This window comes from Thalia democratica, chromosome 5 (assembly GCF_965202585.1).
Source record: "Thalia democratica chromosome 5, ktThaDemo2.hap1.1, whole genome shotgun sequence".
NCBI lineage: Eukaryota > Metazoa > Chordata > Thaliacea > Salpida > Salpidae > Thalia > Thalia democratica.
This window is the reverse complement of record NC_139169.1, coordinates 74,403,784-74,475,872: the sequence shown is the minus strand read 5'-3', so window position 1 is coordinate 74,475,872 and position 72,089 is coordinate 74,403,784. Positions and strand designations below refer to the sequence as shown.

Sequence of the window (72,089 nt, the reverse complement as noted above, 5' to 3'; positions counted from 1 at the left end):
TTCTCTTCTTTTTGCCTCATTGTAGCTAAAATTGCCTGAAAGGGTCGATATTGCTAACTTTTGAAAACCCTGATCTGTACCTGTAAACTCTTATGCTGATTTTCAGTATAAACTATGGTAGATTTGTAAACTTTTATTTTCTTAAAGCATTGAATTTTACTATTAAAAAAGTCTGTAGAACTGATGAAGCAATTTGTGGCAATTCTGTCTTATAAAGTTGTTTGATAATGATAAATTTTTTAAATTGCAGCCAATCTTAGTTATTTTTATAGATTAATAATGTTTTAAATATTGAAACAAAAGCTTCTTGCTGTAAACTATTGTTATTGGTTTTTTTTTTCGTTTTTTTTGGTGCATTTCTTCGCTTGTGTATTTTTTTTTTTCACCATAGTAGTAAGTTGGCCACATTTCTTAACATTATTTAACTATTTCAAATTCAAGTCCCATCACTAGTTTATAAAAATTTGTCACCTTCAGGCATCTACAAAATAGAAACTGGTATTGCACATAAAATAAGAGTTTAGGCATAGTTTATGGTTACATGACAATTCAAATTCTTAAAAAATATTTAAATGACTATATCTCATTAAGTAATATAAATTAGAAAAAAATAAAAAATACATATGTAGATACTATATATATCCAAGCTATTTTAATCTTTTTTTCAAAATCTAAAATATTTTTCACGATATTTCAAAATTACCAAAAATAACTATGTTTTTTACTTGATTTAAGCCATATCTCAAAAAATATTTAACGTCTTGTAAAAATAAAAACATGGCTTGTAGATATTAATATGACCTACATATGTATCTTTTATATTTAAAAAATATACATTACTTTTTTGTTTGTGGCCGTTTCAATTTATTTTAAAGAATTTGAATTGTCCAAATTTGAATAGTCGAGCACCCGAATTTAAGCATAGTTTATACACTATTTTAAACCTCAATTTGTATACAAAAGTTGTGATAAAAACATGTGTCATTAATTATTTTTTGTATATCTTATGATCAAAGCACTTTTATAATTACATATAGTTTTTCGCTAATAAGCTTTAGATAAAAACTTGTACTCGTGCTTCGATATCCTTAAGCTGGGCTACTATACTTAAAAATGAGTCTGAGCTGAAAAATAATATGAGTCAGCATAAAAAGATTTTTTTTGATAAATTTTCAACTATCAGTTCTTTAAATTTTCAAATAACTTTTGTTATGTTTGGAATGGTGGGTTAGGAACATGGTAATAAGCAGAAAAATCTTTGAAAAAATTGCTGACTAAGTCTTTTTTTCCATTAGCTCTGATTGAGTTTTAAGTAAACTTTTCTATTTGCTGTATTTACAAAGGTTTGAAAATGCGGACAGACGTCTTTTAATCATTTTTATCACATGTAGATCCATATTTACTATTTGTACAGCATGCTTACAATAATTTTTAAAATGTCGCTTGTTTTCTCCGCTAAAATATGTAAGTTTTATCTCCAAGTGTTTAGAGCCTTTGACATCATAATAAGTTTTAAAATAATGTTCATTAATATTTCTCTCGTTAAGCAAGTTAGTGAGAGAAGTGATAGTTAATTGCCTGCATAATTAAAAGAGTTTTTCTGGTAAAATTATATAATGAAAAATAGTATACTAGCATGCTGTCCCACAATTGAAGCGTTTTTTTTTTGAGCTGACTGCAATGTGTCACAATTTTTTTATTTAATTGTATGGTTGATTTGTGCAAAAACTATATCAACCGTCATGTCTTTATAATAAGAAACAAGCTAGGTATTACTTGAACAAATTCATCAACATGTGGGCCATAGTTTTTCTAAAGCACTCCACAAATTAGCAAAGATTTCGAAATGAGTTTGACCCCCAAACAGTTTTTAGCAGTCAATCAAAGGGATCGATTGTAATGTAAAGGTGTTTCCCCTGATTTTTCTGAATCAGCCAAAATTTTGATGATTTTTTTTAAATTTATTCCCTTATCCATAAACCCACCTCACCCAAGCACATTAGAAAAACTAAAGATGTCGAGATACAAAGAAGAAGTTCATAAAACTGAAAAGAATAAAAAAATTAGAAGATAAAACTAAAATTTTGAATGATAAAAAAGTCATGTAAAAAAGCATTTATACTATGCCGACTCAGAAAATATTAGGGGAAACTCCAAAACGTTTAAAATATATTCCAATTAAAGTTTGACAACCTTGCGGTAGTTGTCACAGGACTACATAACATGTCTTATATCTTTAATACGTGTCACTACATTTAGAGACCGTTAGAAAAACTTAGTCTATAATTTTGTTCTCGGAATCAATTACGAACTCAAAGGATCAACTAAAAAATTTAATTGTCTTTCAAAATAACATACTTAAAATGAATTGCCAGAAAAACAAATAAATGATCACTACATTTTATGAATAATTCCAGCTAAATAATGCATAATGTTTACAAACAATTGTCCAAAAGCTAAACCATAGTTGACATAACTATACGAAAAAAATCGCTATACCATTACATGTAAAATTTTAATAAACTTTTTATTTTTAGACATTTATAAACTTAAGTTCTGGCAAATATAAAATATTTATCTACATGTACAAGACAGCAGTAGTAATTTTAGCAGGCATTCTAGAATTCCAGAAATATATGGTTTTGAACAGAGTTACGAATAATAATTTAATTTTAAAAACTTTTCGTAACAATTTTTAGGAGAATCATGAATTTTTAATTAAAAAAAACCACATGCTTAAGTAAACAGCTATAATTAGCAAGTAATTGTTTCTGGCAAGTACAGGGTTCGTGCGCGTCAGGCTAAATCAGTTTTTTTGAAAAAAGTTGAAAAACGTCAGGCTAAATCAGTTTTTTTATATAAAAGTTTGACAATCGTTCAAATGCTTGAAAATTTTTAATTAAAAAAATTGAGAAAACTTTTAAAAGATCAAATTGAGATGTGAATTTAGTTATTAAGAACAAAACCAGTCAGTATTTGTAAAAATAAATGCTTGAAAAATTTTGTTGGATCTCTATAAAATTTTTTAGAATCTTCATTATTTAGTTTTGAGTAAGTTATATACGTCATAGTTTTGAAAATTCATTAAAAAAATACATTTTAAATATTACAGTTTAGTTCAACAACTTAGATGTTTGTTTGAATTTTAATACTCGTGTAAGCGTTTCATTTTAAATTTCAATAAAACACAAAAATGCACGTCGTTTTATTATAAATCTTCTGGTTGTAATGTTTTAACTTAGTGCTTAATTATATTCAACAATTGTGTTTAGTAATATATATTAAATTTTTACACTGGAGTAGATCACTTATTTAAATAATTATCACTGAATTTGTTATGTTAAAGGCAAAGGGGGGTCAATCACCTTTTTCACAGTTTAACCTTATTTTATTGAGTTGTAACTAAGCTATGAGGTTTTTTTTGCAGATTTTTAAAGTTCAAAAAGGTTTATAAAGTTTTGATCTAAAGCTGGTTAAAGTAGGAGACTACAACGGTACTAATCAGATTCCCAATACCTCAAATGACTTCTAAAGGGTATTTTCCTTACTTTTAAAAAATGTCAGGCTAAATGAAAAAAAATCGCACACGAACCCTGAATATTTATTACTATTATATTTTTATTTTTACTCAGTTCTTTTTATCAGTGAGTAATACAAGTAAATTTTTAGAGAATATTTATCAACTCATTTTCAGAATTTATAATAAAATATATTGTTAACATCTCTAGCATAAAATAACTAAACTTTTTTCGTAACTATTGATTAAGTCATTTTCAATAACTTTTTGAGAATACATATCAATAATAACTAGTTTTATTAATTCCCGTTTTACTTTTGAAATAAAAATGTTTAAAACGTCACCGCATTTTTAAACAAACTAAAATTTAAGTAAAAATTTTTTGTTTTCCAAAGAATTTATAGCTTGTTCCATCTACTAGTGTCAACATTAAAAGAGGAAAAGTTCTAAAATTATACCGAAATTATCTATTCTAAATCAATTGCAACTTTTATTTTTAAACTGTAAAATACAATAATTTAATATTATTTATTACCTCTGAATACCAGTTTTCTACAAAAATTCAAATATAAAACATGCTAACATTTAATCAACAGACTAGTGAAACGTATAACTTTTATAAATAAATAAAAAACTTGCTAATGAAGAAACCAACTGCACTAATTAGAAACCATAAGTATAAGCTTTCTTTAAAATCATGTTTAAAATAATACACTCATTAAACTTTTTGGTATTGTTCTTTCAGTAATGTAACTCTTAGATCAGGGTTTCCCAGAGAATTTAGGGGACTAATTGCTCAAAAGTGGCAATATTTTGAAACTTACACTAGTTATTCTGAGTTTGGTGGTAAAAAGCAAAAGAAGGTCTTGGCGTGTTTAAAAGTAGTTTTGTAACTTATACTAGATATTTTGGTAAAATTTCAGAAAGTTAGAGGTTCGTAAGCTGTAAAAGGGGAGCCACAAGACCATAATTTGAAGCTTACCTTTTATATTCTAGAACTGATGATGAACATCCAAAAAAGATGTTAGGTGTATTTAACATAAGTATTTTGAAAAAATATGTTGAATGGGGCCATAGCTTTTTGGTTTCTTTAAGAAAGCCTTCACAAAAAAAGAAAACCCTGTAGTTGATCAAAGATTTCCTAGTCTTAAAAGCTATTAGGTATTTCATTTGACATCAGGAGCGGGTTTTATAAAACAACTTTTACGACTCATAAAAATGTAGATTACTTACTAAAAACATTTATAAAGCAGAGACTTAATTTTAGATTTTGTTATACCTTTGATACATTTTCAAATGACAAACTTATAAGAAACCAAAAAAAGCTGAAATTTTGTAATTTGCTGTTGTTACATTTGGTAAAAGCGGAAACTGAGTTAAGATTAGAGTTTATTCGCGATGTCATAATGAATTTATAGCTTGTGGGAGCTTTTTGTACTAATACTATTTACTAAGTTACATAAAGTTTACAAATCTATTATACTTGTACAAGTAATCATTATTCACTGTTTTCAATTTAAATAGTAAAATTTTACTTCAAAAGTTTCAATGCATTTACTAAAGTTTTGCTAAAACTCGGTTATTGTAAAAAATACATTTGAGTTAAGCAAACTTTTGCTAATTTTAGTAAAACAGCAATTAAAAACAGAGTTGTAGTTGAACAGATTCCCAAACGTCTTTTACATTTATGTTTTTATAAAGTTATTTGATATTGTTCTTCTAATTTATCAAATACTAGTAATATCTTAATAAATGAAGAAAATAAATTTTTAGTTAGTTTATTAAGGCAATAGGGTTTCCAAAATTGTTGTTTTAAATAACATTATCCTTTGTTTAAAAGCTATAATTATATTTTGTAATACTATTTTCATAGAATAAAAAAAAAAGTAATTAATTTTGATATGTAGTCAATTGTAGAAAAAGTTTCCACAGTTAGTTGAAAATTAAGAAAGCTGTTTGGTGCTATTCAAGATGTTTATTGAACGAAAATAAAAAGCGCTCAAACACTTGGTCCAAGTACCTGGTGTACGAAAAAACCTTTCGGTTATTGATTCATACACCAGGATAAAGTTTAAAGTCATGTCCAGGACATGTCAAACTTCAAAAAAAATGTAACTTTAGTGATTTAAACAACGTAAGAAACATTAAGGGCAACAATGTTAGGCCTTTGCTAATTTCAGTGTAAGTTTATGGAACTTGGTGAAATTGCGAACGACAAATATATTTTGGATATTTGACAATGTGGTAACTACCATAAAGCCCAAGTTGCCTGGAATTCTTCTCCCATTCTGATTTCTCCGGATCGAAAACAACACATTCATCGTCGCCAGCAAACATTATTATTTTGCTACCAATTACTACGTAGTGACAGCTAGAAACTTTCCCCTCAAGTGGAGGAGCTTGAAGAAGAGCAAACTTCCCGCTGAAAAGATCAAAAACCTCGCAACCTTCCGCTTTGCTGAGCACGTACATTTTGTTTCCGATGCTCACCGAGGCGTGACTTCTTTTTCCCACCACCATGTCGGGCATGTCACGTAACCACTCACCTGCGCAGTGATCGTACGCTTCAACGGATGTCGGATGATCGAATCCTCCTGACGTCACTATTCTCCCGTTGAATACGGATGACGCCGCTCCTTTCCTGGAACGTTCGGTATGTTTCAGCTTCTTTAAACTTAAAGTGCTGGGATCAAATACGAAAAAGTTGGTTCCTGATACGTTACGTAGCGCGTTTCCCGCCAAAATGTGAATCTTACCCGCCAAGCTGCAGGTTGAAAAATCGCAGCATTTCTCGAAAAAATCAGGAAACTTCAATTTCTCCCAGGATGCAGTCAAAACTGAGTAAGACCGCACCCATACATTGTCAAGAAAATATTCGTAACCCAAGAAGTATACGATCCCGTTCACGAACTCAACAGAGACCGCGCGGATATCTTTATCAAAACGCGCGATCTCAGTGATGGACCAGCAGTTCTCATTTTCAAACCTCATCACGTGATAGGTATGCCAGTTGGTGACTGACCGCTGATTGCCGTGAATTGCCACCTCGAAATTATCCTGAGCGCAATGTCTCACTCGACAGTCCACAGAGCTCGGGTCAAGATTCTGAACAGTTTTACCGCTGATAGCTTTGAGTATACACCCCTTACTCTCAGCACATTTTGAAAATGTTTCAGATTCTAACAACGTGTTTAAGGCTGCAGTTGAAAGCAAAGGTAGACGAATTTTTTTCACCAGACCTATTGTAAGCTTGCTTCTTGATTTTGGATCGTGTTCAATCCAACTGTTCACAGCTTTTGCTACCTCAAGCTCCGAGGTGATATTCAAGCCTGAACTGGACAAGATTCTCACAAGGAGATCAAAGCTCAAACTGTCCAGCATTTTATTCTCGGCCAAATAGCAGAACCACCTTGTTATGAAGTCGAAAGTGCACTTTTGAATTTGTTTGTTGTAGGCAATGTTGGAAAACTGATGGTGGAAACAAACGTAATCAATGTTCAGGTCAATCTTGAACGAGTCGAGCAAATGTTGTTTGGCGTTGGCGAAATTAAGTAGTTTTGCGACTTTGTAAAGTTTGAAGAAATTTTCGTTGGATAACTTCGCATTACCTACGAAAGTTTATTTAACTCAAATTTTATTCGTTTAATAAAAAAATAACAGAAATATAGAAACTATATAGAGATGCTAACTATTAATAGTATAATTTTTATTCCTACAAAAATCATCATATAATTAGCAGAAAGTAGAAATAGACTCTTTACCTGTACGAAAAAAATCAGAGAAACTTTTCAATGCACTTTCATCAAAACACAAAACTGCATTTCTTTTGAAACTTTTCACAACATTTTCGTCTTCGGAAATTTTGTTTTTATCGAAGTTCCTGAGAAACTGTTCACAAAACCCATGATTCTCAAAGCTCGTAGTTTTTATTTCTTTAACACCAGGTGCACTCGCGCATCCAATGTTGCCAGTTGTGTTTTCAAAAATTGACATTTTATAAATTTAATTTAGCTTGCTGTTGATAATAAGTTAGTATTGAATTCTTTGTAAGACTGTATACAGCAGGTTTAACATAAAAACAAAATAAAAATTATATTCATTAGCTTCACGACCACTGATCTAAGCAATAAATATAAATTATTCGAACTACTCATAGCTTAAACCGTCAAGCTAATCGAAATCTGTGCACACTGAATAGCAAAATAAAAATTTTGTTCGCCCAAAGATCTAATTTAAGAGAGCCTTTAGTGGCAGAATTACGAAAACACTACTGATCAAATATATCAACTGAAGACATATATCAACTGAAGCTTAAATTTATAACAACCTTATCATGCAGTCTTCTTTCTTAATGCACTTTCATTTCTACAGCGTTAATATGGATTTCCTTTTACAAATTTAAATAAACACATCTCTGCTCAATCTAGTTAATACCTAGTACCAGAGTTGGTAAAATGCTAATAGTTACTATGGTAATTCAGCAATGAAGCGTATAAACTTTGGTTTGTTTTAAGTTAGTAATTTCACGCTCGAGTAAACAAAGCAGAGCTTTTTAACATGTCTGCCTAGTACTCTCAAATGCTTCATTAAAAACTAAACACAAACATAAAATAACTTTAACATGATTTTGTTAATATTTTTAGTATTCTAAATAGATGTTGAACAAAAAAGAAAGAACAAACTAAGATTAGTAAGTTTTAAAATTATGTATGTTGTTCATCTGAGTAAAATATTACTTTAAGTTGTTATTTTTCATACATGTACTAAATTTTGTACTCCATCAAGTTCAAGGTTGAAATAGATTGTCACTTCTTCCTTTTATAAGAACTAAAAGTTGAAAATTAAGTTATTTCAACAAAAAAAAAATTTTTAAAGTTTTTTTCTAAACTAACTTAAATTACTTTATTTTAAGTATATAAGTTTATACTAAAACTAAATATATACTGTTGCCACTTCTTTGAGTCAAAAGTGAGTTTCTTCAAATCTAAACAAATAATCAAAGTCAATAAATATTAAGCTTTTTAATAAAACTGGTTATAAACTAACGAAATATTAAATTAAGTATCATTCAAACTTAAAAAAAAAGTTCTGAGATTTTCAAAAAACCGTAAACTATCCTGAGCTTTTTATAAAAAACAAAAATATTATTTTTAAGGCAAAAAAGGATTTAAAATTAAAATAATTAGCCTTTAAAATTTAAAAAAAAATTCTTAACTTAACCTAATTACTATAAAACCCTTAACAGTCTAATTTTTAGTTTAAATTTCAAAAAACCTCAAACTAACTTACATTATACAAATTACAGAATAAATATTCAAAAAAAAAATTTAAAGTAGTAATAACTAACAGTTTTTCTTTCAAGTGTTAAGGTTAAATAAAAATTGAAGAACTATAAAGTATTTGGATACATTTGAAACAATAAATTAACTTTCATTATTTTAGAACAAACTTTAACTAAAACACTAAAAAATAATTTCATATTTCTCAAAATGTAGAAAGTTTACTTTTTAAATTACATATTATTATAGAACAAAACAAATAACAACTTTAAGTCAATTTTAAGAATTTTTGCAAAATATAAACAGTTAACAATTATTATTTTGAGTTCTTGTATTATAAATCTTCTGATAAAAGTAACAAAGTTTAAATTAATACCTTAAATTTACATTATTACAATATGAAAGTTAGATTTAATATTGAAAAACACTTAATTATAAGAAAGATCTGAGTCATCCGGAGATTAACAAAAATATCAAAACTACCTTAAGTTTTGAAAAATGAAAAAAAAAAACCTTAGTGAAATTGTATTTTTAAAGAAAGTTTTGCTGGTATGAGTGTGTGGCAACCCTGATTCATACTAAAACCTAAACTTGATATTAACTGATTATTAAGAAAGTACATACTTTTAAGAGTATAAATATTAATCTGAGTAAAAAAAAAACAGCAACTGTTTCATCAAATTAGATTGAGACTATCCTGACTTTTGGAAAAAAAAGAAAAACAGTAAACATAAGTTCAATAACTGAGAAATGTACAGTTGATTAGGAACAAATACCTTAAGATTATCAAAAGAACTAACTAAACAAAAAATTATAGATAATTAACCATATTAGAAACTAGTAAATTCTTCTAGCTAAAACTTTATTTTCAAAAATATTTACAACCAACAGCATTAGATTTACATGAAACTTCAGAAAAATCCATGACAGCCTTAATCCTCACAGAACCTTTTAAAATTTCAAAATATCCTTAGTGTGTGGCAATTCTGTTTAATAAAAGCCTATTTTTTATATAACTTTTAAAGTATAATTTAAATTCTATTTCCATATAGATGTACTAATAAACTAATAATAAATATGTAATAAGAAAATATATAAATATAAATAACTTCAATTCTTTGAAATAAAACTTGTTACTTTAAATTAATATTTATTACTAATTTGTATTTATAGAGAATAATTTATATACTTAAGAAGATTCTAAAGCATATGTTTTTCTTTGATTTAAAATATTTTGTTAGACTTTACTGTAAGTATAACACTTTATATTTAGTCAAATTATAAAAGAAACTATTTTCACTTTCATGGAAGAACAGTTACTTAGTATAAAAATTGTAAAATACCAGTAAATTGAAAAAAAAAATAACTTGATTTATAGAGCAAAATTACAATTTAAAATAGTTACTTAAAACGAGAAAATAGTAAGCTTTAAAATTTAATTCATTTAACTCCCTATCATGATTGTAGGTTGATGAAGAACAGAGCTTTCTACATACTCAACCATGGATAATAAATGTGAGTATCTACATTTTCTTTACTTGAAGATAATTACCTAAATGACAGTTGAGTTTTAGCCTCAAATAATCTTATGATTAAAATGGCCAATTTATGAAAAGCCAAATTAAACACCATGGCTGGATATAACTCAAACATTTAAGTTTGTCGCTTGAAATAAATAAATGAAACAAAAAACTTTAATTTTATTTTTTCGTTTGTCCTAAAAATTTCATGCAACCTACAAGTTTCAGCACCCAACAAAAAAAATCTGTGTACACTAGTGTGTACAAGTGTACACTTTAAGGCTAGAGTGCTTAAGGCTATAGATATTTAAATTTAAACTTTCTAAGCCTGACTTTTAAAGATTAAATTAAAATTATATATATTAAGTTACCTCTATAAATACACCTAGTTAGTTTCAACAGATTTGTATCATTTCATTATAATTGATACAATTTTAATGAAACTTTTTTATCAGGCTTGTTAACTTTTTCAGAAAAAAAAAAGCATTAGTTTTAAAATTTCTAATTATTTAAAAAATTGCATTTAAAACCATTATTGAAGATTATGATTAGACATTGACTTTTCAAATGTAGATCTTATAGCTGAAGGAAGTACTGGATTACACCTAACAACTATTATACTTTATCAAAAAACGATCATCAGAATAAATAACATTGATTATATAACAATTTAAAAAGCACTATTTTTTCAGTTTTGTTGATACTTTAATACTTGGTATTTAAGTGTTCAAAATATAGGTTTAATCGTTTGCTAATAAAAGATCCTAGTGAAGTAACTTCTCTGGAATTAAATAAAAACAAATTATACAGTAATCTTCCTTTATTCCACCAATGTTTCTGTGTAAGTATGTATGTTTGTTTAAGACTTAATAATTACAAATATTATATAGTTTTATAACAGTCGGATTTAATATTAAGTATTTTACCTATTATTAAGTATTACCTGTAGAAATTATTTTATCTTAATGTAAAACATGTATACATCCACTTTATTCTATGCTTCTATTCTTTCATTACAGTAATTATTTTTTACAGAACCTAGTTGAAGTGTGTTGATTTGTTAACACACAGAAACACATGTTGGTGGAATAAAGGAAGATTACTGTATAACTTGTTTTTATTTACTTAGTATTTATCAATTTATCAAGACTATTATCATTATTTTTAATAAAGTTAATTGTTTAGTTAAAATTTTTTTTACAGTATAGAAACGCAGATAAGAAGATCAACTAGATATAATTAAAAAATAAAATTACAAAAAGTATGTAGCTTATCTATAGTTGTCATAGAGAATATAAATATGTAAACCTTTTACCTTTATTTTTTCATAAACTTGTTTTTTTTGATTAAGTGATTATAGAAACTATCTAAAACAAAACTGATCAAAACAGATACTTTGAAAGTATAGCTTTACTGAAAAATGTTTGAAACACAAAAAGACCTATTTTAAGTTAGATACTAATTAGAGTAAATATTTAACTCCACTTAAGAAAAACATACCTACAAACTAATTGAACCACAAATTAATTTATCTATAAAACATTGTTTCATTCAGAAAATCAACTAAATTCTTAATTCTGTATGTTCCTAAAAATTAAACTAAACATTCATGGATACTTTAAGGCTTAGTTTACAAGTTAAACTAAAACACTTATAAAAACTTGTAAAAAAACAGCAATAATGAAATGTGCTAATATTTAATGTTTAAGGTGACTAAGGCTTATTAATAAGAACTAAAGAACTAATTTACCTACTAAAAAAATTGTGAATGATAATTTTGATTGAAAAAAGAGATAGCTTAAATTTACTGAAATGTATTTGTAATTGTGAAGAAAAGTGATGAACATCAGTAAAAAAGCTTAATATACTTTTAACAGTCCCACAAAAGAATTTGCTGTTAACTTGTTAAATAGTTTGAATAAATAAGGCATGAATGAAAAATTTAATGAAAACTGACAAATAGTCTAACTACTAAGTTAAATCAGAATTTTTATTTCAAACTAAAAGAGTATCAACTTAAGTTTAAAAATAAAGAAAAATAAATTTGACTTCAATAGTTTTAGAATTATCTAATAGTATAAAAAATTAATTAGATAAATTTTGAATTTTAATGTTGCTCAAGAATAAAACAATATTAAACTTTAAAAAAAAAATTAAAACTTTTCTTTAAAAAATAGTACTTACTAAATCTAGAATTTTTGTCTCACTCTCTCAAGTTTTAAAAACTATTTTAAGATATTTCTATTAAAATGAATATTTTTGTAGAAAATGGTGTTTTTTCTCAATTATAAGACAGAGCAAGGAATGAGCTTTTCAATAAGCTAAATATAACAAGTTCCTAACAGAAACTTTAAAAGTTTTTTTTTTCAGCGGAAATTTTTAACTATTTAATTTTATCACAAGGTTTATGAAGTAAATTTATTAAGAACTATATTTTACAAATTTGTTACAAAATCTCAGAAATTTTTTTTTTGTCTTTCAAAAATAAAATTAGTACATAATGTTAGAAAATGTTTGTTAGAAACCAATAAAAGCTATTTTATGGCAATTCGTGTTTCATATATTATGTTGAAGGTTCAGTACAAACCAGTTAAACAATTTTAATCAGGGCTTCCTAAACTGGTCCAAAAAGTCCATTTGGATGCCATGAGCAGCAAAGGGTACCATAATACGCAAAGGGGTCATAAATTAATAGTTTGAAACTTACACTAGATATTCTGGAGTTGATGATGAAGAGAAAAAAAAAATAGTTTTTTGAGAATTCTTGTAGAGGGGGCTACAGCTTTTTTACTTTCTTCTCTTTTAAAGGGAAAAAATTTGGGAAACCTTGATTTTAAAAAACTGTTCTTACCAAGATTTTTAGATAAATAGTAAGTTAGTAGAGAAGAACCGGACCTGAAGAAAAGTATAAAGTGAAAATGCTTCAATAAAATTAAAGGTTTTATTTTAAGTTTTATGTTTTAAAGATTGAGACAGCTTCTTCAATAGATCTTAAAAATATATTACAAACTTTTGTAGCAAGCATTGTAAAGTTGTTTAAATTTTTATGTTTACCATTTTTATTACTTTATTTTATTTTATTATACGTTTTATTTAATTATTTAAACTACTTTTTCATGCTTGCTGCAAAAGCATGTAATATTTCTTAAGATCAATTGAAAATGTTGACACAATCTTGATAACAAAAACTTAAAAAGATATATTTAGTTTTATTGAAGCATTGTCACTTTATATATTTCTTTACGTCCAATCCTTCTCTACCAGGTTAATATTTATCTATAAATCTTGGTAAGAAGAGTTTTTTCAAAGCAAGGTTTCCAAAGATTTTTCCTCTTTTAAAGAAAATAAAAAAGCTATGGCCCCTCCAACAAGATTTCTCTAAAATTTACCACCAAAACCGCCCAAGACCTTTTTTTTTTGTTCTTCATCATCAACTTTTGAATATCTAGTGTAAGTTTCAAACTATGACCTAATGGCCTTTGTGGTCTCTTTACTATTCATTGCCATTCCTGTGGCCCCTTTGCTGCTCATGGCCCCCAAGGGAGCCACTTGGACCAAGTTTGGGAAGTCCTGATTTAAATTGTTTATTTGGTGTGTACTGACTACTGAACCTTCAACATAATATATATAAAACACTTGTTGCAATAAAATAGCTTTAATTGGTTTCTAACAAACATTGTCAAAAATTAAGTACTAATTATTTTTTGGAAAACAATAGAAAAACATTTTTTGCTGATTTTTTGGGACAAAATTTGTAAAAATAAATTTTTTAATAAAGTTACTTTATAAACTTTGTGATAAGCCTAAATAGTTAACAATTTCCGCTGAAAATTTTTTTGTAAAATTTCTGTTAGGAACTTGTTATATTTTGTTTGTAGTATAGTTTATTCCCTTGCCTTATCTTTCTACTAAAATATTCATTTTAATAGAAATATCATGATAAAGCTTTCAAAACTTGTTAAGGTCAATTTAAAAATACTAAAAATAAATAGTACTATTTTTGAATATACTTTTAATTATTTTATTTTTGAAAGTGTAATATCGTTTCATTCTTTCTTCTTATCTAATTATGTTTTGTATAGTATTATATAAATTAAAAGCAGATTTTTTTTGCCAAAATGAACTTAATACTAATATAAGTTTTTGTCAAACAAAATAACAAAATATCTATTTTCAGCATAGAAATTTAATTAGGTCCAATTCTGATAAAAAGTCCTTTGGAAGCAAATTGTTTTAAATCATATCTTATTGAACATTTTAAACAGTTGACAATTTTTTTAATTTTTTTGTTTCGTGTTATTATTTGCTGGTGTTTTTTTTTTTTGCATGTTTTTATTTTTAATGTTTTTTTTTTGTATTCGAATAATCAATAAACCTTCTTCAGCTGTATATTATATTTATTTTTATTATAAAGTTAACAGTACAATTTAATGTAAACTATGAGTTTTACATTTTTTTTTTTAACCTGTAAGTAATATAAATTATTTTTTAATATTCAGGGTTCGTGCGCGTCAGGCTAAGTCAGGCTAAGTCAGTTTTTTTGAAAAAAGTTGAAAAACGTCAGGCTAAATCAGTTTTTTTATGTAAAAATTTGACAATCTCAGTTTTTCTGAGTTCAAATGCTTGAAAATTTCTAATTAAAAAAAATTGAGAAATCTTTTTAAAGATCAAATTGAGATGTGAATTTAGTTATTAGTTATTAAAAACAAAATCAGTCAGTATTTTTAAAAATAAATGTTTGAAAACTTTTGTTGGATCTCTATAAAATTTTTAAGAATCTTCATTATTTGGTTTTGAGTAGATTATATACGTCATAATTTTGAAAATTCATTAAAAAATACATTTTAAATATTACAGTTTAGTTCAGGGGTCGGCAGGCAGTTAGTGCTCGCGGGCCAAATTTCAAGTTTTTAGAATCTTCGCGGCCCGCAGTTTTAGTTTTAGTGATATTTTAATAATCTTTCGATTTTAGTTTTAGTCACATTAAAGAAAGTTTTACTTTTGTTCATTTTATTAATTTTAATGATATTTAGCTACACATAGAATGCCTTTTTTAATTAAAATAATTTATCGGAGTAAAATTTACATTGACAAATATACTTAAGTCTTTATTAACTGTGTACTTTTTTAATATAATTAATGCTCGAATACTCTAATATAGTATCTTATTAGTAATTAATTAGCTTTTAACAGGGTTTCCACTTTAGAAAAGTGAAAAAACTTGCAATTAATCAAGATCATATACCTAACTAAAATGTCTTTAGTATAAAAATTACACAATGTATAAGTAGACCAGAAAAAATTACAATTAGTTAACTACACTACAGTCATAAAAAATGTTCTGAGAATTCGAAGATTTATTTAAAGTGTTTGAAATAAAAGTTTACCTGAGTTTTTTTAAATGTCTCAAACAAGTTTAACCTGGTTTGATTTTTTTAATTTTTTAAACTAGACTGTATGTTTGGCATGGCAACCCTTTTTAAAATAAAGTCACAAAATAAAGAAATAACGAAGTTCATTAACAGTGAATTAAATATATAGCAAAAATAATATCATCATAAGTCAGCGTGAATGGACAATTACGTTTCTTAAATATTTTTAACAAAGTTTAAAAATTTATTAAGCCAGTAATAAAGTAGAAAAACTTAACGTTTTATTGAACATTATAACAATTCTTTATCTGCAATAAAGATGTTGTATATAAAGAGTAGATGTGAAATATAAGACGAGGTATAAAAATTAAAAAAGCGTTAGTTAGGATTTATTGCGTGAAACAAAAAAATTGCTATAGTCAGTTTCAATAAAGCAAATGATTATATTCAGTTTCTACAGACTGATCAGAAAAAACTGTTAAGGCAATTTATAGAGTATCAAAAATAATTACTAAAAAAAGATACTGTTTAGAATTAAAAATTTTTTTAAGAATTTATGTTGGCGGTAGTAAATTTTTTTTTGTCTATTTCTTCAATGATAACAAGAAGTCGTGTTTAGTAAATGTCTAAAGATTATAAAGCAACATAAATCAAATTAGAACTTTAATCAATCTGTTAAGATGAAAGAACTGGTAAAACAAATATAGCTCATCTGAGAGTTTTTATTAGAGGTGTTTTTACTGACTTTGATATTCTAGAAAAGTTTCTTGGTTTAGTTCCAATGCACAACAATAGATAAAGGCGTTTTGAAAGCAAAGATGCAATGCACTTACATAAAGTTTTTGAAAGTATAATTTTCTGCTTCTTTTTTTTTGTATAAAATTGAATTATATTTAATAAAAAAAACTGTCTTTTGTATTATAGCAATACTAAATAAATACTCTTAAACCACTTTTAATGTTTTGAAAAAAAGTATCTATATAGTAAATTTTTTGTGTCAAATCGAAATTTTATACTTTATACGTAAAAGATATTTATAATTCCAGTATTTTTCACAATTTCCCAAATTCAAGGTTTTTCTATAATTTTTAAGCATAATTTTTCAAATTCCAAGCTTTTCCGGGATTCAAGTTTTTTAGCAACACTAATTGTTCACACCTATATGTATACCATTATATAAATAATATTTCAAATTTTATCAGCTGCAAGACTTGAAGTTTAATATATATTATAATTCAATCCAACACTGTAAATTGAACAAAACATACATCATAAATTTAATTTGCCACTCATAAAGCAAAAAAGCCTGCCTAATAACCAAAAACTAGCCTAATATTTTAGTATACAAATATTTATCCAAACTAAAAACTGAAAAAATGACTAAATTGACTTGAGATTTGAAATCTACAGATAGTCATAGTTTAAGTGTGTGGCAATTTTTAGTTATTTATTTGCTTGAATTTGAGCTATTTTGATTAACAATATACAAACCTTGTAAATTTACTATCCCTAAATTTAGTTTGTATTAAATAAATAGTTCAAAAAAACAGTAACTGTGTATATTAGTGCTTAAAAATTAACTTAGTTTGTCAAAAAAACATTGTTTGAAAAATGAAAATGTAAACCTATCAAAAAATACTTTAATTTTTATCATGTATTGTTTTAAATGTGTGTTTACACACCTAGATACTACACTTTCCCACTCAATCAAATCCGAAAACCGCTTACCAACCAAGGGTTAGGGGTAACAGTGATGGTAAAAAATAAATTAATATTAAATAAAGATGAAACAAAATATTAAAAAATAAAGTAACAAATAATAAAATTTAAAAACATTTTTGAGTGGTAATTGTGCGCGGGTTGGATTTGATCGGGTGGGAATAATCGCGGGTGGGAATTATCAGTATGCCGATAAAATTATGAGCATCTTTGTACATTTGTGTGCATACGGATTAGTTTAAAGTGCTAAAAAAACTTATAAAAATATCAAAATGTGTAAAAATCAAAACAGTTTTTCTTACTATATGTTATTTTAAATGTTCTTGTGCACAATCAAATATAACTTTTAGTAAAAAAACGTCTACAAAAGAAACTTAGTTTTAAAAAACATGTAAAAAATACCTAAACTTGCTGTTGTAAAAAGAAAGTTATGATGAAACTGAGAAAAAACCATCTGTCTTTTTTAAATTTTTAAGCTGATACTTTAAAGTTTTTTGATTGTTTTAAAATGTTAAACAGGGACTTAAAACGAATTTAATAAAATTAAACAAAAAACCAAAATAAGTTTAACTTAAAATTTTTTTTTTGCTCAGCGGGCCACATTTACATGCTCGCGGGCCACAAAATTTTCTTCCGTGGGCCGCATTCCATTCAAAAAATAAACGTGCTCGCGGGCCGCAGATTTACCCTTCGAGGGCCGCATTTGGCCCGCGGGCCGCAGTTTGCCGACCCCTGCATTAAAACCTAAGCCATTTAAACTGAAAGACACTAACATAAAAAGAAAAGAAACAAATTACAGTGATTAACTAAACATAAACATAAAACTTATACTAGGCACAAACTGAATAAACTAAAACTTTTACATAATAATAATAAATAATAATAAACTTTATAAAAGAAATATAATGAACTGGAACATTTTACGACAAAACTTTAAACCCTTACACTGTAAATGATTTTAAGTTTTAAAAAAACAACTGTTTAAATTCTAACAAAAATAGATTCGAATTAATTGGGTTGGTCAAAAAGGTGTTTATTTAAAAAGTTTAGGTACAACTGTATTTTTTCAAGTAGTAAATACTTTTAATTTAAATATTTTCAACTAACAGTTTATATCCGTTTCCGTCACAGTAATTACAATTTTCATCCTTTAAAAAATATAAAATTAGTTTAAACTAAAGAACACTTTGTTAAAAAGTAAAATTACTATTATTTTGTTTAAATATATTTTGTTTTTATTTAGTTTGTAGCTTAAATCGACATTTAAAACCTAATCATTAATTATACTTTTGGTTTAAAATAAGCAAAACTGCACAGATTTTCTAAACAAAAATTATAAAAATAATTGTAAGTATAGATAATAAAGGTTCTGATTAGGATACAGTGATTAAAAATTCAATATCATCAACTATAATCAATATAAATTGTAAGGAGAAACATGTTTTTTTTCAAATTTCTATATATAAAATTGACACACTAGTCATGGTATACAGTTGAAAATAGTAAAAACATTTTAGTAGTTGGGTAATGAAACTTAAAAATGTTTGTTTACGTTTCTAAGTTAAATTTTTACACAAAGTATTTTTGAAATTAAATTATTGAAAATGCAATAACTTTATAGTTATATCACTAGTAGCAATAAAAATTACTTCTAATTATAGTTTATTAAAAACCAACATACTCCAAAGCACTGATTGCAATTAGTTGTGTAATATCCGTAGTTGTCAACTAATATCTTGCCGCTACCATTGCACCTAATTGTTATAGCAGTTAATTAAAATTTACTATATTATACTATGATTCAAGAAAAAAAAACATTTTATAGCGTAAAAACAAGAATGTTGAAAATTTATAGTTTTGTACAACTAACTATCCTTAATTGATAAAATTGTAGTAGCTAAAACAATAAAAAGCTAACTGGCTACATGAATAGAGAACATTGTTCTGATATCCTTCTATATTTAGGTAAGGTACCTACAGATATCTTTTGAACTAGTTCTTCGTTGGAATAATAATAAATCACAGTAGTTCTTGTCTTCTTTAAAAATATTATATTTTATTGTACAACAAATGAACAACTTAAAAGTATTTTAAAACTTAATCGTTTTGTAATTTATGAAATGTTTTTAGTTTGTACAAAAAGTTGTAGTTAGTATTTTTCATGTCAAACCTAACCAAAGTTTTTGTTATTTATTTTGTTTTCAACGTTTTTTTATTGTAAAAAATTTTAAACAAAAATAGTTATACTAATGCTAGTTAAATTTAATTATAAATTAAAAAGATAAAAAAAAACACTTATTCGATACTTTCTTTAAGTTTCTACCTTTCGTTATAGAAATTACATTATTAGGTTTCAGTTTAGAAACTTCATATCTATTGTAGTTTCTTTTCAAAACTTCAATCACTTTTTCCGTTGACAAATCTGGAATCCTAATATTTTTAAAGTTTAAAGTTAGTTTTAAACTTTTTTTAAATTAAGCATTTACCATTGTTATTATCAAGGATATGCTAATTAATATAGTTTTGATTTTTTTGTTTTATAATTAAATTAACACTAAGCAACGAAGTTTTTGTTTTTAAAACCGGATAAAAAAATTCAGTCATGTTTTTAAAAATAACGGTTTTGTATACATTTTTTGATAATGTTTATAAAAAATTCTTGAAAACATAGTGATTAAGTTATAGATAACATATTAACATATAAATTTCAAGTATACACATAACATTATACATAAACTTTAGACTATGTTTAAAACTTTTACAAAGATAACCCACCAGAATAGAATCAGCGATTTAATGCTTCACTTAAATACTAATATAAAACTAAAACTGTTGTACTTAAAATACCAAACTTAAAACAATAATAAGACTTCAATAGACCTAACATCCCTGGTACAGCGATTTAAACTGTTTACGACTTCTGCCGCCAAAACATCTTGGTAGGACGGTGGTGGTAAGTCCTTTTGAGTTTTATGACTTAAACGTAAAAATATTTTTATTTGGAAGTTAAAGTCTGCAATTTTATCAAAATTAAAATAAAAAGTATTTAATAATGAAAACTTTTGACTCCAAAAATGTTTTACATATTTTATTTTTCATTTATATCTTATTAATAGTTTGTTTTAAACTAACTGAGAGTTTGATTTTTATCTTAAATTTTGCATATAATAACAAATTTATATTACGTTAAATCTTTAAATTATTTTTATTTTAGAAGAAACATTACTGAATATATAAACACAATAAAGCTTAATTTTTCAGCCGATTTTCTTAAAAGTAAAAAGGAATCTAATAAAAATCTAAAGTTGTCTAGGTTTAAAACAAATAAAGTTTAACTTTAAAAAAATTTATAATGAGAAAAAATAGCTGCAATTTTTTATAAAAGTTAAAAAATTCTTTGTAGCCTGCTTATTAAAAATTATCAAAAATGTTTGTAAAAAAACGATCAAAACTTAGTTTAAAAAAGTAAAGTTCAGTCAAATTTTTTACTTAATTTTAAAGTTGTACGACTGTGCCTGTTTAAAGTTTTTTCTTATCCATATAAACTTTCCTAAAATCTATTAATAATTTTGAAAATGTTTTTGATTTTATATATTTTAAACAAATCATAAGTGAAATGTATTTTTTGTCAGAAAACATTTTTTATATTGAAAAAACCCGACTTACAAATTACTTTAGCTTAGTTAGTATCTTTTTTAATAGAAAAAAAACTTTTTAAATCATTATTTTTTTTCACGTACTTGTAACTAATTTTACAAATACTATTTTATTTTTATGATACTTGTAAACTAGTAAACAGCTGATTATGATTTTTTCTGTATGTAAAATACTTACCAAAATCTAGTTTGTAAAAATAACAACTATACGTATTTTTCTTTTTGAATGCCTCTTGTACTTGAAAAACACTGAAGTCAACATAAACTATAAAACTAGTATTCATATTTATAATAGTTTCTATGTACACATGTCTAAAACATTAAAATCTAGTTCATACATTTTTAGTAGAAAGAATATTTTAGCTTTCGATAAATATATAGAAAACTTCACTAGTATAAAAACAAAAACATTTTACAAATATGTAAAATACATAATCTACTGGCAGTATTACATGAATATACTTTCTCTTTATACTTTTTTTGTTTCTACAATTTGTTTATTTATATTATATTTAATAATTAAGCTTTTAACCTCATTTTCTATAAAGTTTAATTTAACTAAAACTTTAATACTTTACCATTAGAAGCAAAAAGTAAGTATACTATATCACACAACACTAAACAAAGTTCTGCTAAATTAAAGTAAAGATTTGTTCTAAAATCGTACTATTTTAAACAGGCATTTATATTTTTATTACTTTTATATTAATACTAGAAAAACAATAATTTATAAAAATAAAAACTACAAACAAGTACTTTAAGTTAATAATACGTTTTTACAGTTTTAAATTTAAATAATTTTGAAAGCAGACTTGTAGTACATACATCAGCATTAAGCTGTAAGTAATCAATAAACTTGAAAAGTTTATACATTTTATACACCGTTTAAAACTTTTTTAGATATCTTGTGATCAAGTTACAAGTAAAATGAAAGGTAAACAACACAAAGATAAAACAGAAAACAAATAACTCAACTTGGGTTTTGCAGAATAAAACGTGTACAAGTTAAACTCATAGTTGTCACTGCACTATTTGAGCTTAATTTAATATTTGCAATATAAGCCTCATTTCAAATGTGTACTTGAAATATAAACGAAACTTGAAAACATCACTAATTTGCATTCGCCGTAGTGAAATATGCATGTAAAGGTTTTGACTTTATAAGTTTAAATTAGCTACCGATTTAAATTGAAGTTTTGAATTTAGTGGGATCTATTTAAACTTGTGTAAATATGTACAGCCCATTTACACCTATCTATAGTAAAATATGTGGAATAATTTTGTTAAGAAAATACAAGTTTGAACTCTAGTTTGTGATTTAGTACAAAGTTTCAAAACTTTTGAAACTATTGAATTTTATTTTTTATATGTGTAAATATTTTTTTATTTAAGTTACATAAGCAAAACGCAAATTAAAATAAAACATTTGTACAAGTAAACAAAACAACATTTTCAATTGATTTTCTACAAGGTTAACTACTATGAAACATAAAACTTTTTACTTACCTTAAAAATGTAATTTTATGTATTATTTTTTTCTAAATAGTACACGAACCTTTATGTTTTCTAAAAATTAAATTATTTTTGAGCAACCATTAGTAAAGCATGAAAGTTTTTCGAGCTTTATTCATATAAAAAGTTACGCAACTCTAGAGTCTAGTAAGAAATTTTAAACTGGTTTTAGCTTTAATGTTTAAAACTAGTTAACTACTTCGTTTTATTTCTTTATTATTTCGAATCAGATATTAATATCTTGATTATTTTTGTATCACATGAAAAAAAAAATTATTTACAAAAACAATTAGTTAATTGGTAGTAAACAAGTATTGAACACTAGAATTAGTAGAAATTCGGTCAGAGTTATTCACAATTTGACAAAAACAAAAATATTGTCAGTTACATAATACAGCAAGAGCTTCTTAGCTTATCATTCAATACAGAAAACGATGGAAAATAAACGAGATGATTTCTACCAATCAACCATAATTTCAACAGAATGTTTGTACCACTTTCATCTGTAAGCTTCGGGTGCTGAATAACTATTTCGTACACTGGAACAAACTCATTATAGCTTATCTGTTCATTAATAGTGTAAGTTAAGCCAACCTAAATTTTTATCTGTCACATATTTTGATTGTTTAGGTATTCTTAATACTGATATTACGTTTACAAATTTTTTAAAACAAAACTATAAATTTAAATATTTAAAATCATTTATACTGTTTAAATATGCCAGCGATAAATAAAAGTATACCGTTTCATTAAGTATGCTTATTTAAACAAAGTTAAACTTCATACTTTTCATAAAATTTCAAATAATTTTAAACAAGTTTAAATTCCTTCTCACAAAGATCAGTCTAGTAATTTTCAACTAAGACCAGAGTTTTTTTAATTCATCTAATCTTTATTTTTTTATAACCTTATGAATCCTACTTTTAAAATACTGTTGTATGTTTATGTTTTTTTAAGAACAAAACAAACGCTTAAAACATCTGGTGTACAAAAGACCTTAAGGTTATTGAGTCACACACCACGGAAACAGTTTAACGTTTTGTCGAGGATTAAATGTTTAAACCTGATCTACAGCTTGTTTGAATTATAAACACCATACTTAACACTGTTTAGACTAACCTGCTTAATGAAGTTTTTTATATTTTTTCTGTTTTCCCTACTTACACTTTCAGCACTTGTAGGTATACCGAAAGCTTCATCGAGTATTTTTCTCGGGTATGATCGTTCCCCTTCATGCATTGATGCATAAAAGTACTCGTTTGAATGTTTTCTAAATTTGTGTAAAATATAAACCAGTTAGATAAAAAAAAATTAATTTAGAAAAGCAATTATAAAACATTATTGAAATTTTTAACTTTCAAAAATATAAAAATAACAAGCGATTTTTAATATTATGTAGCTTAAAGTTAATATAAATAAAACAACATAACACCTTCATTGACTGTTGCTAGTAAAAGCTACTAAAAAATTTAACAAATATTTAATAAATTAATATTTGTTCCACTAATAGTTTTTTTATTATTATTACAGCCAGTTTAAAACAATATGTGATAAAACTTTTGTATGATAATTTTCAACGTTAGGAAAAGAAATGATTTTTAGTAAAGACCTTATTTAGTTTAAAAATAGACCAATGAGCTAAAAAACTTTTATTAAAAACATACATACAGCAAAAAAAATAAAACTTTTTTTTTCTTTTTTTCAAGATATTCAGTAGTAAAGTGAACCTTTGTTACTTTTTAGACTTCGAAAATATTTTACTTACTTCGGAAAAAGCTTGTCATAATACAAAACATAGCACGAAAATTAAAAACAGTAACTCATAAAAATATAAAGCTATAAAAACTTGAAACATACTCTTGTCTTTTCTTGAATTTCACTTTTCTCAATTGTCCCATCCCATCGCATTTTTCGCATTCAATTTCGTCAGGTTCATTTAGGTTTCTTATAAGTTAAATTAAGGTAATAAAATTCAATTGTGCTTGAAATTAAATAGTTATTTTTTAAACTTAAAAAACCAATACTATTAGTTAAAAAAATAGAGTTAAATTAAAATACGAACTTGACTCGAAAAGCTACAAAACGAAGTTAATTTAAACAACTTAAAATAAACTTTTTAATTAGTTTTTTTCAAACTTTAAATATTTTAAACTAACAATATATTTCCTTTCCCGTCGCAGTGCGGACAACTTTCATCCTTTAAAAAAAATAAAATAAAAAATCATTAACGTGAAAACATATTACAGTTTTATTAAGACACATTTTAAACTTTGCTATTAGTAGCTTACGTTAAAATAATAAAGTTTGTTTATTTTACTTATGGCTTGATGCAATTAATGTATATATTGATTTTCCTCTGAAATAACTGCTTTTAATTTTTTGAAGCCAGTTACACGTTTTGAAAGATAATCAGTCTCAAAAAAATTAATGTAACAAAAAAAAATCATCTGAAGTTTAATATTGACAGAAGTCATTATATACTTTTATTGTATTTTAATAGTTTTAATATATTTCAAAGTAAGGCACAAGTTCATAAACTGTATACATTTATAATTAGAAAACAATAGCTGCACTTATGAAATTTTTATTCACACTTGTAAGTTAAAAATTTATATGAATCAACAAAACAGAATTAGATAAAATAGATGAACAGAAACTTTAGATTGTTATTAAAAATAACTACTGTTTTAATGAAATATTAATAAAAGCTTACCGCTAAGCATCGATCACATCTAGTAGTGTTATAACCATAATTATCAACCGAAATTTTTCCGAAACTTTTGCACCTAGTTATTAACTATTTATTATTGTTCTTAAACATTAGTTACGTAGTACTAAAAAATAAGCTTTATCTACATGCTAATAAAACCTTAATTATAAACAAACTATAAAAAGCAAAGCTGATTACTCTGGTAGAAACTATCAGCATTATATATAAAAAACTCCAAATAAAACAAATATTGAGAGTTATAATAATTAGTTTATGTTTTGAATAAACTTAACGCAGCTAACTACGTTTATTAAAAAAGCTAACTCGCTACAGTAAATCGTTCTGAAGTCTTGATAGCCTTCTATATTTTTATAAGGTAGCGAAATCTTTTGAATCAATTCTTTGATCGGATAATAGTAAGTGACAGTAGTTGTTGATTTCTGCAAAATCTTTATTGTTATCTTTTTTTAATTATAAAGTATTTAAAATTAAAATTTAAAAAAAATATTTTTAAAGATTAATACTTTTTACTTACGTTATGCGAATCAAAAAAACCGCAAAACCTTTCGGTTTAAAATTATTATAAACTGAAAAAAAACTATTACCACAAAAAAAGTTTAATAACACATAATACTTTAAACATTTTTTACCGGTCTAAATTAGCTAAACGCAAAATTAATTTTTTAAACTTGTTGTTCTAATCAAAATTAGCTTATTAATAATCTAAATTTACTAAAATTTAAATTTTAGTGTTTTTGCTAAATAGGTACTTAACAATATTGGAAAGTAACACAAAAAAATGTAGCCGATTTATTTTTCCTTTCGTTATGGAAATTACGTTGTTTGTCTTCAATTTTGAAATTTCGTACCTATGGTAATTTCTCTTCAAAACTCCAACAACTTTTTCTTTCGACAAATCCGGAATCCTAATATTTGTTTTTACTTTCGTGCTTAAAAGTTTTTTTAATAAGGTTAGGCCAAGTAAATTTAGTTAACTTTTATTCTATTGATAGTTGGTTTAAAAAATATAAAAAGCTATAAACATGATAAGTATTCAGTTTTATTAGTTAAACCAATAAAAAACATGAAAACGTCATTTAAAGCATAACTTTTAGAAAATAAATCAATAAGAAAACAATTGTAATTTATACATTTTTATTTATCTAAAGTGCCTTAAACTGAAATTCTCTCTAGATCTCGAAATAAAATAAAAAAAATTCAATTTAGGAAATTTAGACATAAGGGGCACAACTAGTATGGGGGTGTTAAGGTAAAAATAATGCAACAAAAATGGTAAAAGGCCGATATCTGATAAAAGAAGCAAATACTTATTTCAACTTAGTCAAATGTTAGAATGAGTTTCAAAAACCTTTCTCAAAATAGTGACTTAAGCAAAACCTAAAAAAACTCAACATTTCTTATTGTAATAGTTGTAATAAAAACCTTTGTAAACAACTGAAGTAATAAAAAAAGGTCAAAATTACTTTTTATACCTGGAATGGTATTGTGACGTCATAACTTCCTCGTAAGATGGTGGAGGTGTTACTATTCGACTCATAATTGTTAAAAAGTTAATTCTGTAAAATATTAATTAATTATACCAAACTTATATATATGCAATTCAAGTGTTCGCTTTTTAAAGGTCTTTTGAAGTCGCTATACATAGCTTCTATATGCTTTAATGGCTTAGTTAAAATTATTTTAAAAGTACTTGAAAAACTGTCCATATTAAGTCTAACTGTTCAAACTAAGATGTGTTTAATAAACGTATACACATTTTTTTTCAGTATAATTTTATTTGAAAAAACTTTAAAGCATTGAATTTTAAAAAAATGCATTCAGATGTTTTTTTTTTGTTTTAGTTTTAAAATTTTTTTTTTTTACAATTTGGACATAATGTTAGTTTATTAGGATCAAAAGTTTTATTTTGTTTTTCATATTTAAAAAATTATTCGATTAGTTTTTTAAAATAGTAACAACAATAACGCTTTAAATAAAAGCTTAAAAAGTTAAAATATAAAAGCATACAACTAAAAAGTTATGTTAGTTTACAACAAAATGCTTAAAAAATGAAAATGGTAAGATAAAACGCAATCGCTTATGAATTAAAACTACTGTAAACATTAGTTTTTCTAAACAAACACTTTTCAAGATTATCGCTACATATAAATGTTTGTAGTTATAGTTTGGCAATTTTTTTACTTAAATCTGATTTATCTAACTATGCTCGTTTAAAACCTTACTTTTAGTCTTAAAAAATAGTCATCAATATTCTTCATGTACAGAAAAAGCATCTTTTTTCTATATTGCAAAAAAAGTCTAGGATTTTAAGTACTCAAGCTTAGTTAGTATAACATATTAATGTTTAAGATCAAATTTTTTTTAATTTGAGTGTAATTATATTTTACCGTAGCTTAGTATGTAAACTTTGCGCTGCTTCTATTCTCACCTACTTGTTAACGTTAATTAGTTTACTTTTCATTGTTTACAAACAAATAAAAAGCACACATTTACCATTTAAACAGTAGTAAAAAATTAAAAATAAGTAAATTAAAAAAAAAAATTAAACTATCTTCGAAAATTTGGTTTTTGATATAAAAAATATAAAAAACAAAAAGTTGACAAATTATCAAAGTAAGAATTGTTCGTTTTTATCTTAAAAGTTGTTATTTATATGTTTTCTATAAAACGACTGTTAAGTTTTTAGTTTATGTATAAAATAGACATAAGTGTACAAACAATGTTTATTAAATGTTTAACAACAAAAACACTTGAGTTAAATAAAGTGTTTCGTAAGTATGCTTTTATGACCAGTTTTTGTTGTAGTAACAACTTTAGACCACATTTTTAAACATAGTTCCGTATTTAAACAGTAAAAATATATATCAGCAACTAAATTTGTTGTTTTTAATTCTATGCAGTCTATAGTTTTAATCTACAATATATTGTATACCACTATAAATGGTAATCCTATACTTGATTAATTTATTTTAGTCTGAAACAAAAAGTTACAATTTCATTAAGTTATCTAACAGACAGGAATTTAAACTAGTATGCTGAAAACAAAACTTTTGAAATAAAAATCAATAATAATAATTAAAAAAACCTGTTACTATTTATTCACTGTCAAAAACTAATTTAGAAGTCAAATGATTCTGCCGTGTTAAAAACACAGCGTAAACATCACATGATAAAACAAAAATAAAAACAACTCACTAAAATTACTTTATTTTTTATAAAATAAAATAATACACAAGTAATGTATCCCTTGAACTAAAACGTAAACATCATGATGTGATAATACAAACGTAAATAAATGAACTAAAACGTAAATAATTTAACTAAATAATTAAAAAATTGGAGAATGTAGAAACTCAGAACTTTATATGTTTCAGTATACTTACTGACTGATTTGTAGCAAAGCAAAACAAAAAATATGTCTTATAAAAAAATAAGCTAACAAGCTTATAGTAAGAATTATTCAAACTTATACTATTGTTTCTCATTAAAAATATTTATAACTAACTTAAATAATAGTCATTAACTGTGCATTTAGATACACAACTTTTACTTTTAGATTATGATAAGAGCAACACATTTAAAAAACAACATTAATATTTCAAGGTTCAAATAAAGTATCTGAAAAATGATTTTTTGTATTAAATTCAAATTGTTTACATACTTAAAAACTAATTATAGATATCAGATTTGTGTATGTTTAAGTAAAAAATCAAATTATAACTATTAGATAAACGAAAAGACCTGTCATGTTTTTCGTAAAAAAAATAAAGATTATTTTATTTTAAAACATTCAATTACTTTATTTATTTTATTTTAAAAGCAAAAACCAGTTTACTGAATATTACGATTATTAAGAACTTCGACAAAAAAGGTTTTCCTCATTTTAAACTACCATACTTTATACTTACTTAACTATCTTAAGTTTATAAACATATAAAAGCATATTCCAATTAATTTTTGTTTATACTAACAAGTTAGTAAAAGTGTGACGTTTTAGTCAGAATAACTTATTCTTAAGTCTTACTACTTACTTTGTTTAAAATAAATAATATAATTCTATATACAATATCTATTACTTTATGAAAATTTATAAATTTATTTTGGCGTTAAGCTGTTTTGGTTACCATAAAACTAAACTAGATACTATATTTTGTTTTATCTATTAAGTGTTTTTTAACTAATTGTAGATATAAAATGTCGCAGAAAGTTTAAGCTTAAAATATTTTTATAAATAACCATACTATTTTAGTTATGAAAAGGTTGGTCAAATGATCAAAAATGCAAGCAAAGCATAATAAAAAGGTTGTTTTTAAAAAAAAAAGTTTTAGTTTTTGTTTTTATTAACAATATCAGTAGTCAAGTTTTACTCAGAAATAAGCATAACGATTTATCATGACGCGATTTTGCAAAAGTTTCAGAATACATTTTCTTCTAAGCACTAGAACTCGCGTAAGTAGACAACCTAATTAAATTACTAACTTAATGAATCTTTACACGACTTTACTTAGTTGATATCATAAAACTATGATCAATAAGTATTATGTTTTGCTTCAAAAGATATTTATATTAGCAAAGTTTTAATGTTCTAAGAAAGGGTGTTTAACAGCTTTATTACAAGTAAAAAATATTTATTAACTAGTCTTAAAGTAGTGAAATAGTTACTAGCTTGATATATCAACACATCATACTGCATAAAGTTTTAATGAATAAAATTCCAAATAGTTAAACGACTTACAGAAGCTTTTAGAAAACATTTTTAATAAAAAAATATTAATATTAATGTTATTACATCGTTAAAACTTCATTTAATAAAGCATTAGTTAGTTTAGTAAATAAAAAGATAATAGTTTTTCCACTTTTTGCTATAAAACAAAAAAAAGTTTAATAAACAAAAGTTTAAAAGTCTTGTTTTCAAGATTAGTTTTGCTTAGTTTACTCAAACTTTTTTTACTTTCTCAAATTTATAAACATACTTTAACTAGTTTAAACCAACTTATATAAAAACAAATGACATGGCCAAACTTATACAACGAAGACATAACTATGTTGATGTTTTTTAGTATCGTTTATATATTTCATTAGTTTTGTATTGCAACTGTTCAATTGACTTAAAATAGTACATTGATTAAACTGGTTTTAACTTGTGTAGTTTTTTTTTTTGAAATATTTAGCCTGCGTTAATGTATTATTCCATAACAAAATAATCATGTGATGTGCATCACATGATTATTTTGTTATGGAATAATACATTAACGCAAGCTAAATATTTCAAAAAAAAAAACTACACAAGTTAAAACCAGTTTAATCAATGTACTATTTTAAGTCAATTGAACAGTTGCAATACAAAACTAATGAAATATATAAACGATACTAAAAAACATCAACATAGTTATGTCTTCGTTGTATAAGTTTGGCCATGTCATTTGTTTTTATATAAGTTGGTTTAAACTAGTTAAAGTATGTTTATAAATTTGAGAAAGTAAAAAAAGTTTGAGTAAACTAAGCAAAACTAATCTTGATAACAAGACTTTTAAACTTTTGTTTATTAAACTTTTTTTTGTTTTATAGCAAAAAGTGGAAAAACTATTATCTTTTTATTTACTAAACTAACTAATGCTTTATTAAATGAAGTTTTAACGATGTAATAACATTAATATTAATATTTTTTTATTAAAAATGTTTTCTAAAAGCTTCTGTAAGTCGTTTAACTATTTGGAATTTTATTCATTAAAACTTTATGCAGTATGATGTGTTGATATATCAAGCTAGTAACTATTTCACTACTTTAAGACTAGTTAATAAATATTTTTTACTTGTAATAAAGCTGTTAAACACCCTTTCTTAGAACATTAAAACTTTGCTAATATAAATATCTTTTGAAGCAAAACATAATACTTATTGATCATAGTTTTATGATATCAACTAAGTAAAGTCGTGTAAAGATTCATTAAGTTAGTAATTTAATTAGGTTGTCTACTTACGCGAGTTCTAGTGCTTAGAAGAAAATGTATTCTGAAACTTTTGCAAAATCGCGTCATGATAAATCGTTATGCTTATTTCTGAGTAAAACTTGACTACTGATATTGTTAATAAAAACAAAAACTAAAACTTTTTTTTTTAAAAACAACCTTTTTATTATGCTTTGCTTGCATTTTTGATCATTTGACCAACCTTTTCATAACTAAAATAGTATGGTTATTTATAAAAATATTTTAAGCTTAAACTTTCTGCGACATTTTATATCTACAATTAGTTAAAAAACACTTAATAGATAAAACAAAATATAGTATCTAGTTTAGTTTTATGGTAACCAAAACAGCTTAACGCCAAAATAAATTTATAAATTTTCATAAAGTAATAGATATTGTATATAGAATTATATTATTTATTTTAAACAAAGTAAGTAGTAAGACTTAAGAATAAGTTATTCTGACTAAAACGTCACACTTTTACTAACTTGTTAGTATAAACAAAAATTAATTGGAATATGCTTTTATATGTTTATAAACTTAAGATAGTTAAGTAAGTATAAAGTATGGTAGTTTAAAATGAGGAAAACCTTTTTTGTCGAAGTTCTTAATAATCGTAATATTCAGTAAACTGGTTTTTGCTTTTAAAATAAAATAAATAAAGTAATTGAATGTTTTAAAATAAAATAATCTTTATTTTTTTTACGAAAAACATGACAGGTCTTTTCGTTTATCTAATAGTTATAATTTGATTTTTTACTTAAACATACACAAATCTGATATCTATAATTAGTTTTTAAGTATGTAAACAATTTGAATTTAATACAAAAAATCATTTTTCAGATACTTTATTTGAACCTTGAAATATTAATGTTGTTTTTTAAATGTGTTGCTCTTATCATAATCTAAAAGTAAAAGTTGTGTATCTAAATGCACAGTTAATGACTATTATTTAAGTTAGTTATAAATATTTTTAATGAGAAACAATAGTATAAGTTTGAATAATTCTTACTATAAGCTTGTTAGCTTATTTTTTTATAAGACATATTTTTTGTTTTGCTTTGCTACAAATCAGTCAGTAAGTATACTGAAACATATAAAGTTCTGAGTTTCTACATTCTCCAATTTTTTAATTATTTAGTTAAAACATTGTTTAAAGTATAACTTTTTATCTATAAAATAAACTTTACAGCTACTTTCCCTTAATTAAATTTCATCATGACTATCGTCAATAACAAAGTTCTAAAACTATTTTTTGGTTTGACAAACATTATTTATAATAATAAATTGTAATATTCAGTCTGTTTATAAATTGAAAACTCATCCGCTTAAACCTATAAATTTTGTGAAAAATTTGTTAATAACCTGAAGTTAATAACTTTGTTTTTCAATATATTATTTTAATTAATCATAAAAGTGTGGTTTTAAAAAATACACTGCTGTAAATCAACAGAAAAAAACTTAAATTTATTATCAAATAAGACAAATTAAAACTTCAACAATTTGTGACAGTTTCAAAAAAATTTCTTCTTGAAAACATGCACTGTGTTCAAAGTTAAGCGTTCAAATTGTAAAAATTGTCATGTCATTTATTTTTTTTTCAACATATTTTTAATTTTAATTTAAACTTATTTTAAAAGTTTTTGTAAAAACTATTGTAAAATAAATATTTTTAAAAACTTTTCAAAACATTTATAACGTAAAAATCTTAATATCTTACTGAACAAACTTAACAAACAAAAACAACTAAACAATTTTTTAAAGTCAATAATAAGAAACTAGCAAAAATTGCTTTCTTAGACAAGTTTACAACTTTTTTATCGCCTTTGTCTCAATATATGATCGTATTCTAAATTTCTTTTTTTATTCATCATTCTCTTACTTATCTATTTTTGGCAAGTCATGTGAAAAAACCCAAACTAAATACAGTAAATGCAGTCGTTAAAGTTAATTAGTTGAAAGCACAGAAGATGATACAGTCGTAAGTTGAACAAAAACAATCTTTTTGCAACAAGTGCTTACTTTGTTTGCTTTATACATTTTGTTCATACTTTATTTTATCACAACTTTTTATGTTTGTCGAAAGTAAAGCTTACAACTGACATAATTTAGAAGTGGTGTACTTTAAACTACAAAATGGCATTCACAACCAAGGAGCATTGTATGTGGTGTAAGACTCGATAACCGGAAGGTTCCTTTGTACACCAAGTCCTCAGGCCAAACTTTTTGAGCATTTTTTTTATCGTTCAATAAACAATATATTTAAGTAAAAAAAAATAATTAGTTACAATTGTGTCACACTGACAAAATTTTTTTGAAAATTTGTTTGTTTGAATAAAAAAGACTTTGTTTGTAATTAAGAAAATTGAAAATTGTCTGTTTAGTATATTTATGCTAAGTAAATAATTTTAAACACCTGATGATTACCTAATTTTTGATGTAATTATAAAGGTATAGGATAACTCTCAATAACCGAAAGGTTCCTTTGTACACCAGATCCTTAGACCAAACTGTTTGAGCGCTTTTTTTATCATACAATAATCAATATACATATTGAGTATAATAATGTAAAAATTTGGTTATTAAAAACTGTTTTTTTGTTAAAGCTGTACTTTGTATTTTAGTTTACTCAAGTTACATTACTAAATATTAATTCTGGGCAAGACATTAAACTTTATCCGTGGTTTAGACTCAAAAACCGAAATGATTTTTTCGTACACCAGGTCATTGGACTAAACTTTTTTAGCGTTTATTTTATCGTTTAGTAAAACACATAAAATCAAAATAAACTTGTTGATATTTTATTTAATTTTTGTATCTTATCAAAAGCTGTGTTACAACACTAATATGCTCAAATACTAATATTTTACAATAATAATAAGAGGACAAATAAATGTTTACAATCACTACTTGATATGTTTCAGTAGCTTAGAAGTTAACACATAAAATATGAATTACATTTAGTAGCTATAATGATTGCAAAATAAGCAAAAATCCAACGTAATGAAAAAAAAATGAAATAAAATTTAAAGCTTGTATTCAGCAATAAAATCATTACCCTTCTGATTAGGTCTTAAAAAAAAGCAATTTTTTGAGACAAAGTAATTAATTAAGCATTGATTGTAATAAAGTTTTACTTATTTTTGATTTTAAATAATTTAATTAGTTTTGTTTGTTAAAATTAATTTTGTTGATGTTTCTACAAATCTATACAAGTTTTTAGTTATTATAAAAAAAAATTATTCTAGAATTTAGGCTAAAATCATTGAATTTTTAACCCTTTTTAGAAGTTTTTTTTTCTTAAAGTTTGAAAAAAAATTGAACACTAATTGTTATAAACTTTAAAACTGATCTTTGTTTAACTTTATTAAACTTCTATTTTACCTTAATTTTAAATTTATAAGTTTAGAATATAGATCAACCCCCTATTAGATATTCATATTCAATTTTAATTTCGATAGTTGCAATAATTGCTTATTATTTTTTTCACACGTAAATTGTTATCATAACATGACTGGAAACAAAACGTTTACAGCGCTGTAAAGAAACAGCGCTGTAAAAAGCGTTTTTAGCTTCTTATCTAAGCAGAATTGTCATACTTTTAGAACAGGTAACTTTTAGTAGCTGACGGTCCAAGTTTGAGAAAAAATTATTGCACTATGATAAATTGCAGTATTTCAATTATGAGCTTTTATCTTTCGAGGTATAAATTGAAGTCTACTATTGTTTGAGAAAAAACCGAAAGTTAAAAAAGTTGTTAAAAGAGAAAATTTTGTTAAATATTTTGTTCAAACTTGCATTTTTTTCAATTTGTTTTCTCTATGTATAACAAACAAAATTGCTTTTGTAACACGGTCTTTTCCGGTTTTCTTATTTATTATGTTTCAAACTTGATCAATAATACAGTTTTGAAACAAGATTCTAACCCAAACGATGTAATAGTATGTTACATCGTAAATATAAGAAAAAATCGTTGTTTGTTGCTTTATGAAATGTACTTTTATTTTTAAAAATATAAACAAAACTAACTCAATTAAAGATAAGATTACCAAACTGTACAATCTAATTATTTTATGTTAAAAACTAAACTAATTGAAAAACAAATCTTTAAAACAAAGAATTTAAAAGTTCCCATTTAAATACTTGTTTAAACTTTCTGTATGGGTTAAGCTTTTTAATTTTTGAGTAAAGAGTATTTTTAAGCTCATTTAAAACAAAACATGATTAAATATTTTTATCTTAAGAGTATAAATACTTTTTTATGAACTATAATACAATAACTTTAATTTTTTTTAAGAAACCAAGCATAAATACTATTACTTAAAGCAGTTTAAGCGTGCTTTTAAGCTTTACAATAGTCTCGTAGTATCAAAAATAAAAATAAAATTAACAGTAACTGACTTTAATATCTTAAAATAATCAAGAAAAAATGTTTTGAAGTAAACAGAGAATAAATTTTAACAGCTAAGAGATCACATTCGATGATTTTTATTTGTCTTTTAGTTGTTTTAAAATTGAAAGCCGCTAGTCGACACATTTTCTATTTCAAAACGCATCAGCACGATATTGAAACATAAAGTAAGAATATTTGTAGAATGAAAGAAAACTTTATCATAGTTGACATTTCAATAAAAAATTAATAAAGACGTTAAATTCTATCCAAGTGGTGAGCGACTTGATAACCGAAAAGTTTTTGTACATCAGTTTCTAGGACTAGTTACTTTGATTGCTTTTTTATTGTTCAAAAACAAGAAACAAAACAAAAAGGAGTTTCAACTTTAAATTGTTTAAACTTCAGTAAATTTATAGTAAGCTATTTGTTATTAAAGTGTATTACACTCAAGGTTGTAAATTTTAATTTATCTTGATACCATTCTTACATTTTTATGTATTAAATGTTCAAAGTTCATTATTTCATGTACAACTGTCCCTAAATGCTTGTGCTGTAGGGTATTTCCCGTTTAAAGTAAGATTTTTGAAAAATTAATTACTTAATCTCTATGATACAACATCATTACATAATACAGTTTCATTAAGCTCATAGCATTCACTTTTTATACATTAGGTTAGTTGAGACTGTTAGAAAAGTTCAATTTTTTCAAAAGATCTCACTACAAAATTTTATTTTTTACTTTTAAGATGTATGAATGAGTTTTAATATTTTTTAATAATTTTATCAACAACATTTTCAACTTAAGTACAATTGGTTTTAAAATTATAAGATTCTTTAATAATTACCTGAAAATCAATCTTTAATTTTAGCTTAAAAAGAATTTAAAGTTATTGTAGTTTGGCTTAAGAAATACATAGTATACAAATACAATCTTAAAAGTTATTATCTTGTTTACCTTTTAAACAACAATATAACTTTTTATGTTCATATATGGCTTGTTTGAAACATATTATCTATTTAGACTAAACACATTACGCAAAAAATACTATATTTAAATTTATTGTTAAAAAATACACCAAGTGTTATGTAATTTCAGTTTGAAATTATTGCAACATCATGCTAGGTAATTACTTATTTATTTGTTTCAGGTGTGCATCATTATTTTATAGTCTCTCTATTAATGAAGTAACCACTTGTGTTGTTTTTGTAAAAGTATCATCAGCACACAATGATAAAACTTCATTTTACAGGCAATTAAAAAACATTTAAACTATCATGTCACAAAATGAAAACTTTGAAAAGTTGTTTATTGCCTTAGTAAACTGTTTTGTCTTTATAATATCTGGTTATGTGGTTGGAAGACTAAACCTTATAACATCCAATCAAGCAAAAGGAATAAGTAAACTTACAGGTTTGTTAAATTATTTGATTAACTATATAAATATTCTTATAAAAAAATATTTATAAAGTTTATTTACTGATTATTAGTATGCATTTTTGTAAGAGTAAAATTTTTGCATTTAAGAAATTAAAATTTTAATGTTAAATGTTTGTTATATTTTTACATCTGATTAAGAAAACATTAGAGTAGTATTTTTTTTCTATTGTTCTTACTAGTTGTTAATAGTATTGAGTCCTATAAAAGCTTTTGCTTTTAAGTTAACATTTAAGCATGTTATAATTTAACTTAAAATTAATTTATTAAAATCTAGTTATGACCTTGTTTTTAAATGAAGTGTTTTGTATAAAATTTTAAATTGTAGTTTATTATACAATTACATAAAGTTTTTATGGTTCAGTTAATGTAAGTTTTTATAATAAAAGTTTTATGATGAGTATTAAAATTAGTAAGTTGAGGTGTTTTACTTTTTGTTTTAAACAATTAATCAATTTTATGATAATTTAAAGTTATGTATAAATTTTAGAGTTTAATTTGAACAATGTGTTTCTTTTACATGATAAAAATAACTTCTATACTTTTAAGCTTCACCATATAGGTTAATAGTTTACAAATATGGTATTGTGTTTATAGAAAAAAATACAAAATTTAAGTGTTAGATTTTGATTTATAGTAGGTAAAGGAAAACACTAAAATCAAAAAGTTTTTATTGGAAACATTGCTTGATAAAAAAGACTGTTTTTAAAACACAAATGTATTAACATTTTCAAAGGCACATGCTTCTGTTTAGAAGTTAAGAACAAACCTGTTAAGAACAAAGTTTTAAGTTTTTATCACACGCCATAATCAGAAATTCTAAAAAATAAAGTTTAACTGAATCGAAAACCAGCTTACAATCTGAATCATTTACCAAATTTACCACAACTTAAAACAAACGCCTTTGAAACTGTGTGTGAAAATAACTTTCAAGTACAAACACTTCCACAGGCTACATTGCCCTGCCCATGCTGCTGTTCAAGAACATGGTGGAACTGGACTTCAGCATGGTCACCTGGTCCTTGTTGCTGGCCGTGTTCGTGGGCAAGACCTGCGTCTTCTTCATAGTGTTCGTGCTGTCTCTGGTCATCGGCAGGGGGGATCTGGGCAGAGCCGGTTTGTACGGCATGTTCTCAACGCAGTCCAACGACTTCGCAATGGGCTACCCGATAAGTTGGTGTATACTTTTTACAAAATTTTAATAAAAAAATTGTTTTAACAACAGTTGTTTTGTATTGTTGATAGGTTTTTTGAAGGTTTGTATAAAATATATTTTGCAATGAGGTATCAAACAAATTTGTTTGGTACAGTTTTTATAAAATGATGATATTTTTATTCAATTGTCAAAAAAATTGTTTTTCAGTGGTAATAAGTTTTATGGTTCTTAAATAAATATTTTGCTATGGGGGTGTTCTATAAGTTAGTTTTGTAAAAATTAAAAAAGAAAGTAATAAAAGTTCTAAACTTCTAACACTACTGTCAATAACAGTTAGTTGTTTCAAAGTTTTTATTACAACTTTCATAGCTGCTATATCCATATGCATTTTTAATTGAAATACTTGGATTACTTACCTTTGAAATGGTATACTTTATTATATAATTTGATATAAACTTTAAACTGGTTTCAAAATCTTATTTGTTTTATTAAGATGAGATGTGAAATATTTTTAAGTTTATAACTGTTGTAATACTTATTTCATATAAATGTAAAGGTAAACCCTTCCAAAACATAATGGTTTCATTTCAGTAATTCGGCTAAATATTTTGAGGTTATTTTATTTAAATCTAAAAAATGTTTTTAATGCTTTGTTAATGTCTTTAAAATAAAAAAAGTCATCAAACCAGTTTCGAGTAATCTAAGTTAGCAACCTTAATAACTTTTATTACATTTTAAATAACATTAGTTAGTTTTTCACTGATTTAATAAATGGTTATTAATTTTTTTAAGTGTAAGCGAAGTTTAGGTAAACTTAAAATGATAACTTTAATGTGATCAAGCTTACATTTACTTAATGTTTAAAAAGAGTAATTGATCTAAAATAATTTATATAATTATTACAATTTGTATATATACTTTTTTGTACCTTTAGTAAATTAAGTTATTTGATTTGTTTAGTTTTGTGAAGCTTTAGTACCTAAAAAAAGCTTATCAAGTTAACAAAGTATATCTGAAGAGAATTAATCTGAATTATCTGAAGCAATTAATTATAGTGTGTACTATACTTTTTATAGTAGTTTGTAAATTTTGTAAAGCAAAAAATACTTAATAATGTTTGTACAGTTATACATTCTAGTAATAATAAACTTAACATATCATTTTATTCATTTACAGTGCAGGTGTTATATTCTGAAAGCTACCCAGAGCTCCTTCAGTACATTTATCTGCTTGCCCCAATTCAACTTTGCATCCTCAATCCTATTGGCTTTGCATTTCTTGAAATCGATCAACTGTACAAGTTAGTTTTTATTGAAGAAAATTTTGATGATAAAAAATGTTTTTCTTTTAATTCAAACTAAATTAAATTACTGAATATAGATAATATAGATAATTATTCTTTATGAATTTAATTGTGTTAAGTTTAACTAAAACAATATCAGACATTTGTTGAAATCAACTAACTGTAAAAGTTTGTCTCATTAAAAAAGTTTAAATCTTGCAAAAATAGGAGTTTATAAAACAATTTAATAAAAATTAAATAAACTTAATCAATATCAGGGTTTTTGAAACTTATTTTAATAGTGCCCACATGGAATAAACTTTGAAAAATTTGCTTCATTTATCAAATTTCCCTTTTCACTAGTTAATTATCAATTACTTTTACTATTTAACTTTTTGCTACCTTATATGTAATTTGACCCTGGTAACCAAACTATTCCCAATGTTACAATCAGAGTTTTAAGGTTTTTAAAAATGTAAGGGAGTATACTACATATGTTACATTACATAATGAAATATCAAACAAAGTTGTTCAAGACATACTTTATTTGTTTACCACAGTAATATTTTATTAAATAACTTGTTAACAAAAATTTTTGTTTTATTTTTAATGTTTACTCAAATTACTACGCTTATATAAACAATCAAAAATTACTAGTTTCCTAAAAAGTTGTAACACTGTTATTATATAAGTTTCACACTAGGTCAGCATTTTACCCAGTCATATTTAAACATTATGTGTAATTATATCTATAGTAAAATCTTACAAGAAGTAATAATTAATTGTATCCACTAAAAAGAAGCACCACAAAGAGTAAAGTACACTTAGAATCACTGAATCGTTTATCTGAGCTCTTTATTTTTTTAATTGAACATGGTTATATAATATAAAGTGATTGAATATTAGTACAAACTTAGGAAAACTTCTTGAGTCAGTGTGGCAGCCTTTGTCCAGAACTTTTGTATACCTAAAAACAGTTTTTAATTTGTCTAACTACTAAATTCTAATAAAGTATATATTTAGCACAAAATTCTATAATAAAAAATGGGTCTGGAAAAGTTTACTGAGTGTGTGGGTGTTGAAGAAAAACAATGTTTTATTTACAAACAAAACCAAATTTTGTTGTTGTTATTGTTAATCAAATATTGTTGTTTAGTTTGTAATGTTTTATTAGGCTACTACGCTTAATCAAATAAATAAAAGTTTATAAGTTTCCTAGAATGGTGTAAGGTTATAATTATATAAATTTTTGTGTTATGTAAATTTTTAAATTGATCTGTAAATTTTTTTAACTTAATAATTACAATAAAAAAAGCTGTTTTTCTGATCAAAAATTTAGACTTTTAAAATAGTAGTTTTAAACTTTTTATTATTACATATTTTATTGTTTTAAAGTTTGTTTTTCAGTTGTAGTAAAAATATCTTTTGAATATAATTAAAGTATTAAATTTAATGTTACTTTATCAACAATTTACCATTACCAATTCAAAATTATGTATGTGTAATTTTAAAAACTACTTCTTACAGTCTAGGTTTTTATATGTATGCCATTAGAATTTCAAATACTATTCAAAATAAGAATTTAAAGTGATAATAATTTAGTTATTCTCACTACTTAAACTTTTTTACGTTCTATTTTGAAAGATTTTTTTTTATGGTTTTGGTAAACTTTGGTGCAAGTAGTTTTTGTATAAAAAACAAAAGTAGAGTTTTGTGAGACTGTTTATGCAATAAATTGTTTTTAAATTAAATTAAAACTATTTTATTCAAAGTATTAAACAACTATTTACAATACAAATGTAATTAAAGTGTTTAAGTTTTGATTTTTTTCTAACTTGTATAAATTTAAACGAAAACTAAAGTTTTACCACTTTTTAATCTAGTTTAACGTATGCTAAAAAATGGGTACTTTTTATACATGTAGCATACACTTATATTTAAATTATTACAGAACTGAAAATACCCAGTCTATAGAAAGCTCTGCTGGAAATTCCTCTGATCAAAGTTAGTTTTTTTAACGATTTTTGTTATTATAAATTTATTTAAAATAACAACATATATATCTTAGTATTTTTACAAAAGTAAAAAGTTTAATTTTTGAACAAATATCTATCGTTCTTTTTTTTTTTGAAAAATAGATGCTTACAAATAGTATTTATGATTTATTAAAGGTTCAACTAAACCCGGAGGCTTACATATTTTGAAGAAAGTACTTTTGGGTCTTGTACAAAATCCAGTTGTGTTGATGGTCTTTGTCGGTCTTATCTTTCATTTTATTTTTAATGGGTTAGTATGTTATTGTTTTTAAAATAAGAAAGTTTTTATTACTGATTGCATAACTTTATATATATGTTACTTCCGCAAAACATATGATGCATAATATTTTGGTATAAAAAGTTACACGAACTCAAGTTTTTTAAATAGCAAATTCTTCTTAGTAAATCTAATAAAATATTCTCAAAAAGGTTTTGTAAATTTGTCATATTTGTAAATATGAGTTTATAAACAAACAATGTTTTTGTGAAATATATCAGCCAGTAAACTTCAACTTTACATCTGTAGTAAAGTTGCTGTTTCAACTTAATATAACCTCAATAAATAACGATAACAAATTGTATGATCAATAAATTATTAAGTGTTTTAAGAAATTCATATATTCACTTCACAGTACTTTCACTAAACTTAAAAGTCTCGTTTGCTAGACATTTAATTCAAAAGGTATTAACTTGTTATTTATACTTGTTACTACAATAACTTTTCATCTGCACTTAACTGCATTTCAACAATAATATAACACATGTCACAATTTTTGATATTATACTTATATTTTTAATATTAAACTTATATTTTGTTCATTAGTTTTTACAGTCGAAATATACATGTTTTTTCTTTACAGAAACTATCCATTGGCATCAAACTGCTAAAATTGTTTGCTGAATATTCGAGTTCATAATAAACGAACTTTACACTATACAAATTACAACCACACTTGTTCAAAATTTTAACTTTTTTATTATTTATTCACTAATTCAACACAGAACCCTACCAGCTGCACTCAACAACATATCAACAACATTATACTTATATCAATATTTATTAAATTCATTTCAAACAGAAATTATATGAAAATAAAATAACTAAATTTATTTCAAACAGCGTGCTCCCAGCCGCACTCAACAGCATATCGACAACGGCTAGTGATGCGTTCGCTGCGTGCGCGTTGTTCTACCTGGGCACGACCATGGTCGGAAACATATCAAGCCAGAAGGGGCCCGGACTGTTCACCATAGCGGGACTCGTTGCCGCTAAAATGTTTTTGAATTTTATATTAATTAAAATTTTTAATTGGAGTTTTGATAGATAAAACTACGTCTTCATTATACTAAAAAGCAGTTTACGCCTTTTAGCATAATTTAGAAACTTTATAATCTTTTTGTTTTAGTTCTGAATTTAAAGGTAGCTGAACTACAGTAAGATCTGTTTTATTTCTTAAAGTAAATTCTGCAACAGAGTTATGCTGCCAATAATTTTTAGTATTGTAATTTTTTAACACAAATGTGATAAATTTGGTTTTATATGCACCATAAAAATTACTTATACAGACTGGTACTTTTGCCTTGTAATCTATTGGCATAAATCCAATAACTTTTTTCTGTCTACTGAATAAAAAATTCTATTTTCCACAGACTTATACTGCCGATACTAGCAAGAAACTTTATGTTTCTGTTCGGCAGTGAGGACTTGGTGCAGCCAGGTATGAATGTAACAGCAAACATAACCGATGAGGCAGACTACATCAACGTGTTAGCCGATTTCACGTACTTGTACGGTACAATACCTTCTGCACCAACAGTCATCATATTCGCCTCACAGTACAATAAGGAAGTTGATAGGGTTGGTTTTTTGTTTTTTTGGATATTTAAAATAACGAAGTTTTTCATTAAAAATAGATAAGTTTCGTTTTATAGTAAGTATATAACTGTGTTTATGGCTAGAAAATTACAAAATTTATTATTTACTTAGCTTAAGCAAAATTTGATAGGGTTGGTTTTTAATTTTTTGTTTATTTAGAATAACGAAGTTTTTCAATAAAAATAGATAAATTTCGTTTTATAATATGTAAAAAATCGTTTGTAGCTAGATTTTACCAAAAAAATATCTACATGGCTTGAAAAAAATAAGTCAAGTTTATATTTTTTTTATAATTTTTGTTTGTTTGTAAATTTTGATTTTTGTTTTGATTACTTTTCTAAGTAAAATCGTGTTCATTCGAGTTATGCCAACAATCGGATGTTGACTAGAATATTTTTCTATTGTTTCATCTAAAATGTTGCCAATGTATTTTTTAAATTAAAACAAAAACAGAACAGTTTTCTATTGTATCAGTCACTATTGCTAACAATTAAAAAAAGAATTCAACTATTTTTTACAGAAGCAAAGTTTTAGATAAAAAATATTAGTTAAATTTTAAAATACATTTTTTTATGAACAGATAGTAACATAATGCTTAATTCGAAAATAGTTTAAATATAGATAAAAAATTATTTGCAGTATTAAACAAAAAAAATTCAATATAAATGAAATTTTAAACTAAAGTTTCAAAAAGTTTTGTTTTATTTTTGTAAACAGATTGCAAGTTAGATGGTCATGTGCGTTTAACTAAATCAATGTTGATATTTACAAAAATTGCTTTTTCCTTGCAATAACCATGCATTATTTCACGTTTAAAAGAAACTGACTTTAAAAATAAATGTTTGTTTTCTTATAAACAGATAACAACTTAAGTGGCAGTGTGTAATTCAAAATAAAATAATTTCAAACACAAAATGATGATTATTTGTAATGTTACTTAAAAAAATGTAAAACAGAAATTTAAAACATGCTTCTCACACAAAAAAATCTTATAATCATTGCAACTATGTGTTATTAAATCTATTGTTATGCCAAAATACAAATTGACTTAAAAAGTAAATAATTATTTTCAGATGGCAACTGTAGTGGTAGTATGTCGGCACCAATAACATAAAATGAACTAACAGATGTAAAATAAATTAATATTAAAATAATTATTCAGATGGCAACTTCTATGGTGGTGTGTACAGCACTATCGGCACCAATCATGTACATATCAGCATGGTCTCTCACTTACTAATAATAACAAAATAATTATTCAGATGGCAACTTCTATGGTGGTGTGTACAGCACTATCGGCACCAATCATGTACATATCAGCGTGGTCTCTCACTTACTAATAATAACAAAATAATTATTCAGATGGCAACCTCTATGGTGGTATGTACCGCACTATCGGCACCAATCATGTACATATCAGCATGGTCACTCACTTACTAATAATAACAAAATAATTATTCAGATGGCAACCTCTATGGTGGTATGTACAGCACTATCGGCACCAATCATGTACATATCAGCATGGTCTCTCACTTACTAATAATAACAAAATAATTATTCAGATGGCAACCTCTATGGTGGTGTGCACCGCACTATCGGCACCAATCATGTACATATCAGCATGGTCTCTCACTTACTAATAATAACAAAATAATTTTATTCAGATGGCAACTTCTATGGTGGTGTGCACCGCACTATCGGCACCAATCATGTACATATCAGCATGGTCTCTCACTTACTAATAATAACAAAATAATTATTCAGATGGCAACCTCTATGGTGGTATGTACCGCACTATCGGCACCAATCATGTACATATCAGCATGGTCTCTCACTTACTAATAATAACAAAATAATTATTCAGATGGCAACTTCTATGGTGGTGTGCACCGCACTATCGGCACCAATCATGTACATATCAGCATGGTCTCTCACTTACTAATAATAACAAAATAATTATTCAGATGGCAACTTCAATGGTGGTATGTACCGCACTATCGGCACCAATCATGTACATATCAGCATGGTCTCTCACTTACTAATAATAACAAAATAATTATTCAGATGGCAACTTCAATGGTGGTATGTACCGCACTATCGGCACCAATCATGTACATATCAGCATGGTCTCTCACTTACTAATAATAACAAAATAATTTTATTCAGATGGCAACCTCTATGGTGGTATGTACCGCACTATCGGCACCAATCATGTACATATCAGCATGGTCTCTCACTTACTAATAATAACAAAATAATTATTCAGATGGCAACCTCTATGGTGGTATGTACCGCACTATCGGCACCAATCATGTACATATCAGCATGGTCTCTCACTTACTAATAATAACAAAATAATTATTCAGATGGCAACCTCTATGGTGGTGTGCACCGCACTATCGGCACCAATCATGTACATATCAGCATGGTCTCTCACTTACTAATAATAAAAAAATAATTATTCAGATGGCAACCTCTATGGTGGTGTGTACAGCACTATCGGCACCAATCATGTACATATCAGCATGGTCTCTCACTTACTAATAATAACAAAATAATTATTCAGATGGCAACCTCTATGGTGGTGTGCACCGCACTATCGGCACCAATCATGTACATATCAGCATGGTCTCTCACTTACTAATAATAAAAAAATAATTATTCAGATGGCAACCTCTATGGTGGTATGTACCGCACTATCGGCACCAATCATGTACATATCAGCGTGGTCTCTCACTTACTAATAATAACAAAATAATTATTCAGATGGCAACCTCTATGGTGGTATGTACCGCACTATCGGCACCAATCATGTACATATCAGCATGGTCTCTCAATTACTAATAATAACAAAATAATTATATTCAGATGGCAACCTCTATGGTGGTATGTACCGCACTATCGGCACCAATCATGTACATATCAGCATGGTCTCTCACTTACTAATAATAACAAAATAATTATTCAGATGGCAACCTCTATGGTGGTATGTACCGCACTATCGGCACCAATCATGTACATATCAGCATGGTCTCTCACTTACTAATAATAACAAAATAATTATTCAGATGGCAACTTCTATGGTGGTATGTACAGCACTATCGGCACCAATCATGTACATATCAGCATGGTTTCTCACTTACTAATAATAACAAAATAATTATTCAGATGGCAACCTCTATGGTGGTGTGCACCGCACTATCGGCATCAATCATGTACATATCAGCATGGTCTCTCACTTACTAATAATAACAAAATAATTATTCACATGGCAACCTCAATGGTGGTATGACAGCACTATCGGCACCAATCATGTACATATCAGCATGGTCACTCACTTACTAATAATAACAAAATAATTATTCAGATGGCAACCTCTATGGTGGTGTGTACCGCACTATCGGCACCAATCATGTACATATCAGCATGGTCACTCACTTACTAATAATAACAAAATAATTATTCAGATGGCAACTTCAATGGTGGTATGCACCACACTATTGGCACCAATCATGTACATATCAGCATGGTCTCTCACTTACTAATAATAACAAAATAATTATTCAGATGGCAACTTCAATGGTGGTATGCACAGCACTATCGGCACCAATCATGTACATATCAGCATGGTCACTCACTTACTAATAATAACAAAATAATTATTCAGATGGCAACTTCTATGGTGGTATGCACCGCACTATCGGCACCAATCATGTACATATCAGCATGGTCACTCACTTACTAATAATAACAAAATAATTATTCAGATGGCAACTTCTATGGTGGTATGCACCGCACTATCGGCACCAATCATGTACATATCAGCATGGTCACTCACTTACTAATAATAACAAAATAATTATTCAGATGGCAACTTCTATGGTGGTGTGTACCGCACTATCGGCACCAATCATGTACATATCAGCATGGTCTCTCACTTACTAATAATAACAAAATAATTATTCAGATGGCGACCTCTATGGTGGTATGTACAGCACTATCGGCACCAATCATGTGCATATCAGCATGGTCTCTCACTTACTAATAATAACAAAATAATAATTCAGATGGCAACCTCTATGGTGGTGTGCACCGCACTATCGGCACCAATCAAGTACATATCAGCATGGTCTCTCACTTACTAATAATAACAAAATAATTATTCAGATGGCAACCTCTATGGTGGTATGCACAGCACTATCGGCACCAATCATGTACATATCAGCATGGTCACTCACTTACTAATAATAACAAAATAATTATTCAGATGGCAACTTCTATGGTGGTGTGTACCGCACTATCGGCACCAATCATGTACATATCAGCATGGTCTCTCACTTACTAATAATAACAAAATAATTATTCAGATGGCGACCTCTATGGTGGTATGTACAGCACTATCGGCACCAATCATGTGCATATCAGCATGGTCTCTCACTTACTAATAATAACAAAATAATAATTCAGATGGCAACCTCTATGGTGGTGTGCACCGCACTATCGGCACCAATCAAGTACATATCAGCATGGTCTCTCACTTACTAATAATAACAAAATAATTATTCAGATGGCAACCTCTATGGTGGTGTGTACCGCACTATCGGCACCAATCATGTACATATCAGCATGGTCTCTCACTTACTAATAATAACAAAATAATTATTCAGATGGCAACTTCTATGGTGGTATGTACCGCACTATCGGCACCAATCATGTACATATCAGCATAGTCTCTCACTTACTAATAATAACAAAATAATTATTCAGATGGCAACCTCTATGGTGGTATGTACAGCACTATCGGCACCAATCATGTACATATCAGCATGGTCACTCACTTATTAATAATAACAAAATAATTATTCAGATGGCAACCTCTATGGTGGTATGTACAGCACTATCAGCACCAATCATGTACATATCAGCATGGTCTCTCACTTACTAATAATAACAAAATAATTATTCAGATGGCAACCTCTATGGTGGTATGTACAGCACTATCGGCACCAATCATGTACATATCAGCATGGTCTCTCACTTACTAATAATAACAAAATAATTATTCAGATGGCAACTTCAATGGTGGTATGTACAGCACTATCGGCACCAATCATGTACATATCAGCATGGTCACTCACTTACTAATAATAACAAAATAATTATTCAGATGGCAACTTCTATGGTGGTATGTACCGCACTATCGGCACCAATCATGTACATATCAGCATAGTCTCTCACTTACTAATAATAACAAAATAATTATTCAGATGGCAACCTCTATGGTGGTATGTACAGCACTATCGGCACCAATCATGTACATATCAGCATGGTCACTCACTTATTAATAATAACAAAATAATTATTCAGATGGCAACCTCTATGGTGGTATGTACAGCACTATCAGCACCAATCATGTACATATCAGCATGGTCTCTCACTTACTAATAATAACAAAATAATTATTCAGATGGCAACCTCTATGGTGGTATGCACCGCACTATCGGCACCAATCATGTACATATCAGCATGGTCTCTCACTTACTAATAATAACAAAATAATTATTCAGATGGCAACCTCTATGGTGGTATGTACAGCACTATCGGCACCAATCATGTACATATCAGCATGGTCTCTCACTTACTAATAATAACAAAATAATTATTCAGATGGCAACTTCAATGGTGGTATGTACAGCACTATCAGCACCAATCATGTACATATCAGCATGGTCTCTCACTTACTAATAATAACATAATAATTGTTCAGATGGCAACCTCTATGGTGGTATGCACCGCACTATCGGCACCAATCATGTACATATCAGCATGGTCTCTCACTTACTAATAATAACAAAATAATTATTCAGATGGCAACTTCTATGGTGGTGTGCACCGCACTATCGGCACCAATCATGTACATATCAGCATGGTCTCTCACTTACTAATAATAACAAAATAATTATTCAGATGGCAACTTCAATGGTGGTGTGCACCGCACTATCGGCACCAATCATGTACATATCAGCATGGTCTCTCACTTACTAATAATAACATAATAATTGTTCAGATGGCAACCTCTATGGTGGTATGCACCGCACTATCGGCACCAATCATGTACATATCAGCATGGTCACTCACTTACTAATAATAACAAAATAATTATTCAGATGGCGACCTCTATGGTGGTGTGTACAGCACTATCGGCACCAATCATGTACATATCAGCATGGTCTCTCACTTACTAATAATAACAAAATAATTATTCAGATGGCAACTTCTATGGTGGTATGTACCGCACTATCGGCACCAATCATGTACATATCAGCATGGTCTCTCACTTACTAATAATAACAAAATATTTATTCAGATGGCAACCTCTATGGTGGTATGTACAGCACTATCGGCACCAATCATGTACATATCAGCATGGTCTCTCACTTACTAATAATAACAAAATAATTATTCAGATGGCGACCTCTATGGTGATATGTACAGCACTATCGGCACCAATCATGTACATTTCAGCATGGTCTCTCACTTACTAATAATAACAAAATAATTATTCAGATGGCAACCTCTATGGTGATATGTACCGCACTATCGGCACCAATCATGTACATATCAGCATGGTCACTCACTTACTAATAATAACAAAATAATTATTCAGATGGCAACCTCAATGGTGGTATGTACAGCACTATCAGCACCAATCATGTACATTTCAGCCTGGTCTCTCACTAACTAATAATAACAAAATAATTATTCAGATGGCAACCTCTATGGTGGTATGTACCGCACTATCGGCACCAATCATGTACATATCAGCCTGGTCACTCACTTACTAATAATAACAAAATAATTATTCAGATGGCAACCTCTATGGTGGTATGTACAGCACTATCGGCACCAATCATGTACATATCAGCATGGTCACTCACTTACTAATAATAACAAAATAATTATTCAGATGGCAACCTCTATGGTGGTATGTACAGCACTATCGGCACCAATCATGTACATATCAGCATGGTCTCTCACTTACTAATAATAACAAAATAATTATTCAGATGGCAACCTCTATGGTGGTATGTACCGCACTATCGGCACCAATCATGTACATATCAGCATGGTCACTCACTTACTAATAATAACAAAATAATTATTCAGATGGCAACCTCTATGGTGGTGTGCACCGCACTATCGGCACCAATCATGTACATATCAGCATGGTCTCTCACTTACTAATAATAACAAAATAATTATTCAGATGGCAACTTCTATGGTGGTATGTACCGCACTATCGGCACCAATCATGTACATATCAGCATGGTCTCTCACTTACTAATAATAACAAAATAATTATTCAGATGGCAACCTCAATGGTGGTATGTACAGCACTATCGGCACCAATCATGTACATATCAGCATGGTCTCTCACTTACTAATAATAACAAAATAATTATTCAGATGGCAACCTCTATGGTGGTGTGCACCACACTATCGGCACCAATCATGTACATATCAGCATGGTCTCTCACTTACTAATAATAACAAAATAATTATTCAGATGGCAACCTCTATGGTGGTATGTACAGCACTATCGGCACCAATCATGTACATATCAGCATGGTCTCTCACTTACTAATAATAACAAAATAATTATTCAGATGGCAACCTCTATGGTGGTATGCACCGCACTATCGGCACCAATCATGTACATATCAGCATGGTCTCTCACTTACTAATAATAACAAAATAATTATTCAGATGGCAACTTCTATGGTGGTGTGTACAGCACTATCGGCACCAATCATGTACATATCAGCATGGTCTCTCACTTACTAATAATAACAAAATAATTATTCAGATGGCAACTTCTATGGTAGTATGTACAGCACTATCGGCACCAATCATGTACATATCAGCATGGTCTCTCACTTACTAATAATAACAAAATAATTATTCAGATGGCAACCTCTATGGTGGTGTGTACAGCACTATCGGCACCAATCATGTACATATCAGCATGGTCTCTCACTTACTAATAATAACAAAATAATTATTCAGATGGCGACTTCTATGGTGGTATGTACCGCACTATCGGCACCAATCATGTACATATCAGCATGGTCACTCACTTACTAATAATAACAAAATAATTATTCAGATGGCAACCTCTATGGTGGTATGTACCGCACTATCGGCACCAATCATGTACATATCAGCATGGTCTCTCACTTACTAATAATAAAAAAATAATTATTCAGATGGCAACTTCTATGGTGGTATGTACAGCACTATCGGCACCAATCATGTACATATCAGCATGGTCTCTCACTTACTAATAATAACAAAATAATTATTCAGATGGCAACTTCTATGGTGGTATGTACAGCACTATCGGCACCAATCATGTACATATCAGCATGGTCTCTCACTTACTAATAATAACAAAATAATTATTCAGATGGCAACCTCAATGGTGGTATGTACAGCACTATCGGCACCAATCATGTACATATCAGCATGGTCTCTCACTTACTAATAATAACAAAATAATTATTCAGATGGCAACCTCTATGGTGGTATGTACAGCACTATCGGCACCAATCATGTACATATCAGCATGGTCTCTCACTTACTAATAATAACAAAATAATTATTCAGATGGCGACTTCTATGGTGGTATGTACCGCACTATCGGCACCAATCATGTACATATCAGCATGGTCACTCACTTACTAATAATAACAAAATAATTATTCAGATGGCAACCTCTATGGTGGTATGTACCGCACTATCGGCACCAATCATGTACATATCAGCATGGTCTCTCACTTACTAATAATAACAAAATAATTATTCAGATGGCAACCTCTATGGTGGTGTGTACAGCACTATCGGCACCAATCATGTACATATCAGCATGGTCACTCACTTACTAATAATAAAAAAATAATTATTCAGATGGCAACTTCTATGGTGGTATGTACAGCACTATCGGCACCAATCATGTACATATCAGCCTGGTCTCTCACTTACTAATAATAACAAAATAATTATTCAGATGGCAACTTCAATGGTGGTATGCACCGCACTATCGGCACCAATCATGTACATTTCAGCATGGTCTCTCACTTACTAATAATAACAAAATAATTATTCAGATGGCAACCTCTATGGTGGTATGTACAGCACTATCGGCACCAATCATGTACATATCAGCATGGTCTCTCACTTACTAATAATAACAAAATAATTACTCAGATGGCAACCTCTATGGTGGTATGTACAGCACTATCGGCACCAATCATGTACATATCAGCATGGTCTCTCACTTACTAATAATAACAAAATAATTATTCAGATGGCGACTTCTATGGTGGTATGCACCGCACTATCGGCACCAATCATGTACATATCAGCATGGTCACTCACTTACTAATAATAACAAAATAATTATTCAGATGGCAACTTCAATGGTGGTATGTACAGCACTATCGGCACCAATCATGTACATATCAGTATGGTCACTCACTTACTAATAATAACAAAATAATTATTCAGATGGCGACTTCTATGGTGGTGTGTACAGCACTATCGGCACCAATCATGTACATATCAGCATGGTCTCTCACTTACTAATAATAACAAAATAATTATTCAGATGGCGACTTCAATGGTGGTGTGTACAGCACTATCGGCACCAATCATGTACTTATCAGCATGGTCTCTCACTTACTAATAATAACAAAATAATTATTCAGATGGCGACTTCTATGGTGGTATGCACCGCACTATCGGCACCAATCATGTACATATCAGCATGGTCTCTCACTTACTAATAATAACAAAATAATTATTCAGATGGCAACCTCTATGGTGGTGTGCACCGCACTATCGGCACCAATCATGTACATATCAGCATGGTCTCTCACTTACTAATAATAAAAAAATAATTATTCAGATGGCAACTTCTATGGTGGTATGTACAGCACTATCGGCACCAATCATGTACATATCAGCATGGTCACTCACTTACTAATAATAACAAAATAATTATTCAGATGGCAACTTCTATGGTGGTATGTACAGCACTATCGGCACCAATCATGTACATATCAGCATGGTCTCTCACTTACTAATAATAACAAAATAATTATTCAGATGGCAACCTCTATGGTGGTATGTACCGCACTATCGGCACCAATCATGTACATATCAGCATGGTCTCTCACTTACTAATAATAACAAAATAATTATTCAGATGGCGACCTCAATGGTGGTGTGCACCGCACTATCGGCACCAATCATGTACATATCAGCATGGTCTCTCACTTACTAATTATAACAAAATAATTATTCAGATGGCAACTTCTATGGTGGTATGTACAGCACTATCGGCACCAATCATGTACATATCAGCATGGTCTCTCACTTACTAATAATAAAAAAATAATTATTCAGATGGCAACTTCTATGGTGGTATGTACAGCACTATCGGCACCAATCATGTACATATCAGCATGGTCACTCACTTACTAATAATAACAAAATAATTATTCAGATGGCAACCTCTATGGTGGTATGTACAGCACTATCGGCACCAATCATGTACATATCAGCATGGTCTCTCACTTACTAATAATAACAAAATAATTATTCAGATGGCAACCTCTATGGTGGTATGTACCGCACTATCGGCACCAATCATGTACATATCAGCATGGTCTCTCACTTACTAATAATAACAAAATAATTATTCAGATGGCAACCTCAATGGTGGTGTGCACCGCACTATCGGCACCAATCATGTACATTTCAGCGTGGTCTCTCACTTACTAATAATAACAAAATAATTATTCAGATGGCGACCTCAATGGTGGTGTGCACCGCACTATCGGCACCAATCATGTACATATCAGCATGGTCTCTCACTTACTAATTATAACAAAATAATTATTCAGATGGCAACTTCTATGGTGGTATGCACCGCACTATCGGCACCAATCATGTACATATCAGCATGGTCTCTCACTTACTAATAATAACAAAATAATTATTCAGATGGCAACTTCTATGGTGGTATGTACAGCACTATCGGCACCAATCATGTACATATCAGCCAGGTCTCTCACTTACTAATAATAACAAAATAATTATTCAGATGGCGACCTCAATGGTGGTGTGCACCGCACTATCGGCACCAATCATGTACATATCAGCATGGTCTCTCACTTACTAATAATAACAAAATAATTATTCAGATGGCAACTTCTATGGTGGTATGTACCGCACTATCGGCACCAATCATGTACATATCAGCATGGTCTCTCACTTACTAATAATAACAAAATAATTATTCAGATGGCAACCTCTATGGTGGTATGCACCGCACTATCGGCACCAATCATGTACATTTCAGCATGGTCTCTCACTTACTAATAATAACAAAATAATTATTCAGATGGCAACATCTATGGTGGTGTGCACCGCACTATCGGCACCAATCATGTACATATCGGCCTGGTCTCTCACTTACTAATAATAACAAAATAATTATTCAGATGGCGACCTCTATGGTGGTATGTACAGCACTATCGGCACCAATCATGTACATATCAGCCTGGTCACTCACTTACTAATAATAACAAAATAATTATTCAGATGGCAACTTCTATGGTGGTATGTACCGCACTATCGGCACCAATCATGTACATATCAGCATGGTCACTCACTTACTAATAATAACAAAATAATTATTCAGATGGCAACCTCTATGGTGGTATGTACCGCACTATCGGCACCAATCATGTACATATCAGCATGGTCTCTCACTTACTAATAATAACAAAATAATTGTTCAGATGGCAACCTCTATGGTGGTGTGCACCGCACTATCGGCACCAATCATGTACATTTCAGCATGGTCTCTCACTTACTAATAATGACAAAATAATTATTCAGATGGCGACTTCTATGGTGGTATGCACCGCACTATCGGCACCAATCATGTACATATCAGCATGGTCTCTCACTTACTCGCAAGCCACAATGCAGTACTTTCAAGAAATCATCATTGAAACGTACACCGATGTTTCATACGTGGCTGTTTTTTGTAGTGTTAGTTTAAAAAAAAAGTTTTATGTATTTTATTATATTTTTAAACTTACACGGGTGTATACTCGTGTTCAGATAATTATTGTAAATAAAACTTTTATTGTATGTCGAAACATTTATGTCTATATTTTTATACCTTGTATAATACATATCTTAGACTAAGTTATATAAACATGGCGTATACTTTGTGCTTATAAAATAATTTCGAGAAAAACAGCAATAATATTTATTATATAATTTGTTTACTAAAACTAGGTATTGTTTTAGTTATGCCTAGAAAGTCTTGTTTTGATATTTTAAGAAATATTTGTTTAAATGATTTGGTTAGTAGTAAAATAACTGCAAACATAATAACAATAATTGAAATTTTAAAGGTAAACATATTTAAATTTTTACTACTTAAACAAACAAAAAAACTATTTTTTTAGGAAAACAGTTGTTGCTACTTATATAAAAATGTATAATGTATTTAGAATACTTTCAAAACTTTAAACATTTTCACTTGTTTAAGTTTGAGATTAAAAATAGTTTTCACTGTAAGTATAGTTTGTTTAAAACTTTATTGTTAGCTTTTCATGCTGATTTAACTAAGAAAACAAATATTATTTTTAATTTAATAGTTTACAAAAGTATCTTAATATTTAAATATATTTTATAACAAAATAGAGTTGTGTAAGTTATAAATTGTAACTTTTTGTCATAAAAACAGAAACTACATAATTTTCTATTGTTTCTTGTTATTAAATTTGATGCATAATAAATGAAACGAAATTAAATAAAACTTTTAATTATTCTATTGAAAAACTTATTTTGAAATTAAAAAGAAAATGATTCATCAATTAAATTTAAACCTAATTCTAGCAGACTAGTATATAGTTGAAAGTTATTTTAACCACAAATATGTTTATATAGTTGTTCAATTATTTGAATACTTTATAGTTTAAGAGGAACTTTGTTTCAAAGTGTTTAATACACTTTACTTGAAATTAATAAAATAATTATTAAGAATTTTTTAATTAAAAGTACTTTCAACATTATTAAAGGTGTAAAAACAATTTTCATTTGAAATATTAAGAATGGTATGAAATAAAACTAGTTTTATTGAACGTTTAGATTTAAAAACTAATTTATAACTTTCACTTATTAAATTTTAAAGACTTTTAAAGTATTGATATCAATTATTGTTCTAACAACTTAAAAATATACCGAATTTTAAAATTTATTGCAGTCTTTTGTTTATTTAAAACAAACATGTTTTATTTTCTATACAGTAATTTATATTTGACAAACATTATATATTTCAATACAGATTTGGTGTGTATTTGTACTGATTGAAAGTAAAAAAAGTATTTATAAATACACTACATTCATACTACATTCGGTCATAATAAGTTTCAAACTTCACACAAGTCTTTTATTATTTACAATTCTTTTTCTACTTAACAATTGTTCAACTAAATAATTGTTTTCTAGTTAATATTATTTTTCTAATACAGATTTGGTGTGTATTTGTACTGATAGCTAGTAAGAAAGTCACCAGAATTCCTCACATAATCACCACAATTCTTGCTATTGCTATGGTTAGTTTTTTTATAATCAGTATTTATTTAGTTTTATTTATATATAAATATTTTGTATTTTCAAAGATCTATTTTAATATAACCTTATAAGTAAATGTTAGTAAATTTCACGTTAATAAAAAACTCACATGATAAAAACTTTTAGCTTTAAAGTGTTAAGATCTTTCTAAAAGAGCTTTAATGAATATTTAAGTTTTTCTCAGTAGTTTCTCTTAATATTTAGTTTTTTAATGTTTTGTAGTTACATTTATTGTATTATTTTTTTAGCTTAAGAAATTTGTAAGTTGTAGCCTTTTCAGTATAGTTAATATATCAAAAAAATGTTTAGTGAAGTTGTTTTTTATTTAACAAATATTTTTAGTTGTTATGTTCGAATTAGAACCTTTGTTATAAACAAACAACAATTTTATAAAAATTATAAAACTCTCACTAACAATAATGTCAGTATTTTATTGTAATCTATTCACTTTTTGATAACTGAGAGTTTTAGCTTTTTTAATTGTTTAAAAAGTATATATTATTCGAATTTTACTAAAATTGAACTGCGAACTTAGATATATTAACATTTTTTCAGGCTTGGACGTCGTTAATGTTTGTGATCATGATAAAGACTATGGAATCAATCGAAAATAAATATGTTGGAGTAAGTTTGTTATAAGAATTTTAAAGATTAAAGTAAGTAAACTTTTGAAGTTTTTTCAAGAATGCTTATTTTATTTTAAACTAGAACAACAAAATATAAATTGTGACTAAGTTTTTTTTTTTAATCATAGTTAGCATACTAGTTTTTTTAAAATTCTAAATTAAAGTTAAAGTTTTTGTGAAGTTATTTTAAACGTAATTTTATTACTCTAAAACAAATCACAAGTTTATTTCACAATTTTTTTTTAGTCGTAAGAAGTATGGTATATATAATATTATTAACTTATATAGCTAAAACAAACTTAAAGAGTAATCATTTTGAATAAATTGCAAAAAAATAATTACTGAAAAGATATATACGTACCGAAGAAAATAGTCAAATACATTTGTATAAAATTGAAATAAAATATTTTTAAACTGTATTAGCAAAATTAGTGCTTGTTTTTTGGTAGAAAGCGATCTTATTAGTTGTCAAAAATAAATAAATTTAATGACATTAACGTAATACGGTTAATGATTTTGGCCTTTTCTAATTAATTATTAAATATTTTATAAAATGTCTAGCTAAAAGAAAGTGCTTTTATATAATTTTAATAAAAGCTTTCTTAAAAGGTTTTGTACGTAAACTTGATTTATCATAATTCAGAATAATTATTTTTAAACTTTGGCAATCAAATTGACTTATAAAATATTGATTAATTTTGATTTGACAATTTTTCTTTTAAAAATATATCATAAACTATTCTTTACATTAGTAAAATAAAATTATATTTAAATACTTTTTTAAACTTTAACTATTTTAGTGGGTTGAAGTAAGCAAGTTGAAAATTATTTAAATTTATGAAACAGTTCAATAAGTCTTAAATATAAAAGTTTTTTAAATTTAATTTTTATTTAAACTTAAGTTTACCAAAAAAATATGTTGTAACATGTTTAGGTTAGAAAAAAAAACATTGAGTTTTTCTTGAATTTGGCTTTTTTAAACGTTTTGTAGAAAAAGTGTAAAAACTTATAATTAGTCTGTATTAGCACATTGTTGAAAAAAATAATTAAGAAAAAAATTCTATTACTATGTATAAACACCATCAAACTTTAAGCGCTTTGTCAAAGACAGTCAATTTTTTTTTAAGTTAATATTTTACATAATAAAACTTACTTAATTTTATCTCTTAAAACTGTTTAGTTTATAACTAGTTCTGTTAGAATATATTTGAGTTTTGTTTAAATTTATAGCTGAATTTTTAACTGACTATAATTTCCTCCTCATTAAATAAGATTATAGATAACAGCAGTTTAAAGTTTAGTATAAATAAATGTTTATTTTTAGTTTGCATAAAAAGTCTAGATAAAATAAAAAACTTAATGATTGATAGATAAGTTTTTTCTATTTTTATTTTAAACTTGTAATTATTGAAAGTTATGTTTATTTAAACAGAAGTTTCTGTTTTTCCTCACATACTTCGGAATAACTACAACGAGATTTATTACTGCATCACTGGCTATCTGCTTGCTAATGTTGGAGTATAAAGGAAAGGAATATACCAGGTTTAATGGTGTTTTAAAAAGTTGTACTTTTATTACAAATCACTTTTATTTCAATAATTTAGCTGTTATATGCCACAAAGTAGGTATTAAAAAAATTAGTGCTCTTTTGAAGTATATTGATACTGTATATATAGTTAAGCAAATTACTTTTCTTAAGTGTATGTTAGAAACTCTGCTATAAAAGTGTGTGTAAAATTATACTTAAATGGCAATATTTTTAGTAAAAAATAATTAGACATTGTATTTATATTCACCAGTTTAAATCAGAGAATTTTTGAAATAGTTCTATGTTTAAAAGTTTACTTTTAACTAAATAAATTATTATACTCTCTATTTGAAATACCCTAGAAAATAAAATGTTATTATTGTCATCAGCAGAAAATATATGAACTTATATATAGTTGCAACATAAGCAATTTATACTATTTATTTTAAAATAACTATCAACAGAAAATACATGTTATTAGTATCAAAGTTGCTACAATAAATAAATAAAGTTATTTCTAATATTTTAATAAAATTTTCGACAGGAAATGCATGAAATACCTATTGTTGGTACCAGTGTTGCTAGGGACATTATGGGGGGTCATAACAACAGTAACTGGGGACCATCTTATTTGCACCCTCGTTTGCAAACAGAGAGACAACCCTGATGTTATTGTTGTGAGTTGAAAATAGATATTTTATTATTTTTTGTTTAAAATAGTGTAAGTAAATCCATATTGTTTTTATTCTAAGGTTTTATTGTAGTAAAAAAATTTTTTTGTTTTATTTTCCTATATAAAACTAACAAATTACATTGATTTTCAATATAAGTATGCAGGTTAAGTTTTTTTTAATTTAACACTGATAATTTTAAGTAATTTTTTATTAAATGTCTAATTTTCCAGTTTACTTAAAATACCTTTTATAATAATTTATTTCTACGCACAGTTCATAATGTCCTGCGTGATGCTGATTTTATCGTTCGCAGTTGTTTGTGTATGTCTGCTTATTTTGTTCAGAAAGAAAAGGGAATCTAAGTCTTCACAAGTTTCTCCTACTTGTTAGTTATATATTTTAAACACTTTTTTTTGACATATATGGAAATAATGTCCTGGATAATCAGATTTTTCTTACCTAGTTGCAACAGCTATATTTTTTTCAATAATTTTTTTAACAATGTAGACAATTCTAAGAGTTTTAAAGTTCTGTTGAAAGAGTATATTTATTTTTTTACAGAAGTACTCTAAACTGTTACACATTTAACTATAGATTTTCCATTAAAAAAATATAAACAAAAATAACCAAACAGCTGAAGAAAGCGACGACTCGCGGCCTCTTTTCGAAAACGATGACGTAATCAACAGTGACGTCACGAACCACCAGTTCACCAGGCACGTGTGCCTGTTGCTGTGTTTGATGATGTCAATGCTGGTGGTGAGTAGTAGAAATTGAAAACTATTGATTTAAATTTAAAATTAAAATTATAATATTTGAATAAGTAAATAGTAAACTACTTTAATGATAAATGAATGTCAACTATTCTAGAAAATATTTTTTTTAACTTTGTCATGTTTTTTTCAATATTAAAGAGTTTTTCTTTTAAATATACCTCATGACTTTTTTTTCTATATTTTAAGAAGATGTTTTGCTGAACTTAAAAATGAAAAATTTTAGGAAAAATTTCTTGTTTCAGTATTAAGATACTTAAATGATTTTTTTTTACTTCCAAGAATTTTGAGGTATAAGTTTTAATTCGAAAAAAAATAACATACCTTTTAAATTATATAGTTATTTTAAACAATTAAAAAATTTTCGATATACTTACAGAAATTATTTAACTAAAATACAAACAATAATGAAAACTCTTAATATAACAGCAAATACTGTTGTGGCATAAGACTACTAAAAAAATAAGAGGATTGTCTTTTATTTTATGTACTTTCTAAATTGTTTATTATTCTACATGCAACAGGGAATACATCACAGATTTTTAAAATTTAAATCTTAATAGAACTTACTTTTTCAAATCCTTAAAAGTTAATAATAAAACAAAACATTTAATTATCCAAACATTTATTACAGAGAATATTGTAATTGTCAAGGGAGATTAAAGGATCATTTAAAACTAATTATCAAACGCCATTTACAAAATACATTTAAATGTACTAAATAAATCAACATGTTATCGTGTTACTATCCTGGCAGAATAGATCATTTAAAACGGGTTCTTACACAGAAAAGTTTCTACATATATTTGCAATATTTATTTTTTCATCTTTCGACAGGGAATAGTGTTACTTTCATGGCAAATAAACAGATCGTTCAAAACCGGTTCATACACTGAACTCACATTCCTGGATTCGGTTCTTTCTGTCGGTCAGTCGATATTCATGTTCTTCATATTCGGTTTTGACAACGAGTTGATTGTTGATCCTATCAAAAACTTGTTAGTTTGTGCAATATAAGTTTTTTATAATGTTAGTACACTTTACACTGAGAATAACTGATAAATCATAATTTTTAATATAACTGCGATGTTCTAATAGTTTTAGAACCTTGTATTAAGTTAACCTATTCTAGTTATATTAAAATATGTTTTGATAAACATATACATTTTAGTTTGGCTACTACAAATATAGGTAGATTAAGTTACTACTTGCATTGTCAACAATTTAAATTATTCAAAAACTTATTATGTTAAGAGTTTTAATGTAAGTTATAACTTGAATTTAAAATTATTAACTTATCTGTAGTTAGAAAATTAACACTGTAAACTAAATTAGATTGTTTTTTTTTTAGCTTCCGGAAAATGACTGGAAAGGACAACGAAATGTGCCTGCCAAATTTTGAAGATCTGGATTATAAAACTTTAGATAATTGCAAGAATTTCGTTAAGTATCACTTGGCAGATTGCAAAAGAAGTATAGAAACTACAAAAAGGTAACAAATTCTATTCAAAAATTATTTTATAGTCTTTAATATGTCGAATCTTTTAATATACTACCTTTATCTTTTAGACAAAAATGTAAAATCTTCAGAATTGAAATTGATTGTTATAAACTTTTTTAGAAGAAATCTGTTATAAACGATAAATAAAACTTTTCTAAAAGTTATCAGAATGAATTTTTTATGATAACTAAATAACGCATATAAATAAATGTTTTTTCTTAGCTGATTTTTATTTATAAAATGCATGGTATTGTATTATTTTCTTATATATTCTTTATCGTTTTTTAATTAATTTTATTTTTTTTTCAGAATAAGCTTAAGAAGTTTTGAAAAAAGCTTCACCGGCGAATCGTTGGTTAATTATCTGATTGAAAAAAACATAACAACTGATAAAACTGAAGCTATTTCTTATGGCGAAGATTTATTGCAAGGTAAAAAATTGTTTATACGGTTTGTTGTTAAAGTATCATATTTAATCAAATAAAGTTATAATTTTTTTGACATGTATCTTTTTTTAGGTCGAGTTATTAGGCCTGTTAAAAATAAGTGCCATTTTCAAGATTCGGAAACAAGGTACAAGTTTAATGAGAAGAAACAAGATTTACATAGTGAGTTTTAGTAGACTGTATATTGTATACTGTTTAACAAATTTTTGGAAATATTTTTCTATAAATTATAAGTTTGTCAAATCAGTTTTATCAGGTAAGATTGAACTAGTTTAAACTACTGCTTTTTAATATTTTCCATAAAATTAAGTAAAAAAGATTTAACTGTAAAACAACTTTAATTTAGTATAATATTTAACTATCTATACTAGGGGTGGGCAACGTCTTTCAATCAACGGGCCGGATCAGGAAAAATTAAGTCTTTCGCGGTCCGGAGTATTTTCAATTAAATATTTACCGGATCCAGTATCCGAATCCATCTGAAATATGACTTTTTAGATCCGAATCCGACTGGATACTAGTTTTAAGACAAGATCCGGTCGGTTTTTGCTTTTAAAATTTTTTTTAGATCCGGCCGGTTTCTAGTTTTGTAGATACAGTTGATTACTTTTTTAAATCCTTCAAATTCACAAAACTTTCTCAAGTTAGACAACTTAAGATGTAGATTGAGACGTGTCATATGTTTAAATAAAGTCTATAAATAGAATTGACATTGTAGTTTACAAATATCGTACTTTAAAATACACTTTGCTTGGGGTAATTTGGCAAAAAGATATTCCAATTAAGTTAGAACAACACAAAATATTAAGACAAAATGGTGTATTTATTAGTACACATTAATTTATAAAGTCATTTTTTAGCATGTTTTTATAGTCAAATTCTTACAGCTTTTTTTTGTAAAAGTATTATAAAAAGCTTTATGAAAATTTTGCAATATTGACCCTTTGCAGGCCTGTCACTTTGCTCGCGGGCCGGATCCCATTAAAGTTTATAAAACAGTCGGGGGCCAGTCATTTTCACTCTGCAGGCCGGATCCGGCCCGCGGGCCGTACGTTGCCCACCCCTAATCTATACTAACTATTAAAAAAACATGTTACTTTGTTTTTTGTCAAATAAACAAATATTTAAACACGTATATAAATTACATTTAGGTTTCCACTAAATTTCTTTCATGGCATGAAAATTAACTTTTTTCAATTTAATTTATTATGAGTTTTTATTAGTTGTTACAAGCTCAATTGCCGTTTAAAAGTAACACTAAAGTAGCTAAAAAGTATACAAATATTATTGCTATATTTTAAATTTTTTAATGCTGTAAGATTTAGTTAAGTAACTATATTTTGTTCAATAATTTAAACTGCTAACTTTTTGTATAATCAGTTTGAATGTGAGAATTTGTCTAATATTTTTTTTTAGCTAATATTTTGTAAAACTTATAAAATAATAAAACATTCCAGATTCGGGTTCTCACGAAAATTTAGACAGATTCGAGTTCGAAACTTTTATGAGAACTTCCTCTATTGATTCAACTCACTTAATGTTAGTTTATTATTTAATTATTATTTACAGAAATCTTAATGTTTTTACTTACAAAATATAAGTAATTTTTAGTACTTTACTTTGGGTCTAGTTTTTTGTGAATGATTTAAGTTTTTAACATGTTAATTTTGCTCATCTGTAAAAAATTGTTAAGTTAATAACTAGTTGTTAATGTCGTTTTTTGGGAGTTAACAAAGTTTTCTTTTTTATTTATTTAACACACTTAACCAATTAAAACAAAACTTTTCATACACTTCATAGTATACTTAGTATATAAGTTGTAAATTTTATATCTGTCTTTTTCAACACAGACGTCCTTTATGAAAATTTCACAATATTTTTGAATTGTTTTTGAAATTTAAAGACTTTGTTAGTTATATTGCTGTATGATATATACGGTTTAAATAAGGCATTTGTTTGTAAATACCAGGATTTCTTGTTTAAATACACATTTTTTTCACACTTTTATTTTCATTAGCTTGAAAAAGTAGAGGTCCTTTAAAACTTAACATGTAACTTGTTTAAGTTTAATTTGAGTCATACTAATATTTTAGAAATGAATTTTAAGTTCCTTTGATTCTAAGCAGCTATCTATCAAAAAAATATCTTTAATAGACATCATTAAAAAAAATTTGATAGACATTATTAAAAAACAAATTAAAAGATTTTAAAAAGTTTCAATTATATATAAGAAAATATATATTTACAGATCAGAAACGGCTGGAAATAATTACGAAAATCATCAATTTTAATTTTATTTTTGCGATACTTTGTTTTTAAATTTATTATAGAAAATCACTGTAAAAATATAAATTTGCACTGGTAGATATATTTTTAGCCTTATTTGTATTTAGTCAAATTGTTAATCTATTTGCTTTACATGAGCTTTTAATGCCTTACACTTGCTTGATTTGTTTTGTTTTTTTTTTTATATTTGTTTCTTTGAATTTTTTTAATTTATTTTAAAATCATAGGTCTTACTTTGTTGTCTGTTATTAATAAACTTCAAAAGTTTAAAAAAAAATGTCTAATTATTTTATAAAACAAAAAAAAGTTCCTTTTTATATATTTCTTTGGGACTTTGACTATTTAAATACTTTCATTTTTTATTCTTTTATAATGGCATAACTATTTTCTTGGCCTAGGTTAAAATTTTAGTTTAACGATTTTTTTTAAATTTAAGTTTATTTAATTTTTTAATGTTAAGTAAAAATAAAATATTTGTTTATGCTAAACTATAGCATAGTTTCAATTTTGTGATCATAATATGCAGCAGCTCATTAAAAGTTATTTTTACAGAAGTCCTAAAATGATATGCATTGAAATGTTTTGCCAATAGCTTATAATTAGAAGTTTGTTTTAACATTTTTTTACGAAAAAAACTTTCCATTTATTAAAAAACTAAATTTTGGTACATTTTTCAGTAGAGTCTTTCTGAGAACAAGATAATAAACAGTATTATGAAGTTATTCTTTTTGTAAATATTACTATAAATGTTATAATAAAATAGCCTTTTTAGCGTCTTTTTTCAAACTAGTAAATATTTTTTATGTATTGAAATGTAGTGTTAAATTTTATGTAAATTTTTAATTTCAACAGTGAAAAATCAAATGGAAACTTGGTGAAAAATTGTGCTGAAAATTTGATAAAGATAGCGGACTCTTCAGATGCATAAAGTACCAAAATGTGATCAACTTATCTTATTTTATGCTTTAGAATGCTAAATTACTTTACTGAAAAGCACAGAAAGTTTTAATTGTACTTATTACAAAAAATATATTTGTTTAGGAATATCAATTTAAGTATAAATTACTTATATTTTTTTAGATAACCTAACTCTATAGAATGTATTGAGTTTTCATTATTGATTTTATAATTTTTTTGATCAAGCTTTGTTGGGTGTAAAATTCTTGCCTGAAAAGTTTTAAAATCAGTTTGTTTGTTGTTATCTACGCTTAAAAACGATCAAAACATTATTAGTGATAAAATAAATATAAAGAACAAAAAATTTTGCAAAATTTAATCAGTTTTAAGATGTTATGTATTGGTGTTGTATATTTTTATTTTATTTTATAGATTTATTTTAGATTGCGGTATGTTTTTTTTATATTTACACTGCCAGTCTTTCTTTATTGCATGTCAAATTTTTTCTTATTTCTTTTTTTTTTTTTTGCGGTGCTCTGTATTTTTTTGAATTAACTTATGTAAATACTTTTCGTTGAACTAATTCACAATTAATCAAACTTTAAATAATAGTTTTTGTTATACTTTATTATTAATATAAAACTACCTAAAAATTCACTTTGTTATTTTGTTATCTTTTTTTTCTACATGGCAACAAATTTAAATATCACTTAAATATTTTTTTTTAACAAAAGTCAACGATTGTATGATAGAATATTTTTCAGAAAAAAAAATTACTAACCATATGTATAACTCCTTTTAGACATTCGCAAAATATTTAAATGAAGCTAACAAGCCAAAATTGTATCACAAACCAATTATATATTCTAAAGTTGTATTGTAAATGTCTACTTTTCAATAACTTTGATAGAGTCTATTGTATTTTTATTAATATAAACTAGTGGTGACTTAGTAATTAGTCATTTTTTATCAGAAAAACAGCTCATGTATTTATATTTTTATAATTAGTTTCAAACTTTTTTTAACTGCAAAGATTGTAAAAGTTTAAATACTGCTACAAAAACGTAATTTTTTCGGCAGAAAAATATGTCTATTTTGTTTGTAAAACTTTCAACAATATTGTAAGTTTAAGTAATTTATAAAACTTTAAAGTTTCTATGTCAAGAGCAAAAAATAGCAATTTTCAGTACTATAAAAATAAGTTAAAAGTGAGGTTTACTAAATCAATTGAAGTATTCAAATTAATACTACACTGTTATTTTTTAGCTGTATTAACTAATAAAGCCTGGAAGAATTACTACACTTTTATTTTTAAAGTTTTAAACCACTAGAAAAAATAACTCAATTGTATTTTAAATACACTTCTACTAATACCTCTATTTAATATACAATTTACCATCTTATAAATACAACTAGGGTATGCATTAAAGTTAACTGCTTTTATTTTGTTACTCATCTGTATTGTGTCTAACCTTATCTCTATTAAATACTTAATTATGGTTGGGTAGATTGAAATGAAACTAGTTGAAAGTAGTTTAAACGCAAAATATAAAAAACGTCAACATTGCTTAAAGCGTAGTAGATTTTTTTTGAATTAACTATTTAATCGTTGTCTGGTGATTTTATTACTTTTATAAAGTACAAAATTACTTCTTTTTTTAACATGGGTTGACAGCCTTTTATGGGTAGCTTGCCAATTTTCCTTTCAAAATTAATCGAGGGCTATAGTCATTTTGGTATAGTTGTAGTTATCTATAAAATATTTCTATGTTGTATTTCTAGCAAAAAATGTGACAAAGTAAGCAAGAATAAAATACAAATAATATCTAAGTAAAAGAATAAGAGTCTAGTTGTAAGGTTTTAATGAAAGAAGTTTTGTTTTTTTTTTTCGTTTAAAAGAGTATGCCTTTAGTTAAAACGTTCATCGTTGGACGCATTTGACTTGCAGTTTGCCTGGTTTACTATAAAACAAAGAGTACATCTTCTTTATTAGAACAGTTTGATTTAAGCTTTTTTAATAATGCTTATATAATAAACTACAGACAAAACAAACTTGTAGAAAAAGTCTTTAAAACTGTTACTTCAAATCTGATAGTCATTTAATATCAAACAGCTGTGATGACATAGTATAACTAGGCTTATTTTTTCTTAATGGATTTAGAAAAAACAAAATTGAGTTTTAAACACTTTCAAGTTGATTAATGTAAACCTTATGTTAGGTTTTTCCTTCGTTTATTAGTATTAAATCTATATTTCATGTTCATATTTTTAAGTATTTTACTGTTATTAGAAATTTTTAATAAAGGTGAAAGTTTTAAAAAGTTTGTTGAAGTTTTATTTATAAAGTGTACTTTGCTTAAGATGATGCAGATGTTATATTTCATTATAATCAACAAATAAAAAAAGTATTACTTTTAGCTAAACTGGCTTTTGAAAAATAATTTTAAACTCATGAAAATTTTCAAAATAATATTTTTATGTACTCATCAAAGTTTAGTCAAATCTGATATACACTGCTACAAAATCTTGACCATCCAAAAAAGTATAGACAGAATTCTCGATATTTTTGATAAATTAAAAACTAATTGTGGCTATTTTTTTAAATTTTTCAACTTTTACCAACATAAAATTTAAGAAAAAGTTTGAGTAGCATGCCATAGTTTGAACACAAAAGAAAAAATATACTTATGTTGATTACAAACAGCCAGTTTATCATTTTGAATAATTTTAAGTTTATTTATAATAACTTAATAGATATTTGATACTAAACAGTATTCTTGTTTTTTTAAGACAAAATTTAAAATATTTTTTATTTATACAAAACTGTTATTCTATGTCTTTTTTAGCTTCGTGTTAAAGTAGGTTAAGTCAATTTTTAACAACAAAGAAACATAAGACATTTAAAGACTTGTTAATTTACACTTGAATTAAACTTGAATTTTTCTTTTAATAGTACTAAGAAATGTTCTTAGATAAGTTTTATGCCATGTTTAATCAAATAAAACTTTTCAGTTGTCAGGAGTCCTAATCATGACTCATGAGCAACTCTAACAACCCACTAATTTCGGCTGAGCTCAAAAACATATACTAATCATATGAGAAATCTGTACGAACAACTCGACCGGATCCAACCTTTCAAAACCTTGCCAATGTCTCTGAAATTAGATGAAAAAAGTTAAAGAGGATTGAACGTATGATAAAAAAATCTGAAAATTTGATCATAAAGACCTCCCTTGCAATTCGCACTCCCAAGAAGGAAGAAGAACAACTTCCTCGACATGATAGATTTAAGATTGCGCTGGAACTGTTGGATGTCGGATCTTATCGATCAACTGCTGCAAATTTGTGGGGACAAAATTAATAGACTTAATAGAGAAAAGTGGAGTTTGGTGATAAAATACAAGTCCGATTATGCATTTGTTCTCAACAGTGTGATGTTAGACAATTTGTAATTTTGTAAAAGTCATAGTTTTGAGGTACATTTTGACATCCGTTTGTCCACAAAAAATTAATTAATAATTAACTTTATAAATATAAATAATTTAATAAACTTTACAAATTTGTTGTAATCATGGAAAATACACATGCATTTATAAATTATTATGTCCTGGACAAAACGTTAAAAGGTATTTAAGCGGTATGCGACTCGATAACCGAAAGGTTTTTTCGTGCACCAGGTCCTAGGACCAAATAATTTGAGCGCTTTTTTGTCGTTTAATAAACAATGTATTTAGATATTAAGGATAAAAAACGTTCTTCGTGTAGCAGGCCCTAGGACCAAACATTTTGAACATCTTTATTTTTTGGCATTCAATAAACTATGTAGTAGAGTTTTAAACAAATATTCATTTCACATAAGTTTTCACTTGTTTGAAACAAATGGTTTGTTTGAAATACTTGGTCATCATTTTATATCTGAATTTACTATCAATAATTCTCTAATAGAATTAGCATTAAAAGTGCAAAGTTTTAGACCTATCTTATCCTAAAAAAACTTTTTAAATTAAATTTTTAAAGTAATAGTACAATTAATTATTCAATAATAAAAAAGCAAATAAAAATTTAAATGTTTTTATTTGCAGAAAAAAAAAGTATATTTTAGTACATTCCGTTCAAATCCAAAACATATATTTTAGTTTAGTTTCATAAGACATATATTTAATAAGTTTTATCATATGCATTTTCAAAAAGTTCTATTATTTTGATAATAAGTTCTTTTACAGATTTATAACTTTAAAAACTAGTCTAACTTTCTTAAGAAGTTTAAAAAGAATTTTTGTTGTTAATCTAGTTAGCCTTGGAACAATAATGTCCTTTCCGAACAGTATTCATAACATATACATGTTTTATAAATCATAATTTTATAAGATTTTAAAAATTACTCTAAAATAGTTATAGTTTTATTCGCTGGTTTTAGTGGAAAAAGTTTTCCTTATCAACACTGTAAATTTAACTTCTACTAAAAATTTATTAGCTGCTACAACACAAAAGTATTTGATTATTATTTTGACATTTGTAGTATTACTATACTTGTGTTGTAATTTAAGTAATATGTCAAAACTTTATATTAACATGAGCTTCTCTCACGGCTTATGAAAGCCCTTGCTTTGACTCTGATGACTTTTGCCGATGGTTTATATGATAGGTATGGGTAAGTATCATTTTGAATGTAATCTATCAAGTTTTTAAAGTGTATCATATAACACAAGTTGTACTAAATGAAAATTGTTATACTTTAGAGTAAAAAATTATAATAAAAAAAAAGTTTCAAAAAATTAATATGTTAGCATACAACTTTTAACAGAAAGATCTTAATGTAAATAAAGTTTAAGTTACTTTATTTTTTGACTTGCATGCTTGAGCACAAATGTTACAACTCAAAATAATAATTTTTAAACTTTGATAGAGAAGAAATATTAAAACCATTGGTAACAATTTAAATTATGAGCAATGATACTCCAATAAAAAAACTTCTTTCTAAGATTTTTTTCTTCAATAGTAAAACAAACCATCATGTTAATATGACGAAATTAAAAGAAATGCAAACAATCAATTTTTTACTTGTTTAAACGAAATTTACAAAACAAATACAGCAAAAGTTACTTTTACATACAGAAGACATAATTTTTAATGCACACTTTCAGCATTAGAATGAACAGCTAGACCTTGATTCTGACTTAAAATTTATATTTTAAAAAATAAAACTTATTTATTAAAAACTACAACAGGTTATTTCTGTGACAAACATCTACAAAAAGCTCTTGTTTAAAAAAAGAAACAATTTTTCACGATATATTAAAAAAAATCAAATAGTTTGTAAAACTTAAAAAATATCATTTTGAATATTTTAAAACGTCGTTATACGGTTTGTAATACATAAAATAAATTACAAAGTGTAATAAATAAACTATAAAATAGAAACAACAAAAAATATTTTTATTCTATTTCAATAAGTTAATAAAACATGAAGCTAAATGTTAGAATATTTAATACCGAGAAACGTGATTTGGTAGCAAACTTGTGGATTTTTTACAATTTAAATGTTAAACTATTTATTTACAACTTATATGTTAAACTATTTATTTACAATTTAAATGTTAAACTTAATTTTAATGTAATGTTAAATGCTGCAAATAGGCAGATATCATTAACTTGTGCTTCTAAATAATTCTAAATTTTAAAAAAACAAATGCTTGATTTACATTATAACAGTTTTTTCGTTAAACTTGCCTGGAAAAAAGAAAACTATTTGTACAACTTAAAACCTTATACAAGGCGAGATTAAATCTGTTACTATTTGTTTACATGTATAAAATAAAAACATTAACTGAAAATATCTATTTTAGTATATTAACAATAGTGGTATATTAAAAACTCATTTGTGTACGAGGAATTAGAAAAATATTGAAAAATTGGTTTCAATGTGAAATCTTTGAAAAAAAAATTGATTATGTAGAAGTAAATTAAAAATAAACACGTATTAAAGACAATTAGAAGCATTCAGCTTATTATTTTATAACTTTAAAAAACTTTCTTTCAGAATTGTAGAAAAATGTTGATTGTAAAAGTATCTTAGTTTATTTTAAGATATTTAAAAACAATAATATTACGGCGTAAGAATTTACTTTTGATTAATTAATTATTAGTGTTATTTTTTAAAATCTCATTTTGTACTTTAATATTGTA

The 72,089-nt window shown here is 26.5% G+C and overlaps 1 protein-coding gene across 1 annotated transcript; it reads left to right on the top strand.

Annotated features, from left to right (window-relative positions):
* Positions 1–36,928: 36,928 nt before the first annotated feature.
* Positions 36,929–69,264, top strand: LOC145836887 (lysosomal cholesterol signaling protein-like). Its single transcript, XM_082944660.1, has 20 exons — positions 36,929–37,079; positions 38,055–38,276; positions 39,436–39,559; positions 41,493–41,545; positions 41,713–41,827; positions 42,698–42,853; positions 43,228–43,435; positions 55,421–55,576; positions 57,070–57,153; positions 57,728–57,796; positions 59,231–59,340; positions 59,871–60,003; positions 60,274–60,385; positions 60,635–60,759; positions 61,611–61,771; positions 62,125–62,265; positions 62,584–62,705; positions 62,793–62,882; positions 64,178–64,263; positions 69,130–69,264. The coding sequence occupies exons 1-20, from the start codon at positions 36,944–36,946 to the stop codon at positions 69,262–69,264; spliced, it is 2,538 nt and encodes an 845-aa protein (XP_082800786.1). The 5' UTR covers positions 36,929–36,943.
* The last annotated feature ends 2,825 nt before the right edge of the window (positions 69,265–72,089 follow it).

Bases quoted from the DNA above. Each gene is read 5' to 3' on its own strand.
- LOC145836887 (XM_082944660.1), top strand. From the start codon at position 36,944: ATGTCACAAAATGAAAACTTTGAAAAGTTGTTTATTGCCTTAGTAAAC. The intron at 41,546-41,712 runs GTTAGTTTTTTT...GATTTATTAAAG, and splicing joins TGGAAATTCCTCTGATCAAA to GTTCAACTAAACCCGGAGGC. The intron at 62,883-64,177 runs GTGAGTTTTAGT...AAAACATTCCAG, and splicing joins GAAGAAACAAGATTTACATA to ATTCGGGTTCTCACGAAAAT.